Below are 71,300 nucleotides of genomic sequence, written 5' to 3'. Positions count from 1 at the left end.
CGGTCCTTCCAGTTGCGCGGCCCCTTGGGCTGCCCGCGTGCCCACAGCGCCACCAGGCGACCGCCCGGGAGCCGACGGCCGACTACCCGCGGCAAGGGCGGGGTGGCGGGGCAGGCGCCTTCTCCCCACCCGGACCGGGACACACAGGCCCCTGGAGCACTCCGAGGCTGCCTCCGTGACTTCTGTTGAGACTTACGTGTCCATCTTTTCGTCCACGTGGACAGGGCTGTGTCTGGTGGACGGCAAGTCCCCTCGCGAGGTCCGTCTTGGTACCCTCCTGTCCCCGCAGGAGCAGGGAGGAGGAGTCAGGGGATAAAAAAGTACTAAGAGGAGATAATCAGGGCGGGGGCGTGGGGTGGGGGGCGGATCTTGTTGGAAGCAGGCCCAGGTGTTAGACGTCAAGGGTGGGGATGATGAACTTTATGAGCTACGGAGGGTGATCAGAGGCAAAGGCTGGGGATGCTCGATAAACTGACTTAGTGTTCTGTGCTAGGACACGGCTGGGCTGGCCAGAGACAGAGCAGGGTGGGGGCTGGGGGGCGAGGCTGAGGCCTAGCCCGGGGGAGGGCTCAGGGCAGGCCGGCTGAAGTTTGGTCAAGGAGAACATCTTTGTCACAACGCAACACTCAGGAAGTGCATGTGCATTGAAATAACTGTGAACATTAAAATACACTGCTACATCTTTCTAACTATCTTCTCTATTATTTTTAACATAACCCGAAGGGTTTATTGTCTTCATACTAAAACAAAAGGTGACGCTTAGACCTGGATCACTTGGCCCTTTCTCTTCCTGTCTCCTCCCGGTTCCAATGCTTGTGTCCCTTGGTAGCCAGGGTTCGCTCAGATGTGCAGTTGGGCTCAACACACCTCAGACAATCTTCTTTGTAGTTTCAGCCTTTTTCCGGAAAACCAGCTTGGTCTGCCCACCATAGCCACTCTGCTTCCTGTCCTAACGCTGCTTCCTGGGGCATCAGAGAATCCCAGCTCCTCTGCTGTGTCACTCTGTGGGGTTGGTGCTGGCCACACCTCCTGACAAAGTCCGGCAGGTTTGAGACATGTTCACCATGTTTGTGGGAGCGCTATCAGCACCAAAAGTTAGCTTTCTTCTAAAAGAGCAAGACTTAGAGTTTCCTCTCTAGGGTTTGTAGATCTGAAAAGAAGTTTTGTGACATGCACCTTGTCACTCTTCTTGCTAGAAGCCCTCTGCAGAACAAGGAAGTTTTATGAAGATAAGGGGACCCTAGACTGGCTTCTATCGTGGGCTCTCAAACCCCCAATCCATTATTTAGCCAACAAAAATTTATTGAGCACCTACTAGGTGCCAGATACTTTTATTTCTTATTTATTTATTTTTTTTTGAGATAGGTTCTTGCTCTGTCACCCAGGCTGGAATGCAATGGCAGGATCATAGCTCACTGCAGCCTCAAACTCCTGGGTTCAAGTGATCCTCTTGCCTCAGCCTGCTGAGTAGCTGCAACCATGGGCACGTGCCATTACACCTGGCTAATTTTTAAAACAATTTATATAGAGACAGGTCTTGCTGGTTTCCCAGGCTGGTCTTGAACTCCTCAAGTGATCCTCCCGCCTCAGCCTCCCAAAGTGCTGGGATTACAGGTATGAGCCACCGAGCCTTGCCCAGATACTGTTATATAAGTACCGAGAATATAAGGATATAACAGTGAATAAAACACAAAAGTTTTGCCTTTTGGGGGGCTTACATTTTACTGGAGGGATTCAGGCAGTAACAATATAACTAAGCAAAATACATAGTTTGTTAGTTGATGTTAAGTGCTGTGGAGAAAAACAGAGGACCACCTATCCTGAGACCTGGGCAGGACGGACCTCTCGCCTAGGCCCCACACTGCCCTAGGCTCCTCAAGGGCCAGGAGTCTGCCAGGCCAAGGGGATGCAGCCCCTGGGAGCCCAAAACCTGTTTCTAGACTTCACTCTGCTTACCCAGGACCTCAAATGTTCCTGCTCGAGTGGGGCTGAGCCCCTGTCCGGGCTTGTGTGGGTTCCCGTAGGCCTGACCTTGATAGGGTGGAATGGAACCAGGTGTATGTACCTGTAAGCCTAAGGTACGCTCAGGAGGCACCTGTCTGCTGGGGATGTAGGTGGGATATTCACGTGGGTCCGAGGTGCAGCATGAAATGGGGGTGAGGAGAGATTGGCGGCCGACCGCCATTTTTATTCTTGCTCCAGGCTCTACAGATGCGAGGGGCAGGCCTGGGCAGACAGGGTAGGGACTCTGGGGGTGGGGTGGGATGTATGTCACTGCAATTTTAAATAGACTGGTCAGGGAGGGTGGCATTTTACTGGGTGGTGTAGGAAAAGGAAAGGATTGATGTGCGTGGGTATCTGTGGAGGGGCACTCCAGGCAGGGGGGCAGGCATGTGCAAAGGCCCTGAGGCAGCTGTGTGCCCAGCCTGTTCAGGAAAAGTAAACCTGGAGGCTCCCCAGGTGCCTTAGCTCACCAGGACCTGACAGATTTGTTTGTGCAAAACATGAAAGGAACAGGCCCTCGATACATGTCTTACCGAATGATCAAATGGGCCAGCCTCCTCCCAGCGGCACCCAGATGCCTCGTGCTCCCCGGCCCTGTGCCAAGGGTGTTTCTGGGCCAGCCTTACTCTGATCCTGAACACCAGGCACTGTATGTATTCTTCAGGCCAGGATTTCCCCAAACCTTGCTGTTTTTAAAAATACATTCCAGTTCCCTTGAGACTCTCTCCTTATCACCTCCACCTTCCTGTTTTCCTCTCCCCGGCACCCTCAGGCTCCCTGTGGTCTCCCCACGAGGCTGCCTGCACCCCCAGTGGCCCTGGCCTGGGAGCTCCTCGGGGACACCCGGGGCCGGACGTGGCTGCAGACACGGAGCTGAGAGGGGGGCGCTGGTGGGGGCAGCTGCAGCCCCTGGCTGTGGGCGGGTTGGGGGGGGTGTGGCAGCAAGCTCAGGCTGGAGGAAGGAAAGATTCAGAGGTTGGAGGCTTGACCTGGTAGGTCTCAGCCAATGGGAAGATGTTGGGGCATTTACACGGATAAGAAGCAAAGAAGCCCTATTTTGGGAAACAAGTCGCGAGGTTTTGACCTGACATGGAGCCTGGTCTCAGACTTTCGGCTTCTCTGTCACAGTTCTGAGGACCTTCTATCCGAGTCCCTGGAAACAGAAGGGCTCCCCGGAAAGGAGGGTGAGGGGTGGCTCCGGTTTGTGAACTGGGGACAGCCCCGCCGCTCGAGTCTCCCCTCTCCCCTCTCCCCTGTGCCCTTGGCACAGGCTGCTCCACTTGTGTGTCCTTCCTGCCCTCCTGTGCTGGGCAGACCGTGGTCATCCTTAGGACTTGGCACAGGTGTTCCCTGCTCTGGGCACCCGCCCCCTGCTCTACTGATTTGCTGTCCTGATCCCTCCTGGCCCTGCTGAGCTGGGTTTCTTCCCTCGGTGGCAGAGGCCATGTCCGCAGGGGCCAGCGTGGGGCAGACGTGTACAGGAAGGGTTCAGACTGCCAGTGTAACAAATGAATGGACGTGAACCCCGAAAAAGTCTCCCTGAAAGATTTAGTATGTTCGTGGCTGCATCTAGGGTGAAGTGGGCTGTGTGAAGGGGACACTAATTGGGGTGAAAACTGCGGCAGGATCCTGGTTTGGGCAGCATTTTCCAGTCTCTGGAGCCAGGAAGGGTCTGCAGCTGCTGCTGTGGCCGGCAGGGAGGGGCGGGAGGGGCAGGATCAGACTCGAGTTTGTAAAATGCTTTAGAGACAAAGCATTGCAGATTTGCCGTCTAGTAGGAGATTCAGTCCACTTGTGAGGTAGGCAGGACAAGGATGTTCTGTCCATTTACAGATGGGGAAACTGAGGCTAACAGAGGGGACTTGACCTGCCCCAGTTGCTCACGTATTCGAAGCAGGGCCAGCCTCTTGGCCTTTGACAGCCTTGTGGATGATGGAGGACAGAAATAAAAGTCCAAGTCCAGAAAATTTCTTTCTTTTTTTCTTTTTTTTTTTTAAGACAGTCTCACTTTGTTGCTTGGGCTAGAGTGCCATGGCATCAGCCTAACTCACAGCAACTTCAAACTCCTGGGCTCCAGCAATCCTCCTGCCTCAGCCTCCCGAGTAGCTGGGACTACAGGCATGCGCCACCACGCTGGCTAATTTTTCTGTTTTTAGTAGAGACGAGGTCTTGTGCTTGCTCAGGCTGGTCTTGAACTCCTGACCTCAAGCGATCCTTCCTCCTTGGCCTCCCAGAGTGCTGGGATTACAGGCGTGAGCCACCGCTCCCGGTCCCAAGTCCAGAAAATTTCTCCCACAATATGCTGGGGTCACAAAGGGCTCCAGCCCTAGAGTAGGGGGAAACCAGATGTACACAAGTCTTTGTGGGGGTTAGCAAGTAGAATTCTCAATACCTGGGTGGTCCAGGGAACATTAAACTTTGAACTTGGGTCAGGGTAGGTCTGGAGGGGGACAACCCCCCAGGCACCTAACAGAGGTAAGCAAAATCCTCCTTGGAGAAAGGTAGTATCATCCTGAGTCTGAAATTATTGCTATAAATAATTTTTCAAGTAGAATGAGCAGTACATAATGAAAGATAAAAGATAACCTGGTGCGCGCGCGCGCAACACACACACACACACACACACACACACACAGAAGTACTGTGGGGAGAACCAGAAGAAAGAACAGACAAAAGAAGCAGATCTACAAATACTTTGACTACTGGAGTAATCAGACAGAGACTTGCCCCTCAAAAATAAAACCCACAAAAGGCATCATTGGTATGCTCAAAGACATAAGAGAGAAGCTAGAAAATATCTGCAGGAAACTGTCAAAAGTGACATAGCAGATTTTAAAAGGAAGCAAATAAAACTTGTACAAATGAAAAATACAAAAACCAAAAACTAAAAGTTCAATGAATGAGCACAATAGCAGATTAGGCACAACTAAAGAGAGAATTAGTGAATAGGAAATTATCTAGAAGAAATTATCCAGAATGCAACATGAAAAGACAAAACAATGGAAAATGGAGAGGAAAGGATAAGAAATATAGAAGATGGGATAAGTTTAGTTGTAGTCCCAGAAGGAGACAGGCGAGAATAGAACAGAGGCAATATTTTAAGGAATAATAGCTAAGTACTTTCTAGAACTGAGAAAAGATTTTGACCCACAGTTTCAAGTCTACTAGAATAAATACCTACCTGAATAAATAAAACATACATCCACACATTAGTAAAACTACAGAAACCCCCAAACAAGGAAAGAATCTTAAGAGTAGCCAGAGAAAAAAAGAGGTAATAATGGAATTTAGAAGGTAATCAAATACTTTTAATGTGCTGAAAGAAAATAACTGCCAACTTAAATTCTGTATAGTGAAGATTTTTTTTTATGAATAAGAACAAAATAAAGACATCTTCAGATAAATAAAGCCAGAAGGAATTTTCCTATATTAGTCTTTATAGAGGAATTTTATAGGCAGACAGAAAAACAATTCCAGACGGGAAGACTGAGATGCAAGAATAGAGATTTTAAAAAGTGGGCGAATATATGCGTAAGTTTAAATGAACACACACTGTTCAAAACAATAATAATAAAAAAATAATATTTTGTGGGGTTTAAAAGAAGAGTGGGAAAAATTGGAATACAAGCAATAGCTCATAAGCCAGAGGGTAAGCGAAGAGAAAGTATTGTAAGATTGTTAGGTTGGGAGTGGGATGAACATAGTGTTCAACTTCAGACTTTGATAAGAAGTTAGCTCTGCATGTTTAATTTCTAGGGTGATCATGATAAAAATAGGGCATATAATTTCCAGATTAGTAGAGGGAAAAAATGGAATAAAATTAATCGAATCAAGTAATGGCAAGAGGAGAGAGAAAAACAAACATAGAACAGCCAGGACAAATAGAAAAATCACAAAAGGAGGGGTAGATTTAAACCCAAACCTGTCAGTAATGACATTAAATGCAGATGCACTAAATGCTCCTGTTAACAGACAAAGAAATTAAGACTGTATAAGGTTACCAGGTGGTTGATATATATGGAAGGAAGAAAAAAGAAATAATAAAGTATAAAAACTTTTCTAAAGTTAAAAAAAAAAAAAAAAAAAAGCTGTATAAGGTAACTGTAAGTGGACCAGAGAGAGAAACCTAACCTGCCCAAAGGCCCTCAAAAGTCATGTCAGGGCCAGCAACCCAGGTGACCTGCTTCCTACTCCTGTGTTCTGTCAACCTGCCCAGCGCTTTTTCGTTTTTCTTTCTTTTCTTTTCTTTCTTTTCTTTCTCTCTCTCTTTCTTCTCTTTCTTTTTCTTTTTTTTAGAAACAGAGTCTTGCTTTGTCACCTGGCTGGAGTGCAGTGGCGTCATAGCTCACTGCAGCCTCAAACTCTCAACCTATTTATATTGAGCAACCTGTTGCTGGTCAGGCCATGGCAGATTTTGTAACATACAGATGAATAAAACGAAGTTTCTGTCCCCAAGACATTTTCCTGAATGAGGTGACAGTACGTGGTAGCAGGAGTTTTCTGCATTAACACCCTCCAAGGGTTCATAGACAGATGGGGGCTGGGGTGGTGGGTGGTGACGGTTTGGGCGGTGACGGTTTGAGCGGTGTCTGAGAAAGGCCCTGTCCTGTACCCGAGTGTCCCTCTGAGCGGGGACGCATGCAGGCAGAGGGGAGGGCGGGAGGAGCTTTTCTGAATGGAAATTCATCAATGTATTCTGTCTGCAGCAGTTATCAGTGTTGCTATTTCAGTGAGTAATGGTGGAGCCTTCGCCCGGCTCATGCCAGACGCTGGGGGTGGGGGTGCGGGGCAGAGATATGGCGGGGGTCCTCTCTGTCGTCAGAAAACATGAGCTCATGCCAAGGTTTCCGCAGGTCACCGAGATAGCCCCGGCTCTCTGGAGACAGGCGTGACCCCCGGGTCGGCTCCTCGTCATTGAACTAAGTGGGCTCAGTGTCAGCCTCGGCGTTGGCGGTGATAAGGGCCGGATAGTGGTAGCCAAACTCCCACGGCCTCTCCGGGCCTCCCCGGGCCCTGAGGCCGGAGAGAGGGCAGGTCAGGGAGGGGCCACGGGGAGGAGCCCTGTGGCTCGGCTGCCAGAGCCCTCTGCGGTTTGCCTGGGACACTGCGGGGCTCCAGGCCACACAGTCACCAGGACAAGCGATGTCTACAGGAAGGCGAAGAGCCAAAGCTCATCGCAGTACAGACAGCGCCCGGGCGTCTCCCAGCCTCTCCAGCGCCCTGCGCTGACGGGTGACGCCCCCAAAGCCTTCCTGGGCCTTAAAACAAACCACACCCACTTTCAAAATATCGACACTTTGCACCTGTGTGTGACCAAGCAGGTGGCCCGGGCCTGTGCAGCTCAGGGCTGCTCCGCAGCGCAGGGATGGGCGGGAGGCGGGTTTGCTGCGGGAGGCGGTAGCGGGGGGCACGGATCTCCCCGGCCGGCCTTTCCCGCCTGCGCCCCACTAGGGCGTGTCCACGACCCCCCTTTTCTTTCTCTGCCCAGAGCAGCCTCCAGGGAGCCAGTGTCCACGGACAGGAGTCGGAGTGTGACATGCGGGGATCTGCCACCCTCTCCCATCCCACCAGCCCGCGCCCGCGTCCTCAGAGCAGGGAGATTATCACTTGCGGTATCACTGTTTCCAATGTTGCTTTAAGATTTGAAAAATATCCTGTATCTCACAGGTAGCAGCGTCAAACTGCAAAGGAGCCTTCACGCTGGCGCAGAGGGAATCCTAGACTGGTGTCTGAGAAGGGAAAACCGCACTGTCGCCGCCGGGACTCTAGTGACATCCGCTGGAGCGCGCGGGCGCTGCAGGGCGCCGCCACCCTTCCGTCGTTCCCTTCCTTCCCACACAATCTAACTGACGCAAAAAATTTAAACGCATGCAATTCTATGGGCTACTTATGAATACACGCACGTGTAGAAAGAGTACAAAATATGCTTATAAATAATAAATATAATAATTTCAAGATAGTAGTTACCTCTGGGTTGGGTAGGGATGGGGGGGTGTGGTAAGGGTTTTAGCTGTATCTGTGAGGACTTGGTTTTTCTTTCAAGAAAAACTGAAGCCAATGGAGCAAAGTATTACCAACATCTGTAGACTCTTTCAGGTGGTCATACTGGGGTCTGTTTTGCTGTTTTTAAACTATGCTTAAAATAATTTATAATAATATAATAATTATGTAGTACATATTTATTATATGATATACTTAATATATCATATACATTTTATATTCATTATATGTTGTATACTTTATGTAAGGGCAATAAAAAACAAAAATGGAAAATCTGTGGTCCAGGTTCTTGCCCCCGATGGCAGGAGGGCAGTTGATTCATTGTTTTGTTTTCATTTCATTCTTTAGATACCGGAGAGTTTAACAGCAAAAGTTCTTAATACTCGTTGGCTGCTGTTATCATTAATAGGGTTCCTGGAGTTGGTCCAGCAACCAAAGACTCATGCGTGGGCTAAAGAACAACGACGCTTGGACAGAGGTGGCAAGATGCAGATGCACGGAGCAGACCCATTTATTTGCTGTTGTTGAAAAATGGTCCCTCCTCCACGGGAAGATGCGGCATGGAATGTCAATAGCACCGTTAATAGCACCGAGTTTGGGCTTTGCAAGGAAGATCCCAGGCAGGAGGCCGGAGGAGGCAGCTAAAATGGCAATGTTATTTCTGTATTAAGGTTGCAGCCTTAAGATTATAAACCACAACCTTCCACTCTTAGGACCACTGTCTAGAAGCCACCTAACAAAGGTGGCAGTGCTAGAACAAGGGTCACCATATTTTGACAATTTGGATTACACATTCATGATTTTTTACATATCCGGGTACCTCATACATACTATATTTTAAAACAAATAAACTCACTTTTTATGCCAGAGGCTTGAATGTAATTGGTCTGGATCGTGTCCTGGGATTTTAACAGAAGTCCCCAGTTGATGCTAATATGAGCCAAGGTTGAAAACCACATCTTCAAAGCAAGAAGGGGGAATCCTGGGGTGCCAGGGATGAAGTGGGAACTGATAGCCGAGTGGTAGTGGGAGCGTCATCGCTGTGCAGCCCGAGGTGGGGCAGATCCCGAGCAATGGCCATGGGACCAGGAGGGTGGCTCTACTGCCCCGAGGCTCACAGGGACAGGTGATGAGGCTTTAGCTCTGTAGGAGAGGGCAGCTGGGCCTGAGGTCCCTGCATAAGTCAGAGCCCTTGAGAAGCTGCCTGCTCAGCGAATGGGAACCCCCCCTCTCACTGGGGAGAGGGACTTCGTTTGCCCGGGGCTCTAGGTGGGAAAAATATCTCCCATGTGATAAACCAAATCCCCAGCTGGGAAATTCATTCAACGATTGGTCCCAAACAACCGAAACGTCCATCCGTGGATGAATGGACAGATTCAACGTGGCGTATACATACAATGGAATATCATCCTGCCTCAAAAAGGAAGGAAATTCTGATACCTGCTACAACATAGGTGAACCTTAAAGATACTGTGGTAAGTGAAAGAAGCTAGATACAAAAGGGCAAACACTATGATTTCACTTATATGAAGTACATGAAGTGGTCAAATCTATACAGACAGAAAGTAGAGTAGTGGTTACCCGGGGCTAGAGAAGAGTGGGACAGGGAACTATTGTCTAACGGGTACAGAGTTTCAGTTTGGGATGAAAGAGTTATGGAGGTGGATGGTGGTGATGGTTATACAAAAATGCAAATTACTTAATACAAATGAACTGCACACTTAAAGATGTTTAAAATGGTAAATTTTATGTTATGTATATTTTACTATAATAGACAAAATTGGTCCCAAGTTTATGGTACCCCTCCTGGAGTGTCTGGCAGAATCAAATAACAAAATGAGTGGAAGAACAATGTTCTTCCCAGAGTAAATGGATTTATAGATTTCCACAGTAGGGTGATGCGGTGGAGTGGGGCAAATCCCCACTGAAAATATGTTCATACAATAAATTACAAAACACATAGGAAAATAGCCTACCTTGCTAGAGACTCAGCAGACACGATGAACGGCAGGATTACCACCCCCAAGAGATTGAGATAATGGGACAATCTGAAAGAGAATAAATAATTATGTGAGAGAGGAAAGAACTAGAAACCATAAGATCATATTATTATGAGAAAGAAGAGCTGTTTAAATATAGCTAAAAAGAAAATTAGCAAATGAGAATATAGACCTGCAGAAAAACGCCACATATGAGGCTCAGAGCAAAAAAGAGATGGAAAATACAAAAGTGAGGTTAAGAGACATGAAAGATACAATGAGAAGTTTCACTATAAATCTGAAGATGCTGGTGGCACCTTGTGCCGATTCCCTCGACCCACCTGATTTAGTGCAGTTGTGGTGGGTAATTTACTGCACGACGCTAACATCCCTTCTCAACCACATGCCACGATGTCTCTCTGTTCTTCTGAGGGTGGGCTTTCACCAGCACTGCAAAGCCCACCATGCTTATGCTCACACAGTGCAAGTTTGAAGCTGTTAACACTTCTGGCAGCAGCTTTCAACCAACGAGGGATGAGAATAAGTATCAATAGATAAATGTATCATCTCAATTGTCCTCTGGTGAGACGAGATTTCTCTTGAGTAGATACGGAAGGTAGATTTACCAGTGAAGAGAAAGACACATTTAACATTTCAACATTTGAACATTTTGCTCTCCAAAAGGACTGTATCAACACACACTTTCATAATCAATGTGTGAAAATACCCATTTCTTCATCCTTTCACCAAAATTGTTTGTTTTCAATTTTTTAACGTTTTCCCCTCCGATTGCTGGTTTTCTCCTCTCATGTCCCCCCTGCCATGTACTTCACTCCCGACAGTTCCCACACAGACATGCTTCACAGACTCACGCTTTGTTTTCAAGTCCTAAGACGACACCAACATACACCCATGTGGTGAGAAGTCATGGGGTGAGAAACATGCCCACAGACACACAGAGGAGTTTGTCGAATCACACATGCACGACTGCACACACAAACACAGCTTCTTTCCAGTCGAGATAAGAATATTAGTGGGAAAGTGCTGCTGGTCTATCTCACTTCCCCGTGTGGGCGTCCCAGATAAGTGGCCTCCCGGGCCTGGACAATAATACCAGCCTGACAGCGTCCCCGCAGCCTCTGCCGCCCCTCCTGAGAAGCATCTGCCGCCGGGGCTGTGCCGGGTCCGGTGGGGAGTGTGCTGCTCTGAGCAGACCCGAGGTGCATAGACAGCGGTGGTGAGAGGTGCTCTTGGGGCCTGGGAGGAGGCGTTAAACCTGTGACTGCCGCATTGCTGGGGACCTGCTGGAACCTGACTGCTGCCTGCATCACAGGGCGGTGAAGGCAGCATGTTAATTAGAATAACTGTGGGGGCCCAGATGGCACAGCAGGAGGGAGGGTGGCAAAATGGCTCAGTGCTTACAGACGCAGCAAGTGTGCAACCTTTCCTCTTTCTCCCCTTCCCAAGGTCCATGGGCAGGATGTTGCATGAAAACGAGCCTCCCCCTTCCTCCGCTGTGCACCTCCTTCCCCACAGCTCTCAGCCTGTGCTGTGCAGCCTTCTCAGCACTTTACTGTGTGCCAGGCACTCAGCAGCCCTGGAGAATGCAGAGCACAATGAGCCCCTTCCTGCCCTCGAGGACCTCACGGTCTGGCGAAGCTTCCAGGCTCCTTCCAGCATTGTAATCCTAGACTCTGTCTCTCCCTGTGTATTCCTGAAGCTGAGTCTGATATTTACTGTCCTGGGTGCACCGATCGCCATTTAGAGTCATTTCTTCTATGCGTCCTGTACCTGCGGTGGTGGGTGGGTTCTCCCTTCTTTGTGATGCCAGGCAGCTCTGTCTTGGCCCAGGCCAGGGGGGCAGACTGCCCCCAGTCCCCACATCCAGGGTTGGGGAGGACAGGTCGGAGCCCATGAGACTCTGCTGGGAAACCCAGTGATCTCAGGGTGAAGGCTGCCCACGACGGTCTCGAGTGGTTCTCACCACCTGGAGGGGAGAAAGAGCAGGGCTTCATATGTCTGTGACAGATGAGGAGACTGAAGCGTATGCAGGTTAAATGACTCACTCGAGGTTTGCCCAGCCAGGAAGTGAAGAACCCAGGTGTCCGGACTTGAAATCTGGCGTCCTGGCCAGGGGCCACGTTTCTAGGGACTTGGCCGCCTGCTCCACATGGCAGCCCCCATTGGGGGAGGAGGCCAGAGGCTCCCGAGAGTGTGCTCTTGGGGACGGGACCCCCGTGTACAGCCCTCGAGGGAGTGGCCAGAGAAAGTCACATTTATACCCTACTCAGCCCCCAACACTGGCATCCAGATGTCTTGTGGTTAAAAAAGGGAAAAGAAACATCAAGGGTGAACTTGAGGGGCAACTTGTTTGGGAGGTGGGCTTTGTGGGCTGGTTACACGCATGCAAGCCTAATGCTCTCAGCTCCGGTCGAGGAAGTTAGAAACAGTCTGAGCCCCCTCCGATTGAGGCCCCCACATTCTCAGACTTTTACTTTCTTATTTACTGCACACCTGCTGTCCCAGGCAGCTGTGTGCCTGGTGCCATGTGCTCAGACACGAGGGGCTGTCACTCGGGAGCGTCCTGCCACAGCTCTGACCAGGAACAGTCAGAGAGGGGGTCCGAGCCAACATTCTGTAAAGAATTTGGGGTTTAATGTCAAGTGTGGGGAAAACCGACCACAAACAATGGCCCCAGGAGCAGAAGTGAAGCCCAGGGGAGCAGCTGGGGATTTGGGGTTCGGCCAAAAAGGGATTTGAGCCAGATGTGAGTCTTGACATGAGAGAGGAGGGTCCAGGAGAACATCTGGGAGTACTTTTGGGGTTCAAGTGTTTTGAACTGTGGAGTCCAATTGCCTTTCAAAAAGGTGGTTTCAGTTTTTGCTGTTCCCAGCAAAGTGTGGCAGTTCTGTTGATGTGCACTCTTGCCAATACTCGTTTTGTTGTTGTTGTTGTTGTTGTTGAGACAGAGTCTCCTTCTGTTGCCCTGGGTAGAGAGCTGTGGTGTCACTGCAGCTCACTGCAACCTCAAATTCCTGGGCTCAAGTGATCTTCCGGAGTGGCTATAGGTGTGCGCCATGACACCTGCCTAATTTTTCTATTTTTAGTGGAGATGGGTCTTCCTATTGCTCAGGTTGGTGTCGAACTCCTGAGCTCAAGCAATCCTCCAGCCTCGGCCTCCCAGAGTGCTAGGGTTACAGGTGTGAGCCACCACACCTGGCCTAATACTCATTCTCATCATTAAAACATGACCATCAGGACCAGCCACAAGAGAAAGGCCTATCCCACAGCCTTTCAACAGGTGGAGGTGTTACGGGGGAGGTAGTTTGTTCGAGTCAGGATAGGGAAAGAGAAAAGCCTAACAAAAACGCAGGAAGCCCCACGAAGCGGTACGCAGCAGGAGATGAGGAAGACAGTGAAATCTGATGAGAAACAGTGTCCAGGTCCTTCCTGCTTCCGGGGTTCCTCCTGACCACCTGTCCACCTCCAACCTCACAGAGAGAGGAGCAGGGTCTACCCTGGGAATGACTCCCGGCCACAAAGGGATGAAGAGTTGCTCAGAGTCTGCACAGAGCACGCTGGTCTGGCGCCCGTGGAGAGGCGTGGGAGGTGGGTTCCAGGTGAGGACCTGGGGGACAATATTTACGTGGGAAGCCTCCCGGGGGGCACATTCTCCGCCTATTGGCACCTGTCCCCTCCCATGCAGAAGAGGAACGACTTAGTTGTTTCCTGGTGTTGGGCAAAGTCCGCTTCTCCATCTATTGACTCTGAAGTCAGGAGGTGCTAGACGTGCCTGGGCACCGGGCATCAGTGTGTCCTGCCCCGGGCAAGGGTGTAGAGGGCCCACGGGAGTCCTGTAGCCCAGCACGCAGGGGCCAGGGATGCCTTGGGGCTCACAGAGTCCATGTTCAGATACTCAAAGGGTGGTGCTGTCAAACTGGTGGGTATGGAGGTAGGGGGGCAGAAGCCAACCACCTTATCAAGACCCCCACATGACAGACCACCATGGCCAGACAGGCCCAGGTAATAAACACAACTCACACTTATTGAGTGCTTACGACTTCATGCTGGGCAAAAGATAAATAATTTATTTACTTGATCCTTTTGGAAATGCTCTGAGATAGTAACAGTTATGTCCCCATTTCACAGATGAGACAACTGAGGTCCAGAAAGGTTAGCTGACTTGCTTTGCTTGAGGTGATGTGGTTGTGGGAAGCCAGCAGCCGGGCTCCGGAGCCAGAGCCTGTCCTCTTACAGGTGACAGCGTGAGCTCCATTCTGGCCAGGGCAGTAACCAGCACCCTTAAAGCATTGGACCAAATTGGAAAAAGAGACCAGCAGCGAAGCCACGAGAGCAGTGACATGACCAGGTGGGACGTGGCTGTTTCCTGGGGCCATCATTTGCTTGAGCAGATCTCTCCACGCCCCCTGCAGGGCCCTCCATAGTCACACACGACGCCATAAAGAAGTGGGCCAAGCATCGAGGAGGTGGACGCCTGCGTCTAGACAGTGATGGAGACTTTAACTCCTGCGCTGGATTGAAAATGACTGCACTGAGACTCACGACGAATGGACTGCGTCAGTGTCGTGGGGGCCCAGGGCTAGGATTAGAGACCTTGTTGGAAGGGAGCCGCCTTCTGTTTGCTTGTGCCTGGCTCCGCTGCTGTGCACCCTGGTACAGTGTGGAGGAGGGTGGAGGTCAGGCCGGGAGAGGTGGCCACGTGCAAGGGCAGCGCTGGCCCGGGTGCAGGGACCCCCAGAGCAAGGCCATGGCTCCTCTGCTTTGAAGGCTGCGGCTGACACTCCACAGAGCCCCTGCCTGTGCCAAAGTAACCAGAGCTCAGGCTGGCCCCTAACTTGGTGCTCCCTCCTGCCCCCAGCCCGGAGGCCTGGCCGGCTGATAGGAGCTGGGTCCCTCGAATGAAGTCATCTGTTTTGGTGTCACGGAAGGGAAGGGCTGGGGGAGCAGGCGGAGGGGCCACCAGGGCCTGAGCTGTGTCTGCTTTTCCCAGGCTGGCGCCGCAGGGAGGAAAGACTGGGTCTTGTCTGGGGAGTGCCCATGGCAGGGGCCATGGAGGGCAGGGCCTGGCTAGCCGCCAGCGCCTGTGCTTTGTTGGGAAACCAGGAGGAGAGGATGAGAGCGCGGCTGAAATGTCAGGATGGGGCGTTCGCAGGTCTCCTGCTAATGTCATTTAGCTGATGTTTTGCATGATTCAATCAGTGATCGGACTGATGTGCGTGCACATCTTGAAACATATACTTATAATTCTAAGGAAGATGAAAAGAACCTAAACGGCATTTAAAACTGTAAACTCTATTTTTTTTCCCACTATGTCTAACGTGCAAAAAACTGTAAACTCTTGCATTGCTCTGCAGACACTTCTGTTATTTGTTGCAATTTGAAGGAGCCTCTTGAAGTTTGCAAGTTTTCTATCTAGACCTCAGCAAAGCTTGGGTTTCCGATTCATTTTTATGATGGGAAATGTGGCACGCTTCCTAGCGCCAGGCAATTTTTTCGTTGAGGTTTAGCACAGAGTACACAAATCTTACGTATACAGACTGATGGGCTTTTACAAATGCATATGCTGTGGACACACCACCCAGACGGGGCTCTAGAACCATTTTCAGTGTCCCTCCCACCGTTGCTCTGGCTCTGCCTGAGTTTTGTGTGTTCTTGCAGTTCATGTAAATGGACTCGTGCAGCGTTGCTCTTCTGTCTTTGTCTTTTCTTCCTTATCACGATGTCTGGGGGACTCACCCCTACTCTTGCAAGTTGTGAGTAGCAGCAGTTCATCCTTTTTACGTTGGGTATTTTCTGTTGAAAGAATATTCCAACATCCCACAATTATTCATCTATGCAACTGTCGGTAGGCATTTCCAGGTTTCGGCTATTAAGAATAAAGCTGCCACAAACGCTCCCGTTCGCGTGTTCTGATGGACATATGCACTCATTTCTGTTGGATGCAGGCCTGAGAGTGTATTGTCAGTCCTAGGGTAAGCTTATATCTAACTTTAGTGGTGACTGCCAGTTTCCTAGTGTGTGTGTGTACATGTGTGCATGTTTACCTATTTGCATTTCCTCCAACGACGTAAGAGGATTCCAGTTGCTCTGCATCCTCACTCATACTTGGCACTGTCAGTCTTTTTAAGTTTAGCCATTCTGGTGGGTTTGTATTGGTGTCTGACTAAGGTTTTAATCTGCATCACCCTGAGGACTAACCAAGCTGAGCATCTTTTCATGTGCTTATAGGCCATTTGGCTTCACTTCCCAGTGTCACTTTTAAAATTTACATACAGGTTGGGAGAGACGGTTCATGCCTGTAATCCCAGCACTTTGCAGTCGGAGGCAGGAGGATCACTTGAGGCCAGGAGTTCAAGACAAGCCTGGGCAACATATTGAGACCTTGTCTCTACAAACTAAACAAATGTATACACAGATAAATAAATAAACTCTAGGTATTGCTTTAAGTCATCTTGGATACCAGACTTTATAGAAGCATTTATTATAGTAGATATAGTTGTGAAAGTTGCATTTTTTAACCTACAATCTTAGTTTATTCATATATCAACATTTTAAAAAACCACTAAAAGGTTTAAAGGAAGACGAGGTAAGAAGATAGTTCTGAATTGCAGGCAGCCTTCTTACCCAGCCCTGGAATTTCAGGCCCAGAATCCCACCAGGGGAGGAGGAGGATGAGTGGGAAGGAAGGGGCCTCTTTTTTTATTGTTATTCCTATATATTTTTAAAAGCAATGAGAAAGGAAGGGGGTTCTTTGGAGAAAAAAGGAATTCTTGAGATATGGCTGTATTTTAGTTTAAGGCAATTCAGTGCTTGCCAGGGAAGAAAATTTCCAAGGCTAGAGATAGCGAAAGCTTTTAACACAAATGGCAAACACAGAGGTGACAGAGTTAGTTTGGGTCCAGAAGGCCAACCCGGAGTTGGCACTGGGCAGCTACTTTCCATTTAATACCGTCACTATTTTTGCGCCCGTTTCTGCACACACTGTCCTCAGGCAGGACCTGGAGCACGTGGAGGCAGGGTCTGCAGGGAGCGGCAGCTGCTGCTGGTCCACCCTGTGCTGCCCAGGAGAAGGGACTCCTGGGGGACTGTGCTGAGGTCACCCCTTCCCATCCCAAATCCAGCAACAGAGAGTGTTGCAAGGCAAGATCAGAGGGATGAGAGAAGAGCAAGCCTTTATTAATGTAATTTGATTTTTAATTTTGTATTGCTATTATCTTTGATAGAAATGATTAGAGGATGCATGAGGACTTGGTGGGGGGGGGCATGCTACCTCCGGGTGGGGTTGGGTAAAGAAAGTCTTGACTTATTTTTTTAATTTTTTACTCTTAATTGTGGTGCAAAACACATGATATAAAATTTGCCACCATAATCACTTTTTTTTTTTTTTTTTTTTTTTAGACAGTCTCGCTCTGTTGGCTGGGCTAGAGTGAGTGCCATGGTGTCAGCCTAGCTCACAGCAACCTCCAACTCCTGGGCTTAAGCAATCCTTCTGCCTCAGCCTCCCGAGTAGCTGGGACTACAGGCATGTGCCACCATGCCCGGCTAATTTTTTTCTATACATATTTTTAGCTGTCCAAATCATTTCTTTCTATTTTTAGTAGAGATGGGGTCTTGCTCTTGCTCAGGCTGGTCTCGAACTCCTGACCTCGAGCAATCCTCCTGCCTCAGCCTCCCAGGGTGCTAGGATTACAGGCGTGAGCCACCGCACCCAGCCCCACACCATAACCACTTACTTTTAAGCGTTCAATTCAGTAGTGTTAAGTATGCACACATTGTCACGCAATACATCTCTAGAATTTATCTTACAAAACCGGAACTCTGTATGTGCTTTGCTTGGTATGGAATGCTGACTCTGTGCTCAGTATGGCGCTGAGCACTAGGACCTCAAAGGAAAGGAAATAACTGATTCTCCAGCGGGACTTTAGAAAAGACAGGGGCTTGGCCAGCTCCTCTCCCAGGAACCCGTTGGACCCTAAGCAGTTGCGCCAAGGCCAAGAGAGACAGCAAAACGGGCCGCGTCTGCCACCTGGTGGCAGGAAGGAGTCATGGTCCATAAGGGATGCTTCTTGCAGCACCCACAGAGCAGGGACCTGGAAGGCGAAGACGACTTTGGGTTAGGGCCAGGCGTGCAGAACAGCAGGAGTTGTTTGGATACGTGAAAAAGTAGTTTTTGCTTTCATACGGTTTGGTGTCTTTCAGCCCCATAATCTATTTAGAATTGGTCTGTATAAGTCGTGATTATTTATTTATTTAATAATTAAGAGCTATAATCATGTACTTCCTCCACTTGGCACATGGTAACAACTCAGCTATTCACTGTTTTAAAAGAAAAGACGGGCCGGGCGCGGTGGCTCACGCCTGTAATCCTAGCACTCTGGGAGGCCGAGGCGGGTGGATCGCTCAAGGTCAGGAGTTCGAGACCAGCCTGAGCAAGAGCGAGACCCCGTCTCTACTAAAAATAGAAAGAAATTATATGGACAACTAAAATATATATAGAAAAAATTAGCCGGGCATGGTGGTGCATGCCTGTAGTCCTAGCTACTCGGGAGGCTGAGGCAGTAGGATCACTTGAGCCCAGGAGTTTGAGGTTGCTGTGAGCTAGGCTGACGCCATGGCACTCACTCTAGCCCGGGCAACAGAGTGAGACTCTGTCTCAAAAAAAAAAAAAAAAATAAAATAAAATAAATAAATAAATAAAAGAAAAGACGAACAATTTAATAGCACTTTGTGATATTAAATTTTTTCTCCAACTCCTCTCTCATTCTCCCCAGGTCAGGTTTGAATGGGTAGGCATCACTACCTGTTGGGGAGCAGCAAACAGTGGCCGGGGAGGAAGGAGACCCCAGTTCCTTTGGGCTCCGTCCTCAGCTTCGTTATAGGCCTACAGCTTATCTACGTCACAGGGCTCTGGGAGCTTTATGAAAGGAAAGCAGGTAAAGATCATTTCATTACTGTAAATGTATCTGCAAACTCAGATGTAGTAGAAGCCCCACAAATCAATAATAAAAAGGCAAATAGTCCCATAAAAATTGGCAAAAGACTTGAACAGGCACTTTACAATCAAGGTTATCTAGATGACCAATAAACATATGAAAAGATGCTTCACATTGTGCTTATTAGGGAAATGCAATTAAAATAACAACGAGATACACGCCCACCAGGAGGGTGAAACTTTAGAAAGATCGACAATGCTAAGTGTTTGTGAAGATGTATGGCAACCGGACTCTCACTCATTGCTGTGGGAGTTAAATCGGTGAGACAAACTTTGGAAACTGTCAGTATTTAGTGAGAAATCAGTGCATGTATTAAGAAAAGAAATAGATGCACAAAAATGTTCTCAGTAGTTCTATTTTTAATAACCCAAAAGTATAAACAAACCAAATGTTCATCGAGAGGAGAATGGATAAATAAATTGGGGTATATGTGCAGTAATAAAAAGGAATGAACTACTGCTACATGTATCATAATGGAGGAATTTCTTTCTTTCTCTTCCTTCCTTCCTTCCCTTTCTTTCTTTCTCTCTTTCTGTCTTTTCTCAGGGTCTCATTGTGTTGCCGGAGCTAGAGTGAGGTGGCGTCATCATAGCCCATTGCAACCTTGAATTCCTGGGCTCAAAAGATCCTCCTGCCTCAGCCTCCGAGTAGCTGGGACTACTGGTGTGTGCTACCACACCTGGCTAATTGAATTTCATAAATACTGTGTTGAATGAAAGAAGTCAGACACATGACACTGTGATACTGTATACAGTATGATTCTATTTAGATGAAGTTGAACCACAGGCAAAACTAATTGGTGGTAATAGAATTCAGAGTAGTAGTTGTCTCTGGTGGGGTTGTTGACTGAGAAGGGAATGAGGGATTTCTCTGCGGTGATGGAATATCCTTTATTTTGATCTGGGTGTGATGCATAGGTTGTGTAGTACATGTACACATATGTACTTAATATATGTGCACACACAGGTACACACATATATTAATATTTTCCTGTACCTTTCCTTCAAAACAATTATCATTTTTGTGATTACTCATTTGCTTATTTATTTTTATTTATTTATTTTGGGCTTATCTCCTCTACTATGCTATAAACTCAAAGAGGACAGAGATCATGGTTTTTTATTTTGGGGATGCCTATTTACATAGTAGTCATGAATTATATATTTGTTAGATGAATAAATGAATACATAAACAAACGAAGAAACAGATGAATTTTGGGATGCTTTGTTCTTGCCTTGGACGGAATAACATTACTCTGAATTGCACAGAATGGTCAGGAGTCGTGTTCGTAAGCAGGTTTTTTGGAATCAATATATCATTTATTAAGCATCTACTATGTGTCAGGTCCTGTGCTTTGCAAATTTCTCATTTAAGCTTCCCAACAATCCTTTGGGATAAGTGTTTCTCCCACATGGGTGGGAGAAAGAGGGAGGGCGTACAGGGGTGGTTCAGGTGCCCCACTTCCTCTTTCTGTCCTGCCTTGACCCTCGAGTCTCTGTGCGCCCTCTGAGGTCCTGGTACGAAAGTATTAGACGCTGTTCACACGGCCTCGGGCTGGAGCAGGAGCTCCCTGCGGCAGTGCCGGCCTGTTCATCCGCCTCCCCGCGGCCTAGCACAGCGCCTGGCACAGTGCAGGCTGGAAGAGTGAACGGAGACATCGTGGTGAGATTAACGGCCATCATCCAATGTTTCCATTCATACTTCCGTTCATGTTATTCAACTTTCATAAACATGCGTTGTTTACAAGCCCCTTGAGGGCAGACTCTTGGTGCAAGCTTCTCGGCTTCATCTCCCTGCAGGGTTACTCCGGCAAACTCGTAGACGTGTCCTCAGGGCCGCGCCACACGGGAACGCTGGGCAGCCGCTCCCGTTTCCGGCAAGCGGAGGGGCAGGTGGCCCCGTTTCCGGGGCCCGGAAGCTCTCGGGCGCCCGGGCGACGAGGACGCGGACAGCAGGTGACCTCACTGCTCCCACAATCCCTCCCGCGCATTTCCAGGCACCCCTTCGGTGCCAGCCCGGCCTAGTCCAGCGTTTGCCCAGGTCGCAGGGCTGGGCTTGCGCTGAGAAAGATAATGAAAATGGTGACAGTAGACAAAACGAAAAGTCTCACCTCAAGTTCCCGAAGGCGCTCGTCCATGTCGCCCAGCTGCAACTTTCTGGGCTGCTGCGGGCGTACTGGCGAGAAGGGCGACGCGGGCCCCTGCCGGGGACACCTGAGCGACCCCGCAGGCCCTGCCACCCGCAGCGCGGCGGCCCCAGCGCCTGCGGGGAGTGCCCTGTGCCCGCCGTGGCCCAGGCCAACAGCTCGTGGCAGCGGGGCCGGACCCCGGCGAGGCCCTGAAGCTTTGCAAGCTGGACAGCCCGTCGAGGGGCGCAACGGGCCTGCCCTTGCCCAGCACGCACAGCCCAGACGCGGCCCCCGACGCGCACCCACGGCCCTCGGCCTCGGCCTGGACTTCGGCGACACGGCCCTGCAGAGTCCACCGCAGGGCCTCTCGGCCCTGTCGGCGCCCGGGTTACCCTGCCCGGGCCACCCAGCCTGCCCCAGGGCCTGGGCGTCGCCGCTGGACTTCCCGGGGCCTGAGGTCGCCCGATGGGCCTGGAGCTTCAGCCCCGAGGGCGCGCAGGGGGCGACCTGGAGCGGCGGGAGGCTGCGCAGCCGCAGCCGAGCTCTGGGCCCGGGGAGCCGCAGGCCGCGCGAGAGCCGGAGAGACGCAGCTGATGCACCGCAGCTGCCGGATGCAGTGCGAGGAGGAGGGCGGAGGTACGTGGCGAGGAGTGGCCGCCGTGGGCGAGTGGGCGAGCTTCCCGGGCAGCGTGGATGTCATCGAGCTGTCCTTGCCCAGTGGTGGTCCCCGCGCCCCAGCCCCTGCGCTGCCCTCGGCGCCCTCGGCTCGGCCGTCAGTAGCAGGACTGGTTATAAATATTTATTATATATAGTGCAAAGAAAGGTAAATGGGTTTACTGCTATTTTTATCGAGAAGTAAAGATTTCGATTTTTTTTTTTATTAAACCGCCCTTCTCCAAGCAGCTCATCCTGCATGACTCTTTCAGAGGGTCGAGTACAGAGTACCTCTGGATCTTCACAAGTGTGTACAGTGTCTGTCATTCCCCCTTTACAGGCAAGGACCCTGGAGTTCAGAGAGGCTACTAGAGTAGCTCGAGGTCCCAGAGTTGGTGCAATTAATATTCAAGCTTATATTATCTTCTGTAGGCTGGGTTTTGTCAACCTAAATAACGAACAAAGACTCTCTAAAAGAAAGTGCTATTTATTTGGTAACAGGGCATTGCGTTGGGAATACAGTGTGCCAAGCGAGCTATGTGCACATTTGGGGAGGCAAAAGGAGACAGAGATTTTAAAAGGAAAAATGAGGGGCATTACATAAGTTTTTGAGATAATTATCCTCGACTACCAGAATCAGTAACAAGGGTGGTACCTCTGAGACTGGACAGGCAATTGCTTGGGAGATGTCCCTACAGCAGTATTATTTTTGTGCAAGGTTGTGGTTTTTGCAGAGTCTGTTCTGATAGTTCTTGTTTTCAGGCATTTGTGCAAGAGAACCTTCCCTTCATGGCCTGCCCCAGCTCTGTTTTTGAGGGTTTTTAAATACAAGTGATTCCATTTTTATTCTGGCAATTTCCACATTTTCTATGGCAGGTGCAGAGCAGAGAATCGGGCACCATCAGGTCGTAAGGTGAAGGGGACAGCAGGACCCCATCAAGGTTGAGGGCTCCCAGGTAGAGGTAATCTTAATGGGGGGCATTCAGCAGCTAGAGCAGGGGGAGAAAGAATGTTATTCTGGCAAAGAGGGCTGGGCTCTGACATGGAGTGTTTTAGGAAATGTGTAATTCTAAGAGATGGGAGGCTGTGGCTCTAGGTGACAGCATGTCGAGATGGAGAGTGTTGGGAGTGGTTGCTCCGCCCCTCCAAGTGTGTCATCACTGACTGTTTGGAATTGCTGGTGCGTTGTGGATGTGATTATTAAGATGAGGTCATATGGATTAGGACTGCATCAGAGGCCCCCAAAGCAATGACTGGTATTCTTAGAGGAAGGCCACGTGAAGCCCAGAGACATGCAGAGAGGGATGAAGGTTGTGTGACCCTGGGGCTGAGATTGGAGTGATGTGGCTGTAAACCAAGGGATACAGAAGATGGCCAGCGACCAGCAGAAGCGAGGAAGAGGCAGGAAAAGGATTCTTCCCTAGGACTTTCGGAGGGAGCCTGACCCAGATGATACCTTGATTTTGGACTTGTAGCTTTTAGAGCTCTGAGAGCACACATTTCTGTTATTTTCAGCCACATAATGTGTGGCAATTTGGTATGGCAGCCCCGACAAATGAATACATAACCCAAACCTTAAACTTCCAAGTTTGTTTCTGGAAAAATAATTTTATCGCAAGGTGTGGGCTGGGGGCTGGGTCTGATTGGCACGTGTGATGCTTGTCCTGGTTTCTACCGTCAGCACCGTGCTGGCTTGGCCGTGTGCACATTGAGGGAGAGGTGGCCTCCTTTTTAATGACTTTCCCCAAAGGTGGACACAAAAGTACTCCCCATCTTTTTTTTTTTTTTTTTTTAACATCCTGGAACTCAGCACCACGCTGGACCATGTAAGCCAGATGACACAGTGCCGAGAATATGACATACATCAGCTCCTACATCACCTCATTTACTGCCAATGCAAGCATATGGGGAGGCAACAGCGAGAGTTCTCAGTGTCGTTCAGATTTCTTGGTCTCAAGCCATCAACTCTGGGCATTTCAAGCATAAAGGGAGTGTGCCGGGAACATATCTGCACCTCACTGAACAGGCCTGGAATATGGCCATGACTCCAGGGAGCTCCGAAGGGCTGTGCTGCCACACTGGGGTCCTGGAGCAATCAGTGCGCTAGGAGAGACCGATGATGCCCCAGTGGTACTCATGTGGTGATGTTGTTCACTCAGGTCACATTCCTGGGGACAGAGGTCTGATGTGCTAAGCCTAAATCACAGGCCTTCCTCTTGGCTGCCCTGGGAGGTGGAGAGTGAGGACTGGCACCTGTGGCTCTCTCTAAGAACCCCTCAGTGGGCCACAAGGTGAATACATCATGGCTCTTGTGTGTGATCATTTAGAACTCATATTTGTTTCATGTGTGGGTATTCAGCAAAAATAATTTTCAGTGTTTCAGTCCCCTCTGCACTCTGCCGAAGAGAACTGTGTCTATTCCGCACCTCAGTGTCAGAGTGGGAGCAGCACCTCCTTCAGCTCAGGGTGACATGGTCTTAGGAACCACAAGGATTAGGATTTTTAGCCTTTTTTGAGTTATGGACCCTTTCAAAATCTGATGAAAGAATATTTCTTTTTTGGATGGGCATGGTGGCTCACACCTGTAATCCTAGCACTCTGGGAGGCTGAGGCAGGAGGAAGCTTGAGCTCAGGAGTTTGAGGCTGCAGTGAGCTATGATGCCGCCACGGCACTCTAGCCTGGGCGACAGAGTGAGACTCTGTCTCAAAAAAAAAAAAAAGAATATTTCTTTATCCCCTTATCCAGTTTTCTCTTTTATTTTCTATTTTTATGTTAATTTTATTACCTTTATATTACTCCATGAATTTTGCACCACTGTCCTTTTTTTTTTTTTTTTTTTTGGTAAGCGAGTGGGTTGAAATGAGCAAATACAGGTAGCCTGACACCACGGAACCACTGTAGATATAACCAAAAGGACTGGCTAAAGCACAATGCCCTTGGAAGCTAGTCTTCTGGAGTCATGGTGATCTCTGGGTTTTGTTTTTCACTGGAATTTGGGGGTTAGAGGTTCGGGGGCTCTGAGCAGGCAGGTCATCTCTGCTGAGCCTCCAGGTACCTCCTTGGAGAAGGGAGATCTTGTAACTCGGCTGCCATTTTCTTTCCTTAGCAAAGAATGACAAGGGCCTTCATGAAGATCTGTGGCCTCTGCCCCTCCATCAACACTGGCATGGATGTGAGGAAGTGCTGCTGGAACAGCGCCACCCAGAGGGCAGCTGGATGTTTGGGTGTGGGTATGTACAGCCGTTGCTTCACCACAGTGGGAGAACAGTAATGTTTGGTGTGTGAGATCTTAGGGTGACATTGATCTTGATTCATTAAAGCCCCTGAGTACAGAGCCACAGATGCAACTTGGCAACCAGGAGCCTCATAGCTTTAAGCCATAGGATGAGTTCTGAGGAGTTTGCCATTCCAGGGGTCTAGTTGGGTTCCCAACTCCGCATTGGAACACAATCCAGCTAGATTCCTGTACTTACCGGTTGAGAGGCGGTACAGCTCAACGGTAAAGATACTGGGTCAAGACCGGGTTCAAACCCAGTACTAACTCACTCTTACTTGTTATGTGACCTTGGACAAGAGTCTTCATCTGCAAAATGGGAGGAATCATCGATTTTGTTGTGAAGATTAAGTGACTTAATGTATTTAAACCACTTAAGAGAGTGACTGGCACACCGTAAGCTATTGTTTTTATGCTCAGACTGTGTCATCCCTTGGGCCTGTGAACCTGTTTTAATCAGTTGACTTTGAATTTGAAACAGGAATTAGTGATTGGAGATGGGAGGGCAGAAAAAACAATAGGAGATGCATGTCACTGCTGTGCCCCCTTTACAAAATACTTCTGGAATTTTGCCAGTAAATTGTCAGAATCTGTCCCCCATCCGCTGTCCTTGGCTTGTTAATGAGCTCTCGGGTCTTTCCACATAGATTGTGAGTTCAGTCCTTCCAGCCATTCAGGTGTCATTTTAATTAGATCCAGGAGGTTTATTCGGCCCATGGATCTTTGGCTTGGGGGGGCACATTTTTTTTTATCTTTTTACAACAAGACAAAATGTTATGGCAGAAAGCAATCCACTGCCATCCCGGATTACAACCAAAGAAACATCTGCCTTCAAGTTTACTGCAAGTACGAAATTCTACTCCATCATTCCCAAACAGACCGTTTCCTAAAGGAAAACAAACAAACAAACAAACAAACCACAGAAAAGGAAAATCAGTCTTCACGAGGCTGAGAAACATTCTGGGCCTGTCTGCTTCCTGGTGCATGGCCGGTTGTTGTGGGGTTTACCTCCTGAACATCATTCTCTCACCTCTTATCCCATCTCAGCGAGGTGGCTGAGTTTAGGGCCAACCAGAACGGTTTGGGGGGAAATAGGAATTTGGGTGGCTGCACAGTGATGTGTGTGTCATGAAATTTACTTCCCTCTCTCAGGCTTTGGTGGAGCTTCAGGCCATAGCAACAGGTGAGCAGGGCAAGAGCTGGAGACCACTCACCTACATCCCTAACCTGGGCCCCCCGCCCCCCGCCCCATGTTGGTGTCCCCCTGCCGGGATTATACCCGTAGGGTTGTTAAGGGCCTTGATCCTTGGGAAACCCGGCTGTCATGTCCAATTCCTTACCCACCATCTTACCTGAAGGCAGTGAGATCACCAGGAAGAAGAGGAACCCGGGAAGATAGAGACCCATGGTGGTGGAGGAGGGTGTGGACCTGGAACTGTGGGGGTGGCTGCTGGGAGCCTCCTTTATCGAGCTGGCCTGGGCTGGGTGGGGCTGGACACTGGCCTTGCTCTTTCTGGAGGGGCAGACTCGGGAGGTCACAGGCCTCTGCAGGGTTCGAGGAGGAAGAGCACTGGGCTGATCAGTGCTGCTGGAGCAGAGGAAGGCACCCAGCGAAGGCCAGAAGGTTTCCTACCTGCAGGACAGGACCAAAGACCAGGATCCTTGAGCCCAGGCCCGAACACTTTCCCCTCTCAATTCAAATGTCATTTGATACAAAAACGGCAGGAAAAGCATCTGCTTTGTGTCTCCTTTCCTCTGGAGTCCCACCAAGAGCACAGGAGCCCGGAGAAGTGATGTTATAAAACACAGGCTCAATTTAAGACTGAACAGAATATAAGTGAGAACTTCCTGCTGTGTTCCAAGAAACAGAGCGTCTCAAGGTCAGCTGTTGCTCTGACCGAGAGACGTGCTCAGAAATAGAGGAAAAGCGACAGCTCCCGTTTCTGGTGGCCGATTTATTTACCTGGCTGGAGGCGGATGCTGCAAAAAAGTTCCCAGAAAAGTTCACAGATGGACTTCTTCTTCCAAATGGCTGGCATGAAATGTTGGCTAGGATTTGGGGACTTTGAAGAGGCTCCCTTTTTGGAGTTGCTGGATTGGAACCCTCCTCTGGTCTCTCACAAGAAGAGCCAGTTCAGTGCTGTGTGCAAGGTTGGATGCCCAGTGTCGCAGTGGAGCCAGGCAGTGCTTCCCTGCAGCTATAAAGACCCGGCTCTGTGGAAGGGTCATTAGGTCACTACCCCTGGGGTAGTGATGGATGAGTGAGAGTGGAGAAGGCACTAACTTTGGTTCTGTTCTGCCCCTTGAGGCAGGCTTGTACCCAAGTGGCCAATGACTGTAGGAGTCTGAGTCCGTAATGTGGCAGGAGAGCACAGTTTTGTTGGTTACGCTCTGTTGGCAGGCTCAGACCCTCAGATAGATTATTAAGCATCTCTGAGCCTCAGGTTCCTCTTCTCAAAAAGTGCATTGCAAGAGTTTTTTGAGGATGAAATGGGATAAAGCTTACAAAATGCTTTGCACTCATGTCAGTATACATTAGGGTACTCGTTATTGTTATTAATATTAAATTCCACCACTATAGCTGTGTTCCTTTCTCCTTTATGGACCCTCCCCAAATACCTTGTTAGTGAAGGCAAAATATTGCTGAGAGAGTTTTGTCCTGGGTTCCAGCGATGCTTACAGAGCTGAGGGCGCGTCTGTGGGTGGGAATGGGAGTGGGGCAGAGACAGTGGATTAGTGGAGTGGAAGTAGGTCAGTGCTGGGTGGGGGCTGGGAATTCCCTTGCAGGAGACCCTGCGTGGGACAGACGGTCCCTGCCCATAAAGTTCAGATCTTATCCCAACCATCTGCTAATAGGCGTGGCACAGGCTCAGGCCGCCCCATCCGTTTAGAGTTGGAGAAATCAGGGCTCACAGAGAAAGGGTGCACGCCGTGGTGGTGCTGGGTCAAGGATTCGGGTCTCTTGATTCTCGATTCAGAACTCTGTCCTCCTTATAGTTGAAGTTGTTCAATCACGTACTAGGGAATATGGGAAGCCTGAACCTAACATTTTCTAAATACATCTGTGCCCCCTGCTAGACAATTCTGGAAAAGCAGATCGGTATGTGGTCAGGACAGGCCCTTTCCTTCACGCCCACGTGTGTCCTTGTCAATGAGTCACTGACCTCACCTTGTGGCAGGTGCTTGTCCTGATGGTGCTGAGTGTGCCCCACTCCTGCCCGAGGTCCTGTTGGGAAAAGTCTCCAGGGAACTAAAATCTGCTCCCTTTCCTCCCTTTGGTGTTGCTCTGTTGATGTTTTCTTCCTTTATCTTCAGTTGGCTAGAATTCTCGTGCTCTTTCTCGTGCACATCTAGTGAATTACCATGTTGGAGGAGGAGGACCCTTCTCTACCCTTTCCACAGTCATTCACCAGCCAGGATTTTCCCGAGTGCAGTGACTTCTCCGCTTGTTTTTCCTCATGTGCAAATTTATTTTTTTCATGGCTTCTGCTTTTAAACTTTTAAAATAAATCCTTGCTGAAAGATGACATTTAATATGTATAAATAAAAATAAGCAAATCCTATCCATAGCTTAGCAATGTCACGTGACGCAAACACTGTGTCAACGCCACTCAGATCGAGACAACTGAACTTCCCCAGCACCAGAAGGCCTGGGTGTGCGCTGGGCAGTCACTGCTGGCTTCCTCCCCGTAAGGGAACCGCTGCTTTGACTTGGAGATTCCTCACACGTCCGCTCCATTTTATGGTTCCCTTCTAAATTGATCAACACTTATGTGCACACATGGAAGTAACATTCACTGGGTGTGGGGCAGGTGGCAGGGAGAGGAGGGGGTGGGTATGTTCACACCTAATGGGTGCGGTGTGCACCGTCTGGGGGATGGACATGTTTGAAGCTCTGACTTGGGCGGGGCAAAGGCAATATACGTAACCTAAACATTTGTACTCATGTAATATTCTGAAAAAAAAAAAGTAGTAATAAGTTTTGAAATCAGGAAAAAAATACATCTAATCCATATTCAGTTATTGTTTACACAAGCCAAAAAAATTACTTAACAGTGTAGTTTAATTTGCCTGTTTTTGGCCTACATAGAAATGGCAGCACAAATGCATTATTAGTGGCTGGCTTCCCTTCCTTCATTCTGTTCTTAAGATGTATCTGCATTTTTTCTGTGTAGCATTTGTTAGATTTTATTGCAGCATATGGACTACTTTAAGTATTTATTACTGTTGACAAGTATTTGAGTTTTTTTTTCTTAGCGATTACCGAGAGTGCGGCTGTGGATATTCTTGTACTTACTTTCTGTGCACACGGGCAGAAGACAGGTATGTTCTGCAGGGTAGATACCTTGGAATGAAATAACTAAGTCACAGGGCGTGCATAACTTCAATTTATCGAAATGCCAAACTGTGTACCCAAGTGGTTTTGCTAATTTGTATACTCATCAGCAATGTTTAAGAATCTTTGGTTACTCCACGTTCTTGGCACTGTTTGGTATTGTCAGACCTATAAACTTCAGACATTTGGTAGTTATTCAGTGGTAGCTGTTGACCCAGGTTAATGACTTAGTCAAAAGTCTCAATCCATGGAGGTTTATTAAGCCAAGATTTTGAAGATGCACCCAGGAAAAACATGAACCGCAGACAAGCTGTGGCTGGTTTTCTGAAGCGGAAATTGGAACCTTCAGCAATTTAAAGGCAACAGAGAGAAGGAAAAAGGTGGGGCGTGGGAGGGTGATGAGGTAGCAGTTACAATCTTGTGAGGCCCAAGAAATCTACATTTTATGTAAAATAAGGGCGTGAAGGAAGCATCAGTTATGTAGATGTCCCTGGGGAGGTGGATGAATATCTGATCCTGTCTTGTCTCCAGCTCTGTTACCTGTGAGATAAACGTGTCATTCGTCATTAATGTGGGATCCAACAGGCCTTAGTTTTAGGTGCTGGACACAGGAGCAACTTGCATGTCCTTGCTTATGGGACGTCAGCAAGGACTTTCCTTAATGAGTGACCTGTGGGGCCAGCTCTTCACAGGCGCCTGAGCTTTTACCTTCTCTTTTGCACAAGGAGTTGGGGGGGTGGCCCTGAGACTTGATTTTCTATTTACATATCTCATTGCAGATTAATTTGAGGTCTCTGATTAAAAATAACGTGGAGTATCTTTTTGTGTATTTATTAGTCATTTGTATTTCCTCTTTTGGTAAGTGCCTATTCAAGTTTTTAGCCGTTTTTTTTTTTTTCTATTGGTTTGTCCATCAAAAATAGCTCGCAGATGTTCCTTACATTTTCCTTATACAAACCCTTTGCTAGTTCTACGTGCAGCAAATATGTTCTCCCAGTGTGTCTTGCCATCCTACTTTCTTAATGTATCTGTGGTGGCCTCAATGATGTCCACATCCCCATCTGCAGAACCTGTGAGTGTGTTACCTGACATGACAAAAGAGACTTAAATTAAGGATCTGGAGATGTAGAGATTGGCCTTGCTGATCTGAGTGGGTGCGATGTGATTACAAAGGTCCTTGTAAGAGGAAGGCGGGAGGGAAGGAGGGTGACAATGGAGCAGGGGTGAGAGTGGAGGGGAGGGAGGGGAGATAATAAGAGAAAGAGAGAAAGATAGATTTGAAGAGGCTACACCACTGGCTTTGAAGACGGAGGACTGCAGGCAGCCTCCGGCAGGTGCGACAAGCAGGGAAATGGATTTTTTTTTTCCCTACAGCCTCCAGAATACAGCTCTGCTGACCCATGGTGGATTTCCAACCTCCAGAACTGTAAGATAATAAATACGTCTTAGGCCACTAGATATCTGGTAATTTGTTACAACAGGAATAGGAAACTAACACAGTATCTTTCCATTAACACGTGTTCTCTTAATTGTCTGGGCCTTGCTTATGAATCTTTCCCTACTCCCAGGTTAGGAAACTATTTCCTATATTATTTTTATTTATTTAGTATTATTATTTTTTGCCTTTCACATTTAGCTCTAATGACCTGTGATGATTTTTGTGTACGGTATAAAGTAGGGATTCTATTGAATCTTTTTCCATATGGAAATGCCATTGTTTCAACACCAAAAATTACTGAAAAGGTTGTTGCTTCTCCACCATCTTGATGTGCCACCTTTGTTTTAAACAGAGGCTCCATGTATGTGTGAGTCTCATGCTGGGAACCTTAGTCTGTCCCACTGCTCTGTTTGTCTCTATGTGCACTAATGCCACACCGTAACTGCTATAGCTCGATCCTGGGTTTAACACGCTTTTAAATAAGATGTGTCTATCCATCTATCTCTCTGTCTCATCTATGTATCCTCTCTATATCAGTATTCTATCAATCAGTCATCATCATTATTAAGTTAAATCCATACTTTACTCAGGTTTCCTTATGTTTTACCTAGTGTCCTCTTTCTGTTCCAGGGTCCCATCCAGTGTATCTCACAGTTAGTTGTCATGTATCTTTCGGTTCCCCTTGGCTGTGACAGTTTCTCAGATTTTCTCTGCTTTTGATGACTTTGACCATTTTGCAGAGTGCTGGTCCTTTATGTTCTAGGGTGTCCTCTGTTGGAATTTGGTGTTTCTCTCGTGAATACACTGGGGTTATGGGTTTGGGGAGGAAGTGCCATTTCCGTCCTACGCTGTTAAGGGTACATGCTGTGGGTGTGAGTTATCCCTGGTGATCTGAGGTTGTGTTTGTCAGGTTTCTCCACCTCGAAGTTCCTCTCCCACTCCCTTCCACATTGTCGTCTTCGTAGGCTCAGCACAGCCCACGTTTAAGGAGTGGGGACTTATGCTCCCCGTCTTGGAGGATGGAGTAGCTACATAAATTGTTTGAAATTCCTCTGCTTAGAGCTTTGTCTCTTTGCTACCATTGATCAATCAATTCACTTGCATCAGTATAGGCTCATGAATAATTATTTTATACTTCGAGTTCTCATCCAATACTGCTCTATTTATTGTGTTGCTCAAATGATTCCAGCTTTAACCATTGGGAAGTCTTTTTTTTTTTTTTTTTTTTTTTTAATTTTTCAGCACCCTGCAACACTGTCAGGAAAGTCTTTCAGTTGGCTCTTGTGTTATACTCTTAGTAGTTTTTTTTTTTTTTAAGGGCTTTTCTTACTTTCTGGCACTATAAAATGCTCTAGACTCATCTTGTATATTTCTGTCCTAAGGATCCCTGTTCCTTTCAGTGGAGACTGGCGTTAGAAGACAAGGGCTTGGCACCAGGTGTGCTCCTTGCTAGTGGGGTGTCATTTCTTTTAGACTTTCTCAGCCGACAGAGAAGGAAAATATATGTGCGTATGCTAACCATACAGATGCCCATATCGGTAATGTTTTCTGCATGTCAACGTCTGTACCCATACTAAGATAAACATGAGTTCATATGGGTATCTCCAAGTTTAATTTATTGTCACTTTGGTCATCCTAGCCTCCTCCCATTGCTTATCCGTAAATCCCCACCCTAAGAGCAAGAAACCTAGCTCCCACCACCTGCAATCCACTTACTGAATTGTTCAGTTCCAATATACAATTTTAAATTTTCTGAGAAACCTCAAGACTGTTTTCCCTAATGGCTGAGGTGTGAGGAGAGATGTATAAAAAAGAACAGGAGGGATTTGGCAAGCTAGTGCTTTCCTGATGCACAAGGTCGTCTTTTTTTTTTTTTTTTTCCTTCAAAAAGGCTTGCAGACTGTGAGCCCCCCTGTCAACTTCCTCCCTTCTCCAGCACTCCCTTAGCCTCCTCTTCCCAGGCTTTGATGGAATAAATGAAAATCTACTTCTTCTAGCAGACACACAGCTTTTTAATTGGAAAAATGTCAGATAGGAATCAAATATAGATGCTCAAAAAATATCCTTCCCAGGAGTATTTTCTGGGGGTCCTGCCTTGCTGAGGCTCCCCAAGGGACTCCAGTGATTGCTTAGTAATGTGTCTCTCTTTCAACAACAGAATCACTATGCTGTTAGCCTTGATTCTTCTCTTTTGTGACGTATACCCTGCTGAATGCCTGCCTTCATGGACTGCATGGTGTTTGGTATACTCATGTTATAATGAACACATTACCCAAAATAAAGTTGGAGAGATTTTGTTTCCTAGAGGCCAGTGAAAATCCCTGGGATCTATTCCCTCATCCCACTAATCCCAGAAGATACCAGTGGGCACAAAGGGCTCCTATGCCTTAACATCTCTGGTTAATCTCAGGGGCTTAGGAGACTGGGAGTGGAGAGGGGTAATGTCAGGGGCTCTGGGCAGGAGCTCCAAGTTTCGTAACAGAGCATAGTGACATGACACAGGTGGCTTCAGGATGACTCACTGCATTTTCCCAGGTAGCCCTATACCCAGACTTCTCCTAGAGAATAGTCAGCTTGAAGAGTTCAGTCCTGGGGAAGGTCTAGGACACATTCCCAAGGCCTTGCTTGTCTTATTTTCTTATCCCATTAGCTGGCATCACTGAAGTCAAAAGGCAATGCAGAGTCAGTGCAAGGAGGTAGCTTCTCATGTCTGATGTGGGGATCCCAGAGCCTAGAATTTCCAGGAGGCCATGGGGGCCCCTCCCTCACTGAGCTGGGGTGGGTGATTGGGGCTGCAGTGTCATTTCGTTCTGCCCTATACAGCTGATGGGAGAACCCAGAAATGTCAGAGGGTGAGAGTAAAAGTGATTTCCTATATTGCTTCCTGCCCCTTAAAACTGGGAAACTTCAGCCCAGAGGAGTAAAGAGCCTGAACACACTCCTTGGTTGCTGACAAAGCTGCTCTGACTTCTGGTCCTTCTCAGGACTGATCCAGAACTCCCCACTCTTTCACAGTGTTCCTCTAACCGTGTACTCGGATAGAACTCAGAGTGAGGGTTAAGATTATTATGTCAGTCTCCGTGAGACCCTACAGGCTGTGAGAAGTGACTTCAGACCAAAACCCAAGCCCAGACCCAAGAGGGAAGAATACAACTGGTCACACATAACAGATATTCAGGCACAAGATCAATAAAGAAATCACTCTTTGTACCTGGGAAATTTCAGAGAGGGAAATAAGGTCTGGTTGTCCCAAGTGATCAAGAAATACACCTGCCTGGAAGGGGCTGTGTAACCAGGTGAATCAGTTTATTACCCTCGGTGAGATTTGATTGTGTTCAGGGTCTTAGGACATTCTGTGAGAGGAGATGGCTTGGAACCAATTTGCGGGCACACACAGGGCAGAAAGACCTCAGCCCCTGCTTTCAAGATTGAATGCCCTGGCGCCATTGGGACTGTGCCCAAAAGTCCTCAGGGCTGGTTTGCGTTCTTCCTTGGCTTCTGCCACATTGTCTATGGGACGTGATTCATTCCTTTGGGCATTTCAGTATCTTCCCCTTCCTCAAATTTCTTACCACAAGTGTAACAAGCAAGGCTGTCCTTACCTCCGTGGAATCCTGGGGATGACCGAGGGTTGCACAGGACAATTCCTCAATGCTGGTTACAAATCTGGCATGTGACAAATATTTAGCCTTATTTGTACCTGTGAGCAGATCCTCAGCTCCCTCTTCCCCTGCACAGCCCTAGAGAAGGTCTAGGATACATTCCCAAGGCCCTGCTTATCTTAAACTTATCCCTTTAGCCGGAATCACTAAAGTCAGAAGGCAGAGCAGAGTCAGTGCAAGGAGGTAGCCTCTTATGTCTGATGCGGGGATCCCAGAGCTTAACATTTCTAGGAGGTGATGGGGACCCCTCTCTCACTGAGCTGGGGTGGGTGATTGGGGCTGCAGTGTCGCTTCATTCTGCCCTATAGAGCTGATAGGAGAACCCAGGGAAGTTAGTTATCTGCAATAAGTAAATCTGCAATAAGTAAGACACAGACCAAAAGGCTACGATCACTATGGATGTGGGGGAGAGGTCCAGAGATCAGGAGAAGGGCGGGAGATTTAGTTCAGTTCACTGTGACCAACATTTGTGGTACACTACTTTATGGTAGACCCTGTGCTGGGTTCCAGGGATGTAGAGAATAGAGAAGATTCTTTCTTTCACAGTCACCTGGAGCAGAGAGAGACTGTAAGTCTATAATTTTAATATAAAGAGGTAAGAACTAGGATAGTTTTGTGTACAGGATTCTGTGGAGCACCAAACTGAGCTTTGGAGAAAGCAGGAAGAGATTCCTGGAGATGACGCTCCAGGGTAGAATCTTTAAGGGTAAGTAGGAGTTATCTAGAAGTCCAGGAAAGAGGGATCACAGGGATATTCAGTGGATCCACAGAAGCAAAGGCACAGAGGCACAGACGTCACTGAAATATTCTTATGTTAGCTTCTTTGTAGCAAGGGAACTTTGTGGAGCCCCTTGTACCCTGTTAGGGGATAGAAATAGTTGGAGTATTCTATGCTCGTAATTACATTGGCAAAGGTCTGGCTAGAGAATAATGGTTTTTTTTTTTTATTAATATGGGTTTGAAGTCCACATATCCTACATTGATCTTCCTTGGTTTGTGTTATAGTTAATTTTGAGGCTTATCTGGTAGATAGAGTACATTTCCATATATTTTGTCATTCTTAAAGACAGAGGGCTCTTCACCGTGTCCAACAATTTGTTGGTCATAGAGTGCTGTGGAATTCAGATGGTCTCCTCCCAGGCTGAAACGATCTAAGTATTTCCTAAAAAAGAATTCAAGTAATTATCTTAAAGAAGTTCAATGAGATGCAAGAAAACAGAGCTACACAACTAAAAAATGCATGAACAAAGTGAGAGGTTTACTACAGAAATAGAAATCATAAAACATAAACAACAATCCTGGAACCAAGGAATATAATAATAGAACTGAGAAATTCAGTAGAGAGCTTCGATAGCAGACTCAATCATTCAAAAGAAAAAATTAGCAAACTCAAAACCAAGTCATTTGAAATTAGCCATTTAGGCTGGGTGCAGTGGCTCATGCCTATAATCTTAGTACTCTGGGAGGCTGAGGCAGGAGGATCACTTGTGCTCAGGAGTTCAAGACCAGCCTGAACAAGAGTGAGAACCTGTCTCTACTAAAAATAGAAAAAATTAGCTGGGCATGTTTGTGTGTGCCTGTAGTCCCAGCTACTCGAGAGGCTGAGGCAAGAGGATTGCTGGAGCCTAGGAGTTTGACGTTGCTGTGAGCTAGGCTGACACCATGGCACTCTAGCCCATACAACAGAGTGAGACTGTCTTAAAAAAAAAAGAAAAGAAAAGAAAAGAAATTAGCCATTTAAAGAGGAAAAAAGAAGAAGAGTGAAGAGAGCACAGGGAACCTATAGGCCACCACTGAATGTATGAACATACAAATTGTAGAAGTCTCAGAAGAAGAAAAGGGGGCAGAAAACTTATTTAAAGAAATACTGACTGAAAACTTCACAAATTCTGGGAAGGATGTGGATATCTAATTTACTGAAGTTCAAGAATTCCAAGCTCCAAGCAAGATCAACCCAAAGAAGATTACTCTGAGGCACATTATACTCAAATTGTCAAAAGTCAAAGGCAAAGATAATTTTGAAAGCAACAAGAGAAAAGAAACTCATCAAAAACAAAGGAATCCCCAAAGACCATTCCTACTTCTCATTTGATGACTAAAAGACAAGCTTATCAAAAATAATAATGACTACAGCAATTTGTTAAAAGATAGGCAATATAAAAATATGTAAATTGAGACAACCAAAAGTCAAAATATGGAGGGTAGGTGGAGTTAAATTGTAGAATTTTTTAGTTTTTCATTTGTTTGTTTCTATTTTTTGTAGTAAAAGATAAGTTGTCATCTGTTTAAAATAACTTGTTATATCTGTAAGATGTTTTTTATAAGCCTCATGGTAACCACAAGGCAAAAACCTATAATAGATACATTAAAAATAAAAATTAACAAATCAAAACATAAAACCAAAGAAAGTTACTTAACCACAAAAGGAAAAAGAAAGAAGGAAAAAAGGAAGGAAGGAAAGAAGGAAGGAAGAAAGGATGGAAGGAGTTACAAAACAACCAAAACAAGTAACAAAATGACAGTAGTAAGTCCATGCCTATTAATAACAACACGGAGTGTAAATGGACTCAATTCTCCAATTAAAAGACATAGAGTGGCTGAATGGGTGAATAAAACAAGAACCAATTGTATGCTGCCTACAAGAAACCCACTTTACCTATAAAGACAGATATATATATATATAGAGAGAGAGAGAGAGAGAGAGACTGAAAATGAAGAGATGGAAAAAGATATTCCATGCAAATGGAGACCAAAAAAGAGCAGGAGTAGCCATATTTATACAAAATAAAATAGACTACAAGTCAAAGAATTTAAAAAGAGATGAAAAATGTTACCATAGAATAATAAAGGGATCAAATCAGCAAGATGATATAACAATCATAAATATACATACATTCAACACTGAATCACCCAAATATATAAAGCAAATATTAATAGATCTAAAGGGAGAGCCAGACTGGTATATAATAATAGTAAGTGACTTCCACATCCCACTCTCAGTAATGGGAGTTTTCCAGGACAGAAAAACAAGGAAACAGAGTTAAACTATACACTAGACCAAATGGACCTAGCTGACATTTACAGAACATTTTACCCAACTGCCACAGAATACACATTCTTCTCACCAGCACATGGAACATTCTCCAGAATAGACCATATTTTAGGCCCCAAAGGAAGTCTCAACAAATTCAAAAAAGTCAAAATCATATCAAGTACCTTTTCTGAAGACAATGGAATAAAATTAGAAATATATAAAAAGAAGAACCTTGGAAACGACACACTTAGAAATTAAACAACATGTTCCTGAATGATCAATGGGTCAATGAAAAAATTTAGAAACAAATTAAAAATACAAACCTGGAAGGATAATGCAAAAAAGGAAAAATATAGAGCAATATCATTATATTATTTAAGTAACCGCAAATAACTTTCTATTAAGGACTTTAGTATAGTCCTTTCCTTTTTAAAACTAAGCTGGAATTATTTAAGTCGATTTTCAATGCCATTCTGAAAGTATACATATATAGAAAATTAGTACTGAAAACCCTTTGTCAACTATATCAGGCAGTCTTATACTTCTCCGTACACTATATGCATTTGTGAAATGGATGTAAAACGAGGATGCAAAGGCACCTACACAGCATCCTACCAGGGCCTAGATTAGGGCTGCTACGCATTGTGAATTCAGTTGCTAGCACACAAGTGGCACCCAGGAAGTGTGCCTTAATGGTGAGATGCCATGTTCAAACACCTGTCGCTGATTGGACAGCTCAGTGGAGCAAGCAGATGTTCTTGTTCTGAAAGGTTCACTAGCCATGCAGCTCCCCATCTCTCCAAAGCTACACAGGGAGTGCCTCGCCCTTGCATCTCAGCTGCGTCTTTGCTTATGGGTATGGCCATGAGGAGCGTGCTCTTGGTCCTTGTGGTCCTTGTCTTGCTCTCCTGTGTTCCACCAGGTAAAACAGAAGCCCCTCCCTGTAGAATTAGGAACAGCGAAGGAAAAGGGGGTGTGAGAAAAAAGCAGGGCTTGGACAAAGGAAGCTGAAAGAGGGAGGAACGTGAGCAGAGGTGGACACTCTGGGCTGTTCTAGGGAATGGAGAAAAGATGCTAAGGACACACGATAGAAGATGGCTTCTTCCGAGAAGAAACCAGTTCTAGATTTTGGTCTGTGGAGTCTGTGAAAGTTGACAGGAAGGTTGGAGTGATGGTCTTGGCAGAAGTGGGGCAGAGCAAAAAGATGATACCTTTAGAGGACACGGAGGACTTGGGCTGAGAGGGAGGCTGTTCCTTGAGGATTCTTAGAACTTGCCTTCCCAAGTTGGCCACCCATGTTATTTTTCACTCATTTAGAAGCCAAGGCAGATATTTTGCTAAGCAGAATCCACAAACAGGGCTCATTGCTGAGATGTATTAAATTAACTTATAGCATAATGATATCCTATGGATAATCAGTTTGAGGGGTCAGAATTGATGTTCTCTGGACAGAAAGAAGCAACTTGGTAACACAGAGAAGCGTCCATTTAAGTCATTAAAGTAGAGGTTCTCAAAATTGCTTGTGGTTTTCTGGGGTCTGCAGAAAGCTCCCACCTTTTGCTTCAAACCTTCATATTTAAAATGTATCACTCAAGGGCCTGGTATGAAGGATTTAAAAGACAGATATAGATGAAGATCATGTCGAGACTATTGCTGCTGTTCTGGCTGGCAGGACCTCTGGATATTTTGCACTGTCTCCACACTGGACCCCTCTGCTCCCAGAAAGGTGCCCCAGAGCTAGCAAGCACATGGCAGGAAAGGTTGCTTTCTAATGGCCCTTGGTCATACCACATTGATTATTTTCATGCATTAATTATTTTCACACCACAAAGGCCCAACACATGGTTTCATGGGGGCAATGGGGTGGAGACGGTGATAGGCTTAGCATGCAAGGATGGGTGATCAGTGGGTGACTCGGGGACATCCGTCACCTCTTGAACCACCTTCCTTCTTCCTCCCCCCCACCCCCGACTTGGTGTCCAGAGGCACCTAGGTTTTAAGGTCTAGGAAAATCACTAGCAAGAGATCTAGGTATATGTTTCAGGTATTTCAAACCATTTCATGCTCATTATCCCATAGGATGCTCTTAAGTACTCTGCAATTAAGCACCTGACAAAAAGTCATGCAGAATGTTATTGGGAGAATACTGGGCTAGAACCGTAGGCTTCTGAAATTCCAGTTCGGTGATCTTTTCTTTTCCTTCATGCTGGTGCTTTGATAGTCACAAGCTACCTTGAATAGCTATTCCAGACCCTGCTTGTCTCCTGATATGGGGCCCCTGCAGATTCCTGGGACTCTTCCAGTGTCTGAATGTTCTTTCTATAGCAAATAGTTCGAAGGTGAATCTGTTGCACCCCAGTAATGGCACATAGTTGATGAGTGATTTGTGTAGCTGTGGATTCATGTCATGGCTTATAATAAAGCCTCTGGAAAATAAGGTAAGAGCAGGTGAAAAGGGAGCTTCTAGCCATAAAATGTCTTGGCTATCTTAGGTCATGTCCAATTTACCATTGAAAAATTAAGAGTATGGCTTTAAGTCTCATTTCTCCCTGGCAACGTGACACTGCAGGACACTAACAGTGCATTTTCCTCTGTTTCCATTGGCAGTTAGAAGTGGACCCAATATATACATAAGAAGAATCTTTGCTTCATGTTGGCGATTGCAAGGTTCTTGCCGGAAAAAGTGTTCGAAAGGAGAAGAGTATCATATTTTGTGTGATACCTCATATTTGTGCTGCATAGATAAAAAGTATTTACCGATACTGGTTGGGAAATAGCTGTGATTATCTGAAATCTCGGGCTGTTTTGTCTTTATTGCCTCTCCTATGGAAGTACTCTCCTAATTAAACTCCTTGTGTTCAGTGTTCTGTCTTCTTATTAATTTATTACTCATCCAAACTCTCAAGAACTTTTTTGAAGTATAGCATACAATTAGAAAAAAATGTACAAATCCTAAGTGAGCATCTTGATGCATTGCACAAATCTATTGCACCTGTATAAGCAGCAAGTAGATCAGGAAGAGAAAATTACAACATCCCGGACACTACCAGTCACTATGCCACACAGGATAATTCCTAGCCCATTTTTTTTTTATTTCAATAGATTTAGGTGGTACAAGTGGTTTTCTGTTACATATATGTATTGTATGGTGGTGAAGTCTGGCCTTTTAGTGTACACACGACCTGAATAGCGTACATTGTACTCAATAGGTAGTTCTTCATCCCTTACCCCCCTCACCATCTCCCCTTCTGAGGGTCCAATGTCCTTTATACCACTTTGTAGGACCATGTGTACCCATAGCTTAGCTCCCACTTATATGTGATGACACTTATTGGTTTTTTGTTCCTGACTTATTTCATTTAGGATAATGGTCTCCAGTTCCATTCAAGGTGTTGCAAAAGACATTATTCTATTCTTTTTTTATGGCTGAGTAGTTTTCCATGGGGGGTGTGTGTGTGTGTGTGTCTATCACATTTTCTTTATCCACTCTTCATTTGATGGGTCCTTAGGTTGATTCTGTATCTTTGCAATTGTGAATTGTCTTAGCCCAACTTTTAATAGGAAGGTTCTGGCATCTGTTTTTGAACTTGATATAAATGGAATCATAAAGTAGGTATTTCTTCATGTCTGGCTTCTTCTACTCTACATTATTTTAGTGATATTTATTCATCTGTTTCATTTAATTGTCGTTTATAATTCTCAGTGGTATACTGTATTACGTGGGGGAAGATATCACAACTTATTTGAATATTCTAGTGATCATAGCTGTAGTTTCCAGTGTTGGGCTCTTGTAAATAGTGCTATGGTGAACATTCTTGTACGTGTTTTTTTTTGAAGCATATAGGTAGGTATTTCTGTGGGTATATACCTAGGAGTGAAATTGCTAGGTCACAGACTATGCATATATTCAGTTTTATTAGATAAATTGTCTAATTTATCTAGACAGTTGTCTTCCAAGCTGGTTGTACTAGTTTATACTCCCAACTACAGTGCTGAGAGTTCTTGTTGCTTTACCTCCTCATCCAAAACTAGTAATTTCTGCCTTTTTTTCCCCATTCTAGGGAATATATAAAGATGAACTATGGTGGTTTAATTTGTGCTTTACTGATGACTAATGTGGCTGAGCACCTTTTCAGAGATGTCCATTGGCCACTTGGCTACTCTTATTTGTGATGTGCCTGCTTGAGACTTTCATCCATTTTTCTATTGGGTTGTCTAATTTTGTCTACTTGGGAACCTACTAAGGAATACTTACTTGACATTGAAAACAATGAAAGAAAAGTCATATTAAAAATATTTAAGTTGAAATATTGAGTATGTTACAGTTTACAATGCGTGGTTAAAGAAATTTTGTACTGTTTTGTATGACCAGGCCATAAACATGTTTCTACTCTTATGTATTATTAAAATTTCTCATCATAAGCAAGGTAAAATATTTAAGTTAATAAAGATTCAGCCCCTTTCTTCTTTTGAATAGGTTTCAGGAAGAATAAGGCAGGGAGAGAGAAGTGCTGCTCCCAATATGACAAGAAGAAGAAGAATAGATTTGCTTTTGATTGGCGCACTCCTGGGAAGTGACGCCATCAAAGTCTGGAGCTTTAAACAAACACCAGCTGCTGTGATGGGTGAAATATCCATCCTGTGCAGATTACATCCTGAGACCTGACTCAACTCTTTTGACTCTTCCAAGGAAGGGACAAAGGTGATTATACACATAGCCGAGTCATGTTCTCTATTTGATTTATTTCTGCTCTGATCTTTATTATTTCCTTCCTTCTGCCAACTTTGGACTTAGTTTGGTCTTCATTTTCTAGTTCCTTGAGGTGTAAAGTTAGGTTGTTTATTTGAGATCTTTCTTCTTTTTCAACGGAGGCATTTATTGCTATAAACTTCCCTCTTAGAACTGCTTTTGCTGCATCCTTGTGTTTTCCTGTTACACCTTCATAAGGTTGGCTGGTAAGGAAAACAATGAGTCCAAATGGATTTAGATAGTTTATTAGTAACACATATAGAGAAACATGATCAGCATGTTGTTAGCTTCTCGACCCATCGGGTGACACCCAACCAGTGGGGTCAGATGATGGGCAGCCGCGGTGGTGGTCACTTTGTGTCTGAGGATCCAACATGAAACCCCGGCCGAGCAGTCTTATGGCCTATAGCTGAACCTTAGGAACTGACGTGGAAAGTGCCATTGCTCAACTGACACTAGGGAGGTGGATGAGGAGTTCCTGTGACAGCACATCACAAGGGGGCCTCTCTCCTTCTGTTTCAAGAAGAACTTCAGGGTCAGCAGGAGAGATGTGCAAGGTAGTCTGAAGGCCAGGGCAGATCTGCTCCTCTGCAGATGGGAGGTTCATAGAAAAGATAAATGGGGAGCTGAAGGTTTGGTGGGGCAGGAAGATGTTTCTGTTGAAGCCTCTCTAAACAATTAATATATCCTGTCTATGATTAGAGGGAGAAATAGGCACTGAGGAGGGCATTGGATAGTATTTTGAAGGGAGAAAATGTATTCTAAGTTGTTTTCATGAAAAGCCTAGCTCTTTTTAAGAAGCCTACATACAGCTCAGCTCTTCAAATTTGAGATTGTAAGATTCTGGTGCCTTATAAAAAATACTGAAAACCAACAGTTGTGGATACATCACAGTGTCACCGTATGATCTGAATTCCTGGCTTGGTGGAAGATGGGAGGGTTGAGGGCCTTCAGGCTCGGTGGCACCCAGGAGCCCCTCGAGTCAGGGTGGAGGATTGCCCGTGATGCAGCACTCCAGCTGAAACGGGCAGTAGGCAACTAACATTTCACTGCCGTAGCACTCAAGTCTGCAGATGCCGCCTTGGTAGCATTCCTTGTACATTTCTGATGACAATAGATTTAAACCTGGGAGGAAAGTGAATGGAAAGATAATTCACTACAGGTCCTTTTTGACTATCGAATGACTAGGCCTTCGATTTTTATCCAATTGGATTCCAAGGGGACTTGGTCAGAAGGATTCTGTAATTGAAAAAAAAAAAAATGAACTAGTGCTATAGGCTGAATTGTGTCACCTCAAAATTTGTATGCTGAAACCCTAACCTCAGTGTGACTATGTTTGGGCAAAGGGCCTTTAGGAGGTAATTTAAGTCAAACAAGGTCATAAAGGTGGAACCCCAAGAGGATAATCTGTAACACTTTCGGGAAGATGAAATACAAGGGTGTATGCAACGAGACGAGAAATTCCTATGGAAATGACATGCTGTGGGAACTATAAGGCAGTCAGGGGGATATGGTAGACCAGATGGGGTCGCTGACGGTCTGGGGGCCATAAAAGCTTTGCCGTAAACCACAGGGGAGCTGGTCCCATCCACAGCTTCAAGAGGCCTGGGACCTGCGCGTCCTTAAATTTGGGTCACGTGGCTCACTTAGCCCTGAGGCTTATGCTCACGCAGCACGAGCATCGGGACTCAGTCAGTAATGTCAGATGAAGAGAATATTCAAGATGAGACTTTGAAAATCAGAAAGAACATGGTCAAGCTAGAGGACAAGGCCGGTCGTGTCTCCCTGGCTGCTGCCTCATCAGATCAGCCATTTCTCCTATCGCAGAAAGCTCAGTAATTCCCTGAAACAAGCGGGTCCAAATCTGTTTCTCATGTAACTATGGGTTCCGTAAACAATACATTAACTGTAAGCAATTTGGTATATTAGAAAGCTTAGCAAATTGTCTTATCCCTATCTGCTGGTTTTGACTATTATAGCCAGACATGTTCTTGAACTAGAGATAGAACCACGGTGGCAAAACAGGACAGGTATTAGTAATGAAAATATAATGACAGTTGTCACGAGCCCGGTACTTTTCACATTATGTATAGGCCTGTTCTGTGCATTATCCCATTTAATCCTTGCAAGACTCTTTATTTCCATTTTGTAAATGAGGCAACTAAGGCTCAGAGAGGCTCAGGCCTCTGCCCTAAGTTGTACAGCTCACAGGCTGGATAACCAAGATTCAAGCTTAGCTCTTGCTGACGTCAAAGCTGGTGGATGCTTTTTCTACTTTGCAAATTAAAAGGTCCATGGCGGGAGTACATTTATAGGGTTGTTTAGTGGCATTGTTATTCCCGATGAAGCATCTCTACCCCAGGAAGATTCCCATTTACCTGCCATTACTGGATCTGAAAGGAAGAGAAAGGCAATCGCAACCAGGAGAGGTTTCATGGCTGGGAGGAGCGTCTGTTGAGGAGGCTGCTGGCAGGGTCTGAGACTGGCCACCAGGCAACAGACAGCAGGGGAGGTTGAGCATACCCTCCTGTGTGCACCTCTCAGGTCAGGGGCAAGCCCTGCTTGAGGTAGACACGCTACACTGAACACCCCTGAGGCAGCTGTAAACCTGACAGCCCTTTCCTGTTTGACAGCCTTTTCCATCCACAAAGGCGCTGCTCCCTGACCTGGGCTTTCCAAAAGTATTCATGGAGCCCTGAGAACCATATGCTTTTTCTCTTTTAAATGAATAAAATTAAATTGTGTTCAGTTTTTATTTTACAACAAAAGTTAAAATGCTAATTTTAGAAAATTTGTAAAATATTAACAAGGATAAGGAAGGAAAAGTTACACTTGAACCTTCTCTCTCAGAGACAACGTGTGCATTTCTTAGAGTTTCATCTATGCCTAGTTTGTTGTTTAATATTTCATTTTGCATAGTTATAAACTTAATATCCTTGTAATTAGGTATCTTTCTTTTGTAACTTGATATATACTACATATCAGTGTCTCTATAAACTCTTCGTAAATAGTAATTCTAAATGCACAAAATTTCATCAAGGTCATCCTTAAATAATTGTCACTGTTTTGTAAAAACATCTTTAATGAAGTATAAATGACATACAGTAAACAATAGAAAATATTTTAAAAGCATACAATTTGATACATCTTGACATATGTATAGTTTTGTGAAACCATCATCACATTCAAGATAATGAATATATCCATGCCCCGCCCAACATTTCTTCATGACTTCTGTAATATTTCCCTCCTGAGCCACCTCCTTCACCCCGCATTCTCCAGGCAACCACTTTTTATGCGGGACACTATAGATTAGTTTGTATTTTCTTGAAATTTTATGTGAATGAAATCATACATTATGTACTCTTTCTTGTTGGGTTTCTTTCACTCAGCATAATTATTTGAGATTCATCCATTCTATAACATGTATCAATTGTGCATTGTTTGTCATCACTGAGAACTGTTGTATGGATATACATCGATGTGTTTATCCAATCACCCAGTGATGGGACATTTGATTGTTTCCAGTTTTTGGCTAATTTCCCTCTTGGCTAAAATTTCCTCCTGTTGGAGGTGGTCCTGAGTGAGTAGCAACCTAAATGCAAGCACTCATTTTGAAGGAACTGTCAGCCTTTGGTCTTGCAAGCTAAAGCCTCCTTCAGTTAGGAAAAGGAAAACTTCAGAGTCTTGGCTTTCAGAAGGACCTCATGTGCAGACCATCTCGAGGAAAGTGGGGCCCATTATAAAGGGCACAATTTGTACTTCATTTTTACAATTACGACATTGTTTGGTGGGCTGCTTTGTTTATACATGTTTCTTACATTAGCAGTTGAGCTCTTACAAGGCAAGAGTTCTGTGTAAGTCACATTTGTAATCCTTAGTGCTGGACATCTTCTGTTCGCCCTTTACACCCGCCCTCCTGCCTTCCCTACCCTGCTCTCTAAAAGTACAGTTTGGCCTCTTAGCTGCCTCTCCCCCCACCCACCAGCAAATGCTTCTAAATAAAATCATCTTGATGTCAGAGCTTAACTCTGAGAGTTGTTCTTCTTTTTGAATTAACTATCAATTGCTCTGTAGCAAGGTAGCCCCAAAATTTAGCAGCTTAAAACACTAAACATTTATTATTTCATGGATTTTTGGGGTCGAGGGAATCTGGATTAAGTGGGTGCCTCAGCCTCAAGGTCTCTCACAGGGCTGCAGTCAAGATGTGGGCTGGGTCTTCCATTTCGTCTGCAAACTTGACCAGGGGAGGATTTGCTTCCAACCTCACTCGCATGCTTGTTGGCAAGACTCGGTCCTTTGTGAGCCATTGGACTAAGGTCTGTATTTGCTCACTGTTGGCTGGAGGCCTCCTGCACATCCCAACCGAGTTTACCTTTGCACACGGCAGACCACAGCATGGCAGCTGGCTTCTATCAGTGCCATGGAAGAGAGCAAGAAGGGGTGAGCATGACAGAAGTCAATGTCTTTTTGTAATCTAATCTTGAAGATGACGTCCCATCACTCTCGCTATACTCTGTCCATTAGACGTGAGTCACTGTGTTGGGCTCCACTCCAGGGGAGAGGGTTACATACTGGCATAAATCCCAAGAGACAGAGATCACTGGAAGCCCTCCTAGGAGCTAACTATGCTGCGCCTGGATTTTGTTTGGGAAATTTCTCACTGATTTTTTAGATCTCCATTGCTTTTAAAAACATTTTAAAACATTTCATCTTCTTTTTTTTTTTTTCCTGTTTTCGAAAGTCCAAAAACTTAGTTCATCATTACTGTATTCTAAACATCGTGTACTTCTTGCCCTCAACAACAGAGAAGGAAACAGCCGGCTTCTGCCTTTCCAAAGACTATGTTTTCACGGAGTACTGGAAGGAACTCTTGTATTCAGATTTTATGACATATTTTGGAGAATGCAGGTGAATTAAGACCATGGTTCAGTCCCTAAACCATGTCTTGAATAAAGGAGAGGCAGAGAGAGAATTGCAGGGTGAAGGACGGAGGACAGAGGACAGCTTATATGGTGATGGGTCACTATTTTTTTTTATCTGCAATCCTGGGATTCAGATAATGGGAGGAAAATGGGAGTGGTACTGGGGGACAGAAGCTCTGGGTAGAATCTAAGAGCGCAGGGCACCTGTGTTTCCCCAGCATGGAAAGGGGGCAGCAGAACTAACTGTGGCTCAGAGCAGCATGAAAGTGGCGAAAGCCATGAATATTCCCATCTGATGACCTAGAATGATGCATGAGTAGCAGAACCGTCCAGTGCACCAAAGAAGGAGCCTCACCCAAAGAGTTTTAAAAATTTTATTAAAAGTAAGCATGGGAGGCAATTCAGCAGCTGTACCTAGGCTAGTGACTGAAGGCCAGGTGAAAATGAGGATGTTTTAGTAATGTGAATATAATCCATGCTCTTCCAGATACCTCCTCACTGCTTAACTCCTCCGAGCTTTAAAGTAACTTGGAGAAGATGTGATGAACTCTGGACTGGCTAAGTTTAAGTTTCTGTGACCAAGAGGAATAAGGTTCATAATAGGAACTATCAATTTATAGAAAAATAAAGTTATACTTTTGTAAATGTGCCTAGTGAACTGATACTCATATCTCTCACATGATACATCTCTTTACTGATTCTCCTCCCACTCTCAACCTAACTTTCTCTTCTGGCCTCTCTAGTTTACTGAGATAAACTAAAGCTATCTCTTTTTCAGGTTGGAAATCTCAGCACCGTCTTTCATGCCCCCTCAGTATATCGAATGGCCAATACATCTTCTGAAATCCTACTTCTGAAATCCACCCTGCATCTCTTCTTTCTTTTCAGACCTCACTACTGGTGTTCCAGTCTTAGATTACTGGAGTAGGATAATGTTCTCGTAATAGATTGTGTTTATATAAAATTGTATATCTCCTAAGCACAGAAATATACCTTATTTTCAAAACCACGTGAAATTTTAACAAATATATAAACTATATCTTAGAACCCAAGGAATGATTCAATAAATTTCAAAAAGCAATAGGGTGGAACAAGTTCTCTGGCTCCGTGAAGTTATGGCTAACATTTACAGAGTGCTTACAATAGGGTCAAGTGCTGTCTAAGAACGTTACATATACTAACTCATCTAATCCTCACAATACCACAATGTAGATACTATTGTTATCCCATTTTATAGATAAGGAAACTGGGATAGAGAGAGAATAAATAACTTGCCCAAGGTCAAACCGTTACTAAGTGGTGGGGCTGGGATGTAGTACTCCAGGTGAAACAACAATGTGGTTGTGGAAGTAAACTAAAGAAGTGAAAATGTGTAAAAATGCGCACATGAAAGTAGAGTGTAAGCATTTATAAAATTAATGTTTATTATAACCTGACCATCTAAACATGCATTTGTTATGAATTTTCTTTCATCCATCATATTAATTGTTCTTAGACAAGAGAGTTTAAGACATTTTTAGTTTTTTTTTTTCTTCTGAAGTCCGAAGAAGATAGAGTTAGACTTTTCACCACTTATAGTTTTTCTTATTTTCCACACTCTTCATTCTGCAGCAGATGCGGCAATCATCGCAGTATCTAACTGAATATTCATTGGTATTGCACTTCATTCTACAAGCATGGCGTCCTGGAGGACAGGCGGCATTAAAATGTGCGCTTCTGCCTTTGAAAAGAGAAGACAAATTATATTATACAATGTTACTTATTTTTTAATGTCTAAAACATTTCATAATAAATTAAAAATAACAGCGATAGTTCGCCCCCCCCCCCAAAAAAAAGAAACAACAACAAAAAACAATGCGGGAGAGAAAGTAGAGATATTAAATACAGACAAATGAAAATTTTTTCTGTACACAGAGCAGATAAATGGGCAGTAGCTGGGAAGGAACAGAGTTTTTAATGAGAACTATTATTGCCTATTTCTGCCTAAAATGAGTGATCCAGTTGGGATGGGGGTTCATGATGCAAGAAAGAATGTTTAATTTCTGGAGTGAAATTCTTCCAAAAGTGAGTGGGGGTGGAATCCAGTGTACAAGTGGAGGGGTTAACCTTACATCAGAGAGTGAAGAGAAAGGTAAAGATAAAATTAGGTGAAGCGATACGGTGATGGAAAAATGAAGAAGTTATCTTTGGTTGCTTCTATTTTCTTGGTGAAATAAAATAAATGTCATTAATTGAGAGTGAGAAGGGGTCAGAGGGAGTTGGGTCTTGGTTCCAGCTTTCCAGTGTATTCAGTTCAAGGCCGTGTCTCCTTTCCTGAAGAAGTTACTGGGATACACAGAGGATCCTATAAGCCATAATATCCCATTTTGGTTTCTAGTTCTCTCTCTTTTTGGTCAACAGGCATTTCCCCCTATCCCTTTGCCCCATTTCTTCATGATTCAATATTGAGGGGTTGTATGTTACTAGAAATTTATCCATTTCTTCTAAGTTATCCAATTTGTTGGTGTATCATTATTTATAGTAACCCCTCATGATCTTTTGTATTTCTGTGGTGTCATGGTACTGTCTCCTCTTTCATGTCTGATTTTACTTATTTGGGTCTTCTCTCTTTTTTACCTAATTATTCTAACTGAAGTTATATTGACTTTGTTTATCTTTTAAAACAACCAACTCTGAGTTTTATTGTTGTTTTCTTTTTTGTCAGTCTTTGTCATTTATTTCTGCTCTGATCTTTATTATTTCTTTTCTCACACTAACTTTGGGCTTGGTTTTTTCTTTCTTTTTTTTTTTTTCTAGTTTCTTGAGGTGTAACATTAGGTTATTTATATAAATTTTTTTTTTATTTTTTAAATATAGGCATTTATTACCGTAAACTTCCCCTGGCACTATTTTTGCTGCATATCATAAGTTTTGGTATGTTGCATTTCTGTTTGTATCAGAATATTTTTAAATTTCCATTTTAATTTCTCTTTGACCTATTTGTTGTTTAATTTTTACATATTTGTGAATTTTCTGAAATTTCTTGTGTTATTCATTTCTACTATCACACCACTGTGATTGGGAAAGATGCATGATGTAATTTCAGTCTTCTTAAGTGTGTTAAGATTTGTCTTGTGGCCTAACATATGATCTATCCTGGGGGATATTTATGTGCACCTGAGAAAAATATATATCATGCTGCTGTTGGTTGGAATGTTCTGTGCATGTCTGTTAGAACCATTTGGTATAAAGCATAGTTCAGTCCAATATTTTCCCTATTGATATTCTCTCTGGGTGATTTGTCCGTTGCTGAAAGTGGGGAATTGATGTGCCCTAGTATTATTGTATTGTATTATTGTATTATTGTGTTTGTGTGTGTGTCTGTACTTGACTAGTTGATTCTAAGCTTTATATGGAAATTCAAAGAGATAAGAGTATTTAAGATAATCTTAAGAAAAGAAAAATGTAGATATCTTACTCTATCAGTTATAAAGTCATCACAGATTGTCAGTAATTAGGATAGTGAACTACTTGTGCAAAGAGAGACAAATAGATCAATAAAATAGATAGGCCAGAACAGACAGTCATATATTGACAATAGATTTAAACAAAGATGTCACTATAAGTCATTTAAAAGTATATATATTTTTAATTGAGTATGCTAGGAAAATTGGCTACCCATATGGGAAAAACAAATAACAAACATCGATCCCTATTTTTAAAAAATCAATAAAAGTTGGAGATTTGTCATCTAAATATGACAAGTAAAAAAATGAAGCTACTAGAAGACAATATTGAAGAATATCTTTATGACCTTTAGGTAGAGAAAGATTTTCTTAAAGAGATAAAAAATTAAAAGCGCTAAATTAAAAAGAATTCTGATAAATTGGACTACATTTATATTAAGATTACACTAATATTAACATTAATGTTCATAAAAAGGTATAACAAATGGGGTAAAAAGGCAAGCCATAGAGTGGGAGAAAGTATTTTCAAGATATGTAATAAAGTGCTTGCATCCAGTAAATATGAATGAATATACATATATACATAATGAGAATATTACAAATAACTCAATGGATACTGGGCAAAATATTTGAACAGGTACTTCAAGAAATGATATCAAAATTGCCAATAAGCAAATAAAATTACCCTCCATTTTATAGGTAATTTAGGACTTCAAATTTAAACTACAGTGAGTACCACCACACATCTGCTGGAAGAATAAAATTTCATAGCCTGACAACGTAAACTGTTAATGAGGATGTGGCCCAATAAGAGCTCTTCTACACTGGAGCAGCATAAATTTGCTCAAATAATCAGGAAATTCTTTGGCATTATTTCCTAAAGTTGAAAAAATATGTACCCTGTGGCAAACAGTTTAAATTCTAAGTCTATACCCATTAAAAAGGTGTGCACATGGGCAAGAAGAATCATTTAAAAAATTTATAGCAGTGATAGCATTTGTAGCAGGCAAAACTTGAAAATAACCTAAATGTTTATTTACAGTAACATGGATAAATAAATTGTGGCATACTATGATGGAACACCATATAGTATTAAAAATTAATGAACTACAGTTGCACACCGCTACATAGATACATTTTATAAATGTAATATGAAGTAAAATAAGCCAGATACAAAGAATACATACTATGTAGTTACACTTATACAAAGTTTAAAGCTATGTGACAAAACTAAAGAACAGTGTACATATAGATATACATGCTTAGCCGATAAACATTCATTCTTGCTGCCCAAGTCCTAATTTGGTTGTCTACCCTTCTAGATACCCTGCACATAAATCTGCACTAGTCTAAGGCAATAATAGTCTTCTTCAATTCTTTGTCAGGGATTAAGTTTTGGGGTGTGTATGTAAACCTCTTCTGGAGAACTTCTGGGAAGGTTTTCCTTGCTGACACAGAAACAAATTCTCTCCTTTAGCCCTGGTGTAATTTGGTGGGTCTAGGGCAATGCTGTGACGAAGCACTCACCTGTTCACCCCCAGCCCTTCTAGTCATCACTCACATTCCACTTTTCTCATTCCCCAAATGTCCGTGTTCTGTGTGCGTCCTCCTGCCAGCTTTTGATCCAGCACAACTCTCAAGTTAAAGTTCACAACAGGTTAAGTCATGAAAGGGAACCACCTTATTGATGTCCTTGGTATCAACTCTCCAATCCTCTGAGCAGCCTTCATGGGATAGTAAAATCTGCCTTTGTCTAATTTATTTTCAACCTCTTGGAAGACCTCGTATTTCCTTTCATTTATATTTTTATAACTCTGGAATGAAAGGTTTCTGTCTTACCTGGAGGAGTTATGGACAACAATGCAAGGACTCCAAGGATAAAAAGCAAGACCCTCATGGTTGGATAGGGAAGTCAGGGAAAATCAGTAGCTGGGATGGAGAGAACTTCTTTATGTGTTTAGTCATCAAGAGGTGAGTTGCTGCATGATTATTGAACCTTTCAGTAGCAAGAACATTTCTGTGTTTCAATGAGATTTTATATCAGGAGACAGAATACAATGGACATGACTATTAGTCATTCAAAATACATTTATCAAGTGCTGACAGGGTGTGGGCAAAAACAGTAGAATGCACAGAACTTAGAAGGATTCTCTATAGTAAAGGCAGAACAGATATTCTTTGAAAAATCAACATTCTCTTATGGTTCCTGGAGAAACTGTAAAAGTTAAGGTAACATTTACATAGGAAAATATTCATTTATTTACCTGATGATAGGAAGAAAAGCACTTGATGCAAGAGCATACCTGTTTATTAATATTTTTGGGAATGTATGTTAGCATACTTAAGCAATGAGATTAGATTTGAAACCATACATAGGCTACTGAGATATACAAAAGCTTTACCTTGATTATCTCTCTGTGTAATCAACTGAATGAGATCAACTACTTTTTATTTATTTTTATTCTTTTATATTTAATTTTTTGAGACAGGGTCTCACTCTGTCACCCTAGGCTAAAGTACAGTGGTATGATCATAGCTCACTGTAGCCTTGAATTCCTGGGATCAAGAAATTCTCCTGCCTCAGCCTCCTGAGTAGTTGGGATACAGGTGTGGATCACCATGACCGGCTAATTTTTTTACTTCTTGCAGAGATAGGGTCTCATTATGTTGCCCAGTCTGATCTTGAAATCCTGGGCTCAAGAGATCCTCCCACAGTGCTAGCATTGCAGTCATGAACCCTCATGCCTGGCCCAAATTTTTATATTTAAAACCCAACTTAACACAAATTGTTTGCACTGCATAGTTATATGTAATGTGAGAGGAATCAGAGAAAGGCGGGTGGGACTTAGAGAATCTATAGTACACTTAGGAAGATAAATAATATGTAACAAACAGTGGCAATGTAACATGAGCATATATCTGACAAAGGCACAAATTACCCCTTAGACACCAAGGAAATGAACATGAAGGAACCCACAGCAGTTTGGGTGGCCTAGGGAATGCTTACAGGAGGTATGAGGAAGGATATCAACTTTAGAACCTGCAAAGCACATGCACGTTTCTGATCGGCATAACTTTCTAGATGGTATTACTCCAGATTAAGTAACTTTTCTTAGTACCAAGAAGGAAGCCTCCTTTCTGTCATGGCTTCCTCTGGGTTCTCCTTCAGAATCTCAGTGAATAGAATAGGTTGTTGCATTGTTTAAGGTCCTCCCTAGGCAATGAGATTTTGAAAATGACATCTTCAGTTTAATCGGGGATGGAGGACTGATGGAGGCTGTGGTACCTTTATTGGAGGTCCTGGAAGAGGCAAACTCCACAAGTCTTCACAAGTCTAAGGAGGGCCAGTGAGGGGAAGGAAAGCCTTGGGGATGGCCTTGCCTAAGCCTGGATTCAGGATCTCCTCCTCTTGGGTTGCTGGGGCAGTGACACCTGGGCACAAGCCTCTCCCAGCACCCTAGAAACTCAAAGGGATATCTTAGGGTCATTAGGGTGTGTGCTGGTTATTGATAACTGTTTCATTTACTGAAACCAGAATGACCTAGGATCTTTAGCATCTCTGATTACAAATTCACGATTTTTCTCGTGTATCTGGGAGCTCTTGTCTTCTTGATCGGGAGGAAAGGCTAAAGTACAGTTTACGTTGCAAAACAATACAATTTATGAGAACAAGTAATTGAAGTCCTTTCTGGAACACTAAGGGCATAATTTTCAGTGACTCTTTGATATTTTCTATGAATATTTGTTTCCCCGCTTGATACATTTGGAGCCAAGAGGCAGACTTGGAATGCTGCCCAGGAAACCCAAGAACAGTGTGTGACTCAAGTGCTGGAAGTTAGGGACATCAAAGGAAGGGTCCCAGGAAGGTTCATTGCCTCCTGGGGGTGGGCTGGTGAGGACCAGATGAGAGCTGAAAGCGAGCTTATGACCAGATTGTGCAGGGCCTCAGCAACGAAAGATAAGGTGCTTTGACAATGCCTGTCCTTAAAAGGACACAGAGAAGAAAATTAGATAGCTATCAAGTACAAGTTGTCACAGCAGAAGAAGAAAGGAGGTAATTTATCATTAGATAGGAAATTTGACCTAGAAATTATTGGGCTTTATTGGACATAGCTCTCCAGAAGGCACTCGATATTCAATAAATAATTTATAATCAAGTATTCATAGTTTACCTTCCTTCCCCGTACTCGGCAGTATTGAAAGCTTTGGAGTCCTTGCTGCATTAATTATCTCTTTAGCTTCTTGTTCCTGAAACCTTTCTGAATTCATTGTTTCTTTTCTTTCAGTCTATGAATATATTTACGTCCCTGTACTTCAAAAACAAAACACAAAATTGCCTCCGTTGTATTTAGTTTGCTTTTGACCTAATACTCTAACTTTTCCCCTTTTCTCTCAGGAAAATAATGGTCTGCACACTCTATTTCTATTTCTTTGTCTTTTATTCACTTCTTACCCCACAGGTTGCTGACATCTTCCCTCATCTTTCTAGTGAATTTACTTTTGCTAAATCACTAATACATTTTTCTGTATAGCACATCGGTCAACATTTGACTGATCATAAATACAAAAGTTTATTTCTGTGCTTTCTATTCTGTTTCCTTGGTTTATATTTCAGTCCTTATGCCAGTATCACACTGTTTTGATTATTTCAGCATTATAGGAAGATTTTGTTTATTTATTTATTTATATATTTTTCTTTTTTTTTGTCATTGGGAAAGGTTTTCAATTAGCAATAATCACGCCTCAGATAAACCTCATTGGCTACGATACTGCCACTGCACAAAGCTAAATATTTATGTTTATTTTAATTTACAAATTAAAGTTGCATATATTTATGGTGTATAACATGATGTTTTGATATATGTATACATTGTGAAATGGCTAAATCAAGCTAATTAACATATCTGTTGCTCATACGTATTTTTTTTTGTGATGAAAACATTTAAAATCCACCCTCTTAGCAATTTTTCAGTATACAATACATTGTTACTGACTATAGTCACCATGTTGTAAAATACATCTTCTAAACGTAGTCCTCCTGGAAGCTGAAATTTGTATTCTTTGATTTTGAACAACATCTCCCCTCTACCCCTCACTCCCATACCCTGGACCACCATTCTACTCTCTGCTTCTATCAGTTCATCTATTTTTGAATTTTACATATAAGTGAGTTTACACAGTATTTGTCTTTCTGTACCTTGTTTATTCTCTTAGTATTATGTCATCCCGGTTAATCTATTTTTTCACAAAGACAAAATTTCCTTTTTTAAAAAAAGGACGAATAGTATTACATTGTGTAATATTACAGCTTGTAATGTCTATGCATCTCTGTCAGCTGAGGTTGATGTTGATAAAAAATTCAGGGATCCTCAGTAGCCAACACTGTGGATGTTGGCAATGGTAGCAAGTATTTTTGGTCTTCAGTGGTGATGGCTGGCTGCTAAGGTCCTCTCAATGCCTTTTCCTCCCACCATGAAAGTTGTATCTGAAAGTACCCCTCTTTGCACTCACTGAGTCTAGCTTGCTTGCCTGCTCACAGTGGCATTAGCACTAGTGTCTCATGAGTGGCACCTGTGGAGTATGCATAGAGCTGATGACTGAGGCATGAGTACATATGGAATGACTATGGCTGTGGGGTCTGGGACAGTAATGGCAATGGTGCCTGGGATGCAGTCATTCCTGCTGTTGCGTTGGTAACAGTATGCAAGGTGCACATGCTTGTGAAGAGTCAGGGAGCTGGGGTCAGGAGCATGAATTTGCACAGAATTACAGTTGCTCTGGAGTTTGGTGGGGACTAGCTGTCTATGGTGACTGAGCTGGTGCTTGAAGTATGGATACGTGGAGAAAGATCTTGGCTCCAGGGCCTAGGGTACCAGCTAGTTCACTAGCGCAGTAGGTCTGGTTTCTGAGGTGTGAGCAGGTACAGTACAAAACAGAGCCAGCATCTGGAGCGTGGGTATTCTTTGAATGGTTGCAGCTCATGGGTCAGGGGCATACACAGAGCTGGGAAATTTGTTGTAGGCTTCATGAATCTGGTATTCCATTTCTCTTCCTAGGTTTGGCAAGTTTTCAGTTACTATTTCTCCAATTATTCTGTTTCTCTGTTCCTTTGGGACTCCTATATGCCTATACTTGTTTACTTGATGGTGTCTCATAACTCTTGTAGGATTTCTTCATCCTTTTTCATTCTTTTTTCTTTTTTCCCCCTCTAACTGAAATTTCAAATGTCATGTCTTTGAGTTCACTGGTTCTTTCTTCTGCTTGCTCAAGTCTGCTATTGAAATTTTCTGTTGAATTTTTCAGTTTAGTCAATGTATTTTTCAGCTTTAAGATTTCTCTGTGCTTCTTATTTTATGGTTTCTATGACTTTATTGAACTTTTTTGTTCATGAATTATTTTCCTGATTTTTTTTGTTTAGTTGTCAACTTTTATTCTCTTATAGTCACTGAGCTTTTTCAAGATGATTATTTTGAATTCTTTGTCAAGCAGTTCATGAATTGTTATTTCTTTAGAGTCTATTATTGATGCTTTATTAGTTTTTTGGGTGGTGTCACATTTGCCTGATTCTTCATAATCCCTGTAACCTTGCACTGGTGTCTGTGCATTTGAAGGAGCAGTCGAGTCTTCCAGTCTTTCCAGACTGATTTCAGCAGGTATAGACCTTCATCAGTCAGCCCAGTCAGAGATTCTTGGCTGATTGCCTGGCATGGTCTGAAGAATAACTAGCTGGTGGTGTCATAGGGTAGGCCTACTGCTGAGATTTTTGTGTGGGGCCACTGGGTCCATGAGTAAGTGGAGCTGGAACTATTTTTGTGGGTGGATGTGTTTGGAGTATATACTGTAAATAGTTGGGCCTACCTCCTAGTCCACAAACCAGCAGGTCTAGAGCCAGCCCTGTGGGTGAGCTGGGCTGGACCTGGGTCCATGATCAGTTGGGGTTGTCTCTAGGTCCATAATTAAGTTTGTGGTTGGTGGACCTGTTACTGGGGGCCAAGGCAAGTGTGGTTCCCTCATGGTTCCTGGGCATGTGGGGCCACATCTGGGACCATGTATAAGCAGGGCTGAAGTGGGTGAATGGATGGTGCTGTTTCTGTGTTCACAGTCAAGTTTGTGATTGGCTGACCAGCTACCAGGGGCATAGACCTGCTTTCTCAAAGCAACTTTCCTTGATCTTGGGCTCTAGTGGAGTGTCATAACCTCCTAACTGGGTACTAAAGTTCCCACAAAAACATTTCTTTCTATGGATGGTTGCCAAATCAGTTTTCTATAGGAGGATGAGATCTGGGGACCCCCTATTCAGCCATCTTACTGATCTCCTATCCTATCTGTTCTTTGTTTCCTTTTTCTTCTTTTTATTTATTTATTTTTTTGAGACAGAGTCTTGCTCCATCACCCGGGCTAGAGTACCATGGCATCAGCCTAGCTCACAGCAACCTCAAACTCCTGAGTTTAAGCAATCCTCCTACCTCAGCCTCCCTAGTAGCTGTGACTACAGGCGTGCACTACCATGCCCAGCTAATTTTTCCTACTTTTAGTAGAGATGGGGTATTGCTCTTGCTCAGGCTGGTCTTAAACTCCTGAGCTCAAGCAATCCGCCCACATCAGCCTCCCAGAGTGCTAGGATTTATTAGGTAGTCTTGATGATTTCATTTTATCTCGTTTTTTGGTTGTTGGATACAACTCTTTGTTATGTTATTTTCACGATTACTTTAGCATTCACAGTATTCCTCTTTAATTTATCACAGTTTATTACTGGGTATTATAATCCTTTACATGTAATATAAAAACCTTACAAAAGTATATGAGATGTGATTTGATGTAGTTTTTTTCATGATTTTTCTACTTAAAGTTCACTAGATCTGTGCATTTATTTTAAAATTATATTCGGATTTTTTTTGGCTATTATTTCTTCAAATATATTTTCTTCTCTGCCCCTTCTCTTTCAGGACTTCAAATACACATATATTAAGCTGCTTAAAGTGGTTCCACAGTTCACTGATGCTTTCTTGCCCTTTAATTTTCTTAGCCCCAGAAAGTCAAGTTATTAGATGGTGATTTTGGAAAGAGTTAATTGGGCATGCTGAGTTAACTACTTAGCTCTCTAGCTCCCCCTGGCGATTCTACTTGTAGAAAGCAGGTATTCTACTTCTAGAGGAGCAAGGTGCGGAGGAAGGGAGAACTACTTAAATTCCGTGTCCGAATGACGGGGTCAGTAGTGTGCCTAATTCTCAAGTGCAATGTTAGCGAGGCCACATGATTAACAGATTTTAACCCATATTCTCCAAGTAGGTCTCTATTAGTAACAAAAATGACATATTTTTTCAGAACCAGATGAAGAAGAGTGTTGATGTTCCAAATAATCATATAATCACACACTACTTACTGCTATTGTGTACACTTATTTGAAAGTTTAAACTTTATCTTTTTTCTTAGAAAATCATATTTTGTATAAATACCTCTAGGGTATGAGATTCCTCTATTATTTAGTTTATTCTTGTAGAATGCCCCAGGGATCAGTACATGTGGAATTAGAACAACATTTATTTCCAATCAAGGGAGAAGAACAAGTTGGGTTAAACAGGTGCCTGCAAAATGTATCCATCCATTCTGGAATTCGAAGTGCTTACAGTTTGCTCCCCTCTAAGGAGACTTTCCTTTGGGAACCGGTGTTGGATAAGGATTCAATACCCACCACCTTCTACAACATTTTTTTTCATAATTACATACACCAATGGTATCATCCAGGCTGGTACATCCTCCATCTTTGCACACTCCTTTCAAAATAACACACTGTTTTAGCCCTGGAATAACGCCAGTCTTTCCTGTACAGGAAGAGATTTGACAACATAATCAATTCACCATCAAATTATTGGAAATGTACATAAAGCAATAAACCCCCAGAAGGATGGTTTTGGAATGGAACAGATATTATCAGACACTTAGACAAAAGTTGTGCATTTTTTAGGGAAGGGGGCCAAGAGAATGGACTATACACATCTTGGAGGGGACAGGCTGATTTCTAAAAGCCTTTAGAGAGCTTTTTCTCATCTGGAGCAGTATATTTTAAAATGTGTGTGACTGTTGTTGCCACCACGACTGGGGAAGGTGTCTTTGGTATTTAGTGAGTGAGGCACCGCATTGCTAAATTTTCCACCTGATGGACTGCCCTGCACCAAATGTCAACAATGCCCCCACTAAGAAGCTTTGTTTCAAGGGAAGTACCTATTCTTCCACCTTCCCATCTGTGCTTACATCATCCGTATCATATGGTACATGTTCTCATCTTCATCTCCTTTTTCAGAAAGTCTACCAAGCCTTCAGTTTTTATCTTAACTAATTTCCCCACTTCAGGACTATGTAAGAAATACCCTTCCTATGTTGTTCCATGCTCCTTATATATAGATACAGGAAGAGAATTCCTCTCAGAGCTGACAGGTATCTTCTCTTAAGTGGATCCATATGTTTTCTTAATTTGTTTGGCTGCTGAGATGCACGTGGCTAAGTGTGTGCTCCAATACAGTAGTTTCCTTTATGCTCAGTACTTTTCCTCTTGCCTTCTCCACACCAACCAAGGTTCATTCTTTCCACAGTGAATTACAGTCGGCATTACATCACAGAGACATTTCTGCTTATGTTCGTTAATAGATTTTCGTTCCTCACCATCCTATTAACACCCCCTGTGTGTCACTTTGTTTTTACCATCCTGTAAGATACTAACCCTGACTGGCATTTGTTGCTGCCCAACTTCTACAGCTTGACTCACAGTTTGATGCTTTTGTGGCTCTGAATCTTTTTTGTTGTTGTTATAATCACTTTGTATTTAAACTAAGCTCTCATTGTTTCTCCACTCTGTAGAAAAATATCCTTAGCCAGATAAACCAATACAGTGTTTTGGAACTGAGTAGTGCTCACAACCTGTGCAAGACTGTGTCCTACCCTTGTTGGAAGGTTCAAACTGGTATTACACTCTGCTATCCAGCTGGCAGTGCATAAACTCAGGGTCTTTGTGTAGCAAGAAAACAGTACAATGGAGGAGATGGAGGATATCTTGTAATACTACCTCTGCTTTGCCAAGACTATTCTGGAAGAGAAAGTGGCTGTCTTTCAGGGAGAGAACTGAAATCTCCCCAGCCATTTGTGGAAGGCAGTGGCCCAGCTTCACTGTCTACACAGAGCACAGGCTTCACACCCAGCAGCGTAGCAGTCCTGCTTCCAGCTGTTGATTTTTCCTCTAATAACTTCATCTACGCATTTAGTATAACATCTGGTAAGATTGTCAGGTTTTTAAATGAGTCTAAAATCAAAGGTTATCAGTATTGGGAGAGACACAGAAAGTGGCAAGAGTATGGTGTCAAGGAGGCCTCTGTATATGAACTTAGAGGCATCCTATGCAGAGCGAGGTGGAATGTGTGAGTCTTCAACCGAAACCAAGAGAGCCAACCTCTCTCCCTGCAGGGTAGAGAATCATAACCCACTACACTGTAAAGTTCAGCCTCCTGGTACTAGTCTAGGATAGTGCTGTTTTCTCTGCTTGGAAGATGCTTCTTGCATCAATCAAAAGGAATGGGACAATTCATCCCACCAGGGCTGTGCTTCCTGCTAAATGAAGCTTAATTTAAGGAGATATTCTCTGAGCAGGAAGCCAAGAGTTATAATCTCTGTTTCACCAATGATTGTAACATTAGCTTCATGCCCAGTGCAGTAGTTCAAGTCAAGAAGATAATATTAAAATTGCCTGGCTTATGAAGAATGGCACTTCTTCCCATTTATTGGCATTTATTTTTAGACTTACTGGTAAAAGAATACATATCTAGAGCAATAAAAGAGAATGGCTCTCTAATACACTTCAGAATTTACATGATATTAATATGTCATAATGGTTATATCACAGGGGATTTGGAGAAAGGATACATATTTAATAATTGTTGCTGAAAAAAGAAACAATGTAGATGCTCAATTCATAGTCTAACATAAATTTCTGTGGATGAAGTGAGAAGAACGTAAAATCACACTAAAATAAAAGACCTTATAGGAATATATTCATCTAATCTTTAAAAGGACATGACTTCCTTAGTATTAGAACTCATTGAGTTATTAACTTCTCAATGTTTCCGGTGATGGTAATAGATAGAATTTGGATGGAATAGGCTCTTCTTGGAATTTTATCGATCAAAAAATAAAATGGTAGTTTTCTTTTCTATACATAAGGTAGACTTCAAGTTGTCTTTTGGTCTTGAACTCCTGACCTCGAGCGATCCACCCGCCTCGGCCTCCCAGAGTGCTAGGATTACAGGCGTGAGCCACCGCGCCCGGCCCAAGCTGTCTTTTGGACCTGTCCAATGTGATCTGTTTAAATGTTATGATGTCCAAAGTCTACCCAAAGTTACTGTTAGAAGAATGCTATCATTGTCCTAATTCTCAGGGGGCTAATGAATCAATTGAAGATTTATGCCATTTTATCCCATATTTATGCCTATATTGTCAGCATGTATATGTGTGCATGTATGTATATATAAATATATATAAATGTTTCCAATCTTTTCTAGGATACCACAGATTCTTTTTTGGAGAAATGTAAGGATATATGAAGATATATATTCAAGTATTATTTAACATCTTAGAGTCTAGGTTAATAAATCAATATTTTCAGTTACATAGTTTCTTTGGGGAAATTTTCTTCATGAAAACAGTGATTTTTTTTCACCTGATTATATATTTTTGATAAATGTCTTTAATAAAACTATGATCTAGCCACTCAATTCTCCTCAAAAGAAATTTTGTGAACTAAAATTCATACAGCATTTAAAAAGTTTCTAAGATTATCAGATTGATTTCAGACAACTGATAGGTTCTAAACACCCCAAGGTCATAGCAGGGATTAAAATCAGGGTTTTGAGGATTCTACTAGTATTAAATTGTGCAGATAGGTTGGCAATTAACTATCTAGTACTAAGAGACAACATACAGCTGTTAACAAAGAAATTCCTTTTCTTTTACCCAAAGAGCGTTCTGGATCTAATTTCATAATATGTATAAGAACAACTCAATATGCAAAAGTAAGGCATTCTGACCTTTTCACGTGGCTTTAATATCCTCTGATCACAAGACACCTGGGCTTTTGAAAGTAATTCCCTCCTGTATAGAATTATAGGAGCTTTTTACAATCCATCCTCCAGGTACTATTGATTTGGGAGGAACAAAGGAGGGATGATCTTGCCTGTCCTGGAGGAAGGAGATGTCAGGACTTGAAAGGCTGGCCTCTGAAAGATTCTTGTCATATTTGTGGGAAGAATAACTCTGCTTCCAACCTCCAATAACCTCCTGTTCTTCACCTTTTCTTTATTTTATTGTGGTAAGAGCACTTAACATGAGGTCTATCTTTTTAAAAAATTTTGAAGTGCTACAGACACAATGCTATACAGTGAGTTGATCTCTTCATCTTGTGTAACTGAAACTTATACCCATTGAACAGCAACTGCCCTTTTCCTCCTACTCACAGCCCCTGGAAACAACCATTCTACTATCTGTTTGTATGACTTTGACTATGTTAGGTAACTCGTATAGGTGAAACCATACAGTTTTTGTCTTCTGTGATTGGCTTATTTCACAGAGCATTTCTTACTTTACTCCATATCTAACTAGGAGATTTTGAGACAGAATGTCTGACAAAAATCAGGGTTACCATTTTTATGTGCATACCCACACCTGTGGATTGATGAAAACAATATTGACCCTGATTAAAGATACCTGGTTCTAGCTGCAGTGTTGCCACTACCTGTGTGACCTTAGTAAAATCATATTCTTTATGTGGACATGGTGGGTTCTATTATCTGCAGTGAAAAAACTGACCATTCAATTGCTGTATAATTTTAAATTATTAGCATCATATAATTTTACATTATATGTCACTACACATGTGTCTCACTTCAGGTGTGTCTTCTGACTGAAGCTTAGAACCAAATGAGAATTAATTACATGAACTCCTTCAGGAGGAGACAACCATATGTCAGGTAGATTCTGAGATGTCCACAGATTGGGCAACAGTTAAATAGTTGAGTAACTTTGTATGTAAAAGAATGTCAGAGATGAACCGAGGAAGAAATCTATGTTCAGTGATCACTGACATTATTTTGAGGGATATGGACATTATCAATGGAGAGAAGAATTTCATCAGATCTTTCCAGGATCTGGATGAAACAATCTGAATATGACTATATTCTCTTTTCACTTTGATTCTACATTTTGGTATTCAAACCTCTGAATCATGGACCATAAGGATGCAACTAAGATTGTTAAAATGCTTCCTATATTATTTTTCTTATGCCTAAAATTTTGCCAGTGAAGCTTCTTCATACCACTGTTTATACTTTTTCCAAATTCCTCTGCTCCCAAGTTTCTGTTGCTCTGTTATAACTTGATGCAATCCTTTCTTGCTGAGCTCTGTCTTATTTACCTAACTTCTACCATTTACAAATATTCCTCACCAATAGATTCTGTATCACTTGCATTCTCTACCCAAGTCTGAACTAATGGCTGGCATCCTCACTCTCTTTATTGGAGAGTGGGGCCCTGATAGCTATTTGCTTTATTTACTAAGGTTTAAGTCACATTTCAAAACCCTTACACCTCTATCTCTTTAATTGGGCCCCATTTTCTAATTATGGAGGCCTTAGATCCCATTTTCTGTTGATAGAACTGCTAGCCCTGCTTCTCAATTTTGACCTCATCAATTCCAAAGGAGATGATCATGGTGGACTTCTGAATCCCTAAGGATGTGCATTGGAGTCTCCATTAGGATGGCCACAATATAACTGAACATCCTAATAGGGCCTCCTAAGAAACCTACCTGTACGATCATTCCCAGTCTTACCTTCTGATATTATAGTCACAAAGAGGAGGAAAACAGAAAGGAGGGAATGGAGTCTCATGGTTGAGTGCCTGGTAGAGAGATGAGTGAGCAGGGATGGTGAAACATGGGGCCTTTTATTTGCTTCTGGGGGCCTGAGGTTCCTCTTGGTCAGTGAAGCTTAACAAATAAGGAAATAAAACAGCTTCCACTGGAATATTTCCAAACCATGGAGTCTCTAAATTTGGTGACAAATTAACCTAATCATAGGAAACCACATGGCTAACAGTTTTTTTTATGCGTTCTCAATTTGACCAGAGGTTAATACTTTAGCCAATCTTCTTTTAAAGGGGGTCAAGGAGTAAGGTCATGTGAGTATGTAAGGTCCCTATCACCCCAAGTCCTCTGACTGACAAGGAAACTCTTCCACAAAATATTCTTTTCCACAATAGGGACAATTGCCTAAGATCCATTTGTAAAAGAGTATTTTTCATTAAGTTATTCCTTAAAAGAGAAACTTCTGTCATGTGTGTACAATGTTCTTATTGGCATCTGAAAGGTGGATACACTTAGTTAACGCTGAAAACTATTATTTTCTCATCTGCTATTGATCCTCTATAACTATCTCACATAAGAAGGGTAGTGAGATCAGGAGAGCTATAAGGTCAAAGACAGTGAAAAGTGCACATTATGTCCTCAATAACCATGTCTTGTTAAAAGACCCTATTAAAGAGATTCCCGGCCGGGCGTGGTGGCTCACGCCTGTAATCCTAGCACTCTGGGAGGCCGAGGTGGGCGGATCGTTTGAGCTCAGGAGTTCGAGACCAGCCTGAGCAAGAGCGAGACCCCACCTCTACTAAAAATAGAAAGAAATTATATGGACAGCTAAAAATATATATAGAAAAAATTAGCCGGGCATGGTGGCGCATGCCTGTAGTCCCAGCTACTCTGGAGGCTGAGACAGTAGGATCGCTTGAGCTAAGGAGTTTGAGGTTGCTGTGAGCTAGGCTGATGCCACGGCACTCACTCTAGCCTGGGCAACAGAGTGAGACTCTGTCTCAAAAAAAAAAAAAAAAAAAAAGAGATTCCCTAACCTTTTACCCCATCCCACCATACATCAACAAAGTATTGAGAGCCTAGGAGTGTACCATTTATCAAGAATCAGTTGACCATAATTCAAATTTACCTAAAACTCATTTACCTACAGATCAATTGCTTAATGGCATATTTCCCTGAATTGATATATTTTTTAATTTGTAAACTTTCAAATGTGTCAGAGTGATATCCTTTCTTGAAAAATTATACATACATTTTTATTTCTTAATTTCAGAACATTACAGGGGTACACATGTTTTGGTTACATGATTTGCTCAATGCTATAAGTGTGCCCATCACCAAGGTAGCGTGCATAGTACCCATTAGGTGTGAAATTGCCCATCCCCTCCTCCCCCTTCCCCCCTGCTTGGTCTTCACTGAGTTTTATTATCATATGTGCACATGGGTGTTGATTGATTCATTCCAATTTAATAGTGAGTACATGCGATACTTGTTTTTCCATTCTTGCAATACTTCGCTTAGAAGAATGGTCTCCAGTTCTATCCAGGTTGTTACAAAAGGTAACATGCAAAAGATTCACCATTTTTTTATGGCTCAATAGTACTCCATACTGTACATATACCCATTTTATTAATCCATTATTGATGGGTACTTGAGTTATTTCTACATCTTTGCATGTTAATTGTGCTACAATAAACATTCAAGTGCATGTCTTTTTGATAAGATGACTTTTTTTTCCTTTGGGTAAATACCCAATAGTGAGATTGCTGGATCAAATGGTAGGTCCTCTTTTAGTACTTTGAGGTATCTTCATACTATTTTCCCTAGAGGTTGTACTAGCTTGCAGTCCGAGACAGGGTTGCCCACTATCACCACTTCTATTCAACATTTTGCTGGAAGTCCTAGCCAGAGCAAATCAGACAAGAGCAGGAAATCAAAAATGTCCAAATGGGGAAAGAAGAGGTCAAACTATTACTCTTTCTGATGATATGATCTTATATCTATAAAACTCCAAAGATTCTGACAAGAGTTCCCTGGAAGGGATAAACAAATTCAGCAAAGTCTCATGCTACAAAATCAATGTGCACAAATCAGTAGTATTCATGTATGCCAGCAACAGTCAAGCTCAGAATCAAATTAAAGACTCAATACCTTTCATAATAGCAACAAAGAAAATAAAATATCTAGGAATATATTTAACTAAGGATGTGAAAGACCTCTGTAGGGTAAACTACAAAATACCAAGGAAAGAAGTTGCAGAGGATGTGAACAAATGGAAAAACATATCGTGCTCATGGATTGGCAGAATCAACAATGTCTATATTACCCAAAGTGATTTACAGATTCAATGCAACCCCCATGAAAATATCACCATCATTTTTTGCAGATCTAGGAAAAATAGTTCTGTGCTTCATATGGAACCAGAAAAGACCCTGAATAGCCAAAACAATGTTAAGTAATAAGAGCAAATCAGGAGGTATCACTTTACTAGACTTCAAGCTATACTACAAGGCTATAGTAACCAAAACAGCATGGTACTGGCACAAAAACAGACATAGACCTGTGGATCAGAACAGAGAACCCAGATATAAAACCATCCTCATATTGCTATCTGATCTTTGACAAAGCAGACAAAAACATACATTGGGGAAAAGGATCCCTATTCAATAAATGGTGCTGGGAAAATTGGATAGCCCCATGTAGAAGACAGAAACAGCATCAACACCTCCCACCACTCACAAAAATTAATTCACAATGGATAACAGACTTAAACCTAAGACATGAAACTATAAGAATTCTAGAAGAAAATATTGAAAAAACTCTTCTAGATATCAGCCTAGGCAAAGAATTTATGAAGAAGACCCCAAAAGCAATCACAGTGACAACAAAAATAGATACATGGTACCTGATCAAATTAGAAAGCTTCTGCACAGCCAAGGACACAATCAATAGAGCAAATAGACAACCTACAGAATGGGAGAAAATATTTGCATGTTTTACATCTGATAAAGGGCTGATAACCAGAAGCTACAAAGAACTCAATCAAATCAGCAAGGACAAATCACACAACCCCATTAAAACGTGGGCAAAACACATGAACAGAAACTTTTCAAAAGAAGATAGACTGTTGGCCAACAAACATATGAAAAAATGCTCAACATCTCTAATCATCAGGGAAATGCAAATCAAAAACCAGAATGAGATGTCATTTTACTCCAGTGCGAATGGCTTTTATCAAAAAGTCCCAAAACAACAAATGTTGGCATTTATGTGGAGAGTAGGAACACTGATACACTGCTGGTGGGACTGCAAGCTAGTACAACCTCTATGGAAAGCAATATGGAGATACCTCAAAGAACTAAGTAGAACTACCATTTGATCCAGTAATTCCACTACTGGGTATTTACCCAAAGGAAAAAAAGACATTCTATAAAAAAGACACCTGAACTCAAATGTTTATAACAACACAATTCACAATTGCAAAGATGTGGAAACAACCCAAGTGCCCATCAATACATGAGTGGATTAATAAAATGTGGTATATGTATACCATGGAGTACTACTCAGCCATAAAAAATATGGTGAACCAATACCTCTTGTATTATCCTGGATGGAGTTGGAGACTATTCTTCTAAGTGAAGTATCATAAGAGCAGAAAAACAAATACCACATGTAACACACACACACACACACACACACACCATTAAATTGGGACTAATCAATCAACACTTATGTGTATATATGGAAATAACATTCATTGGAAATCAAGCAGGTGGGAGGGGGCAGGAAGGGATGGGTAAAATCACACCTAATGGGTACAGTGCACACTCTCTGGGGGATGGGCCCGGTACAAAAGCAATTTATGTGACCAAATCATTTGTACCCCTGTAATATTCTGAAATTAAAAAAAAAAACAATAAGAGGATAAACAACCCAATAAAAAATGAGGAAAAGAGTTGAACAGACATTCTACCAAGGAATGTGTACATATGGCTAATAAGCACATGAAAACATTAAAAAATGTTATGTAATGTAGGATTCCATTTATATGACATTACGGAAAAGGCAAAAATGGAGGGAAAGAACAGATCAATGGTTTCTAGTACTTGGTGGAGGGGGAGGGGTTGACCTCAAAGGAGCTTAAGGGAACTTTGTGGGAAGATGCAAATGCTTTGATTGTTTTGGTGGCTCCATTTCTATACACATTTGTCAAATTTGTTGAAATGTATTGTCTACAAAGAATAAATTTTACTGAATGTAAATTCTAACTCATCATTCTTTTAGCTAGCTTGTGCATAGTATAACATCATCCAAATCTTTAATTTCAAATTTTCTGTATCTTTCCTTCTTTATTTTAAAACAACATAGAGTTCAATTTTGTTTTTGTTTTACTTTATTTATTCATATATAATATGAAATCTTTAGTATTTAAATGAGAAAATCATATATTTAATTTTTACTGTACTTATTTATTTTTGTTCATCTTTATTTGCATTTTTGGCATTAATTGCTTTTAATCATCCCATTTCTCTTTATTAATGAATTAATTTTGAAGATTTTTAAAACCATGGATATTATATTGTGCTCAATTACTTAATGTCTGCCTTCTAGATATTGAACCAGTATTGAAACACCTTTGTGACCTTTACAGTCTATCATAATGTTATCATTGTCTTTTAATTTACTTGCATTGCACTTTAAAAGCTAAAAAGATGTCATCAGAGATCTCTTTTCATGTCTGAAATTCAACCTTCATTGTCTTTTCAAAAATTTGTAATTTTTAGTTTTTTAATTGACATGTAATAATTGTACATATTTATGGGATACAGAGTGATATTCTGATACATTTATACAATGGATACTTAGATACATGTATACAAATAGGGTAATTAGCATATCTATCACGTCAAACATTTATCTTTTCTTTGTGTTGGTAACATTCAAAATCCTCCCGTCTAGCCATTTGAAAATATACAATATTGTTAGCTATAGTCACCCTCCAGTGTAGAACACTAAAACTTATTCCACCTGTCTAGCTGTAATTTTGTTTCCATTAGCCAAGCTCTCCTTATCTTCCCCTCCCCTCTCTTTCCCACCTTCTAATAACCACAATTCTATTAATATCTTCATCTTCACAACTTTTTTGTTAATCTTTTGTTTTTTCTGTGACAATTTGAAAAACTCCTTTAAAAAAATACATGGGATTTCTCACTTTTAAAGATACAGTTTGGATCTGCAAATCAGTCACAGAGAAATAGAATCTGGGTATATTTGAAATTAATATTTGTTTATTTTAATTGACAAGGGAAAATAGAAGCTGGTTATGAAGCCAGAAGTGTTTAATATGTATATACTCATGTTCTTAGGTACAAAAAACTTTCCTTTGGATACTTTTCCTAGTTTCATTTCAACTTAGGCTTAACAGGTTCTTCATATTCTGAAAATACAACTGGTGTTGGAATTGGTAGAAGAATCCACCACACTCTACAGCATTTCCACCTTCTTCGGCAGCCGCCAAGTTCATCTTCTGATATTTTGCAGATGTTTCTTCTGCAGATGCCAGACAGATTGAGACAGTGGCCTTCAGAAGAAGCCATACCACTTCTTACTGCAGCGGGAGAGATCCAGTCAGATAATTAGTCAATGAATGGAGTACTAAACCATATGCACTCTTAAGTAACAGAATAATTCTTGTATGAGCATTTCTATTAAATATGTAGGGAAACATGCTGGACAAATGATCCAGTTTCTTCTGCTACAGGCTTCCCCAAAGAGGGTGGACCATTGCTCCCCCATTCTGACCCTCATGCTCACTCACTTTCTTCTTTAACCAGAAGCTCAGATATTAAGAAAAAAAAAAAAACACCTTTTTTTCTTATATTTTTGGGCATGTCTAATTTCGACTTCAAAAAAGAACTTTGGTAAATATCAAATAAAACAAAAAGGGATGGAAAAAATGTATGTCCTAAGTACACTAATTTCTTTATTACTTTACTTCTTTATGTGGCTCTCCAACAAATACTTACTAAGTTTCTATTTACCAGGCATTTTTTGTACCAATAATAGAACAGTAAAAATGGCAGAAACATTTCTTAATTCTCACAGAACTTACGTGCAGTGAAGAAAATCTGACCATACCAAAAATAAGGGGTGGGGAACCTGCGGCCTTCTATTTTAACAAAATCCTTCTATTTTTATTAACACATTTTTGTTCAACTGCTATATTTTTATTGTATGTTAAAAACAAATCTAGCATTTGTTCTGTAAAATTTGGATTCAGTCAAAGGTTGCACTTAAAGGACCTAGAAGGCCACATGTGGCCTTAAGTCGACAGGGACCGTCCCTTGCTTAGTTTATTTGGAGGACAGCAAGGAAACCTGTGTGGATGGAGCAGATTGGAAAAGGAATGAGTTTTATAAGAAAGAAGGTGAGGTGAAACAGAATCAAGATCGTGTATGGCTCTAGCTCACTGAAAGCTTGCAGATGCATGTATCTGATGTGGCAGTTGGCTCACTTCACCTCCCTTAACAATCCACATGATAATTCTTCTTTTAAATGTTTACTGTTTGACCTTTTTAACCTCCTTTCCCCCATGTCATTTAGATAGGGCTAAAGTGAAGGTTTCAGGAAAAAAGATTGCATGGGAACTCAGTTGTGGAGCTAGTCTAATGGCCAAGTAGAGGTATAAGTTATGCTGTTGGATAATTTATTACAAACTTGGAGTTCAGAAGAGAGGTCTGGCAGGAGAATTT

At 43.2% G+C, this 71,300-nt stretch overlaps 4 protein-coding genes and 1 pseudogene across 4 annotated transcripts; 1 reads left to right on the top strand and 4 right to left on the bottom strand.

The window, feature by feature from the left end:
- Window positions 1–25,758: 25,758 nt before the first annotated feature.
- Window positions 25,759–26,461, bottom strand: DEFB136 (defensin beta 136). The gene is made up of 2 exons (XM_069484781.1): window positions 26,407–26,461; window positions 25,759–25,940 (listed from the first exon to the last, which is right to left on the bottom strand). Exons 1-2 carry the CDS (start codon window positions 26,459–26,461, stop codon window positions 25,759–25,761), a joined length of 237 nt encoding a protein of 78 aa, XP_069340882.1.
- Window positions 26,462–38,382: 11,921 nt separating this feature from the next.
- On the top strand, window positions 38,383–40,301 carry DEFB135 (defensin beta 135). The gene is made up of 2 exons (XM_069484803.1): window positions 38,383–38,446; window positions 40,132–40,301. The coding sequence occupies exons 1-2, from the start codon at window positions 38,383–38,385 to the stop codon at window positions 40,299–40,301; spliced, it is 234 nt and encodes a 77-aa protein (XP_069340904.1).
- Window positions 40,302–43,256: 2,955 nt separating this feature from the next.
- Window positions 43,257–44,710, bottom strand: DEFB134 (defensin beta 134). Its single transcript, XM_069485037.1, has 2 exons — window positions 44,653–44,710; window positions 43,257–43,399 (listed from the first exon to the last, which is right to left on the bottom strand). The coding sequence occupies exons 1-2, from the start codon at window positions 44,708–44,710 to the stop codon at window positions 43,257–43,259; spliced, it is 201 nt and encodes a 66-aa protein (XP_069341138.1).
- Window positions 44,711–55,324: 10,614 nt separating this feature from the next.
- On the bottom strand, window positions 55,325–55,432 carry LOC138393837 (U4 spliceosomal RNA; annotated as a pseudogene).
- Window positions 55,433–59,285: 3,853 nt separating this feature from the next.
- Window positions 59,286–64,573, bottom strand: DEFB130B (defensin beta 130B). Its single transcript, XM_069484784.1, has 2 exons — window positions 64,516–64,573; window positions 59,286–59,467 (listed from the first exon to the last, which is right to left on the bottom strand). The coding sequence occupies exons 1-2, from the start codon at window positions 64,571–64,573 to the stop codon at window positions 59,286–59,288; spliced, it is 240 nt and encodes a 79-aa protein (XP_069340885.1).
- Window positions 64,574–71,300: the final 6,727 nt, after the last annotated feature.

This window comes from Eulemur rufifrons, chromosome 12 (assembly GCF_041146395.1).
Source record: "Eulemur rufifrons isolate Redbay chromosome 12, OSU_ERuf_1, whole genome shotgun sequence".
NCBI classification, from domain to species: Eukaryota; Metazoa; Chordata; class Mammalia; order Primates; family Lemuridae; genus Eulemur; species Eulemur rufifrons.
The sequence above is the reverse complement of the archived record's forward strand: the minus strand, read 5'-3'. Positions and strand labels throughout refer to the sequence as shown.

Bases quoted from the DNA above. Each gene is read 5' to 3' on its own strand.
- DEFB136 (XM_069484781.1), bottom strand. From the start codon at position 26,461: ATGGGTCTCTATCTTCCCGGGTTCCTCTTCTTCCTGGTGATCTCACTG. The intron at 25,941-26,406 runs GTAAGATGGTGG...GTTTTCCTTTAG, and splicing joins GGTGATCTCACTGCCTTCAG to GAAACGGTCTGTTTGGGAAT.
- DEFB135 (XM_069484803.1), top strand. From the start codon at position 38,383: ATGGCCATGAGGAGCGTGCTCTTGGTCCTTGTGGTCCTTGTCTTGCTC. The intron at 38,447-40,131 runs GTAAAACAGAAG...TTCCATTGGCAG, and splicing joins GCTCTCCTGTGTTCCACCAG to TTAGAAGTGGACCCAATATA.
- DEFB134 (XM_069485037.1), bottom strand. From the start codon at position 44,710: ATGAAACCTCTCCTGGTTGCGATTGCCTTTCTCTTCCTTTCAGATCCA. The intron at 43,400-44,652 runs GTAAATGGGAAT...CTTTCCTCCCAG, and splicing joins TTCAGATCCAGTAATGGCAG to GTTTAAATCTATTGTCATCA.
- DEFB130B (XM_069484784.1), bottom strand. From the start codon at position 64,573: ATGAGACTCCATTCCCTCCTTTCTGTTTTCCTCCTCTTTGTGACTATA. The intron at 59,468-64,515 runs GTAAGACTGGGA...CTTCCTGTACAG, and splicing joins TGTGACTATAATATCAGAAG to GAAAGACTGGCGTTATTCCA.